Raw genomic sequence first — 60,948 nt, forward strand, 5'->3', positions numbered from 1 at the left:
AAGCAGGTTGTCAAAGCTGTACAGTCTTCAAGGAAGGCATGCTTCCACTTCACACAGAGCCAGGGAGAAAAGTGGCTGAGCAAGGACTTGCCAGAGGGCAGAAGCAGGGCATACGGAGAACAAGAGAATAACAATGACAAGGGCAAAACGGGGCCTAATCCGAGAACTTCCTTCGCTGCCAGGATAGAGCATCTTTTCATAACGCCCTTTACCTTTTTGTTTTAATTGATGTGTAACTGACCAACATTCTGTTAATAGTTTCGGGTGCACAGCATGGTGATATTTCTGTTACCAGATGATCACCACAGGTCTAGTTACCATCTGTCACCATACAAAGATACTACATAATTATTGACTATAATCCCTATGTGGTTCATTTTATCCCTGTGGCTCATTCATTTTGTAACTGAAAGACTGCACCTCTTAAAAGCAAACCACCTTACCTCGTAATCTCCCCATCCATTTCACTTACCCACCCTCTCTCACCACCTCCCCCGCCTCCACAACCACGTGTTTGCTGAGTCTGTTTCTGTTTTGTTGTTTGTTCATTTGTCATGTTTTTTAGATTCCACATGTGAGATAACAACCGTATTTGTTTTTCTCTGACTTTTCATTTAGCACTATACCCTCTAAACCCATTTATGCTATTACAAATGGAAAGATTTCATTATTTTTAGGCTGATATTACATTGCATATGTCAGGGTATATATATGTTATATGTATGTTATATATATGTTTTATATAGAGCTTCTTCATCCACTCATCTATTAATGGACACTTAGGTTGCTTTTGTAAATTGACCATTGTAAATAAGGTGGCAAAAACATAGGAATGCATATATATTTTTTAAGGTCCTTAAAATCACATTTTTTTAAAGGTAACATGTGCATAATAGGAAACCAAAAAACACAAGAAGCAGAAAACAGTCACTCAAAATCACAGTTTACCGTTTGATGTGTCCTTCTGGTCCACTAAAGAGTGGACCTTTTCCAACAAAACATTTCACTTATCTATTACCGAGCCAGATGGACCCCTAGTGAGGAAACACCAAGAGTCAAACATTCCATTTCTCCTTAAAATACTCATGAGGTGTTCAGACAGTAGGTCATTAGAAGGTGTAGAGAAGACCCAGAAGGAGAGAAAGATCACCTATATTAGGACCATACAGAGATAACTATTGTTAAGACTTTGGTATATAGTCTTCCAGTTTATTTTTTAATTTTACTTATTTATTCATTTATTTATTTCTGGCTGTGCTGGGTCTTCATTGCTGTGCCCAGGCTTTCTCTTCTTTCAGTGAGAGGGGGCTACTCTCTATTTGCGGTGCATGGGCTTCTCGTGGCGGCAGCTTCTCGTCGCAGAGCACAGGCTTTAGGGCACACTTCAGCAGGTGCACATGCGGGCTCAGTAGTTGTGGCACAGGGACTTTGTTGCTCGACCACATGTGTGATCTTCCCGGATCAGCAATCGAACCCACGTCCCCTGTGCTGGAAGGCAGATTCCTAACCACTGGACCACCAGTGAAGTCCCAGTCTTCCAGTTTCTTTAACGTACATACACACATATAAGGGGGTGTGTGTGTGTATGCATATCTGTGTATACACACATATTTTTAAAATCTTATAAAAATGGATTCATAATATAGTTTTATAAAAATTTTAACTTAAAATGTATCCTACATAGACTTTCAGCAGGTTAAGTAGCACTTCATATGCAAGGATTCTTACAGACTCAGTCTGATTCTTCTCCAATGTCTTCTCTTGGAGCTGTACCAATTTTATTGCCAGTTTTCATTTGAATCCATTGGGAAATGGGACAATGCTGCTTTTGTTCCTTGGCCAGGAATCACTTGATCCTGAAAGTCTTGTGAGAAGACATTGCAAGCAGCAAATTCCTGTAATTTCTACTCTTAAATGATGTAGGAAGTATTGTTGATTCCACTGCCTCAGGCTTTCAAACAGAAAAGTAAATTACAGATAAAATTCAACCAAATGATGTGAAAAATAGACCCTGTACTACTTGTGAAAAGGTGCAGCAGGTACTGCTCTGGAGCCATTTCTCTGGCCAGGAGATGGTCAGGATCCCTTGAGGGGTGAGCTGGGAGTTTCTTGTAGTGCAGCCCAGTCTCTGGAAATGGAAAGTCACTGGGGATATCCCCTCCAGAGAGAACAGCATCCCTGGCAGTGCAACCCCAGACCTTACCTTTTTGAATTAATGTTCTTTTTCTTCAGAAAAATATTCAGAAGTAGAACTGCTAGATCATATGGTAGGTCTCTTTTTAGTTTTTTGAGGCTCCCCCTGGCAGCGCAACCCCAGACCTTACCTTTTTGAATTAACGTTTTTTTTTCTTCAGAAAAATATTCAGAAGTAGAACTGCTAGATCATATGGTAGGTCTCTTTTTAGTTTTTTGAGGATCCCCCATACTGTTTTCCATAGTGGTTGCACCAATTTACATTCTCACCGACAGTGCAGAAGCGTTCTCTTTTCTCCACATCCTTGTTAACATTTGTTATTTGTTGTCTTTTTGATAATACCTATTCTGACAGGTATGAGGTGATACCTCATTGTGGGTTTCTTTTTCTTAACTTTTAAACTCATTGTGGTTTTGATTTGCATTTCCCTAATGATTAGCAACGTTGAGCATCTTTTCATGTGCCCTTGGCCATCTGTATGTCTCTTTCAGAAAAATGTCTATTCAGATCCTCTGCCCAAGAATATCTTCATAATGTATACGTCTGAATTCCACGATAGCTTTGGACATGACTGCTTTGTTTCCCATTCTCCCTTTTCCTAACAGGGACTTTTATTGCTGTTTTTCTGTCTTATCATTGGGTACTGGGTGGAGCAGTAATGAAGTATTGATAGCAACAACTTGACTTTTAGCTCATAGATTGCTAGACCATGAGGAAATTCATCCAGGATAATTAGAAAAGACTGCAATCATGATTTTGAAATGAAATTCAATAATTGAATGAGACTTTTGTCTTCACCCTTGGGGAGAAGGTGAATATATTTGGTGACCAGAGAGGTTGACTGCAACAGAGGCCTTGTCTGTCTAGCAAAATCTATTAATCTCTGGAACTATTAGACTAGTTTCCCGTATTCCCATTCGAGTATGGCCACATGACAACATTTTCTCCAGTGTGAGTGGAAGCAGAGTGTACCACTTTCTGACCCAGGTGGTGGCAAACCAGACGACCAGAGCCGAGGCCTATGAGGGACAGTAATGTAGGAGCGCTTCCTCCCTGACCTAAGTATCTGTCCAGAACTATTAGGTAAGCAAGAAATACATTACTTTGCTGAGTCGTGTTTTGGATCTATTTGTTGCAGTTGTTTAGCCTGCATTAACTGATACACACCCCATGAGTCATGCTTGTTCAACATAATGATTATATATGCACATCCTGTTTAAACATAATTATTAATGGTAACATACAAGCATCCTGTAATGAGCCTTGCTTTTTTCATTTAATGTCTTGGAAAGTGATCCACATTAGAACATTACAAACTTCATTTTTATCTCCTTTCCATTTTGCTTTTTGATAGCTTAGTACCATGTTAGTTAACCAGTTCCCTACACATGAACCATTTAGGCTGTTTGAACGATGTTGCAGCTCTTTCGGTTTGTACTCTGCAAATGTAAGGCAGAGGTCAGCTTCAGGTCCACCAGTATCTGGCTTTACTCTCTGAATTAGGACGTTACTTAGCTTCTTTTAGCCAAATTACAAAGCTAATATTTGACCATATTCATTCTCTGTGGCCTACTATTGTAAAACTCAAATGGTTACAAATTCAAACATTTACATTGATGGGAAGAATATAGCATGGAGGTCAGCAGCATGAATTATAGTCAGAGACCCTGCGCTCAAAGCCCAGTTCTGCTACATGTAACATGTATTTGACCTCCGGCAAGTTGTTTAACTCCTATATGCATTAGTTTTCTCAAACAGTAAAATGCAGGTTGGGGCCTCCCTGGTGGCTTAGAGGTAAAGAATCTGTCTGCCAATGCAGGAGACACAGGAGCCACGGGTTGGATCTCTGGGTGCGGATGATCCCCTGGAGAAGGAAATGGCAATCCACTCCAGTATTCTTATCTGGAAAATCCCATGGACAGAGAGCCTGGGCAGTCTACAGCCCATGAGGTCGCGAAAAGTCAGACACAACTGAGTGACTGGGCACAAGATGAAGGTTACTGTGAGGATTAAATGATAAGTAAAGTGCTTAGCACATGATAACCATCAGTTAATAAGCAGTGCAGAGTTTTCCATAATATATAATTTTGTCTAATTACCAAAGAAAACAAAAATTAAACTTGAGTCTAAGGTTAGCACATGTATCATAACTATCTTTATTATTAAGATGGGAAATTATTTTTCAAAAGATTAAATCACTTTTTCTTTTCCAAGATGATTTTTATTTTACCCACTTTTCTGTGACTTCCTAGTTTCTAAATTCTACCACTGATGACTTCCTATGTCAGCAGAAATGTACTGACTTCATTCTTTTTAAAGATTACAATTTTGTGGGGTAATGATTCAGTTTTATTAAGGAGAGAGCCCTCAAAGCTTGTGACTATTCATTTGTATTTTGTATCGAACTATTAGGGTTAGATTGTATTGGGTTCAGGCTGATCCTATGTATTTTTTGTTTGTTTTTTCAGGCTGATCCTATATTATAGGTTCCAGAAATTTAGTCATTGTAGATGCCAAAATTAATGTTAAAGCAAACAACACAGAGGGTTCATCGAGTTGGGAGTGAGAGGGAGGGAGTTGCAGAAAATGTACACAAATGTAAATGCCATTCTCCAAGTACTTGAATTCCAGAAGTGAAACTGGAGGGTTCAACTGTCCATATTAGGAAACGACTCGTTGCTTGATGACCACAGTGTTAAGCCAAGTATTTTGCCCTATTTTTTTGTGAGGGTGGCAGGGAGTGTGAAAGGGGATTGGTCGGGAGAACACTACTAGTAAATCAGTTAGCTTTACAACCACTCTTTTCTCTTCTAATATAATCTTAGTACAGTTATAAGCATTATGAAATCAAACTTTCACTTTAATTGGAGAGACTGAAAACCAAGCTCAGTTTTTCAACATGAAGTTTCTGAAACAGATTCCCAAATGGGGTTATCTCATTCCCTGAAATTGCATCCGAGTTAAGAACCCATGCTAAGATTGGCTTGAATCCATCAAAGCATTCAACACGTGCTCTTGCCATAAAGTAGCAAATGAAGGCTTGGAGAACAGATAATCTTTTCAGCTTCTCTAGCTCTGAATATATTCCACATTAATAAAACATCAGGAACTCCTAACACCTATTAAACTATACTTGGTTTCCTTTAGCTCAGATTCTGGATTAACTAGCCTTAAGCTCACAACAGGAAGGAACATAGCTGTGCTGTGTGGGAACAATAAAGACATGATGAGCCCAATGCCTAAACATTACAGAAGTAAGTGCTCCCCACCCTATATTTGGGAAACTTCTTCCCCTCTGAAGTTTCTCCAATATACTTTGCATCTTCTGAGCTCATGTTTCTAAAAATCCTTGCCTGGTCTCTTCCATAACATCTCTATAGTTGTCTCAATTTTTTTTTTTTTTTTAAACACAGAAAGGGCAAGAGTCCTGGTCAATCTTGATAATGAAAAGTGAAAGTGAAAGTTGCTCATGTTCTTCTATACAGTCTGTGGAATTCTCCAGGCCAGAGCACTGTAACAGCCTTTCCCTTCTCCAGGGGATCTTCCCAACCCAGGGATCAAACCCAGGTCTCCCACATTGCAGGCAGATACTTTACCAGTTGAGCCACAAGGGAATCTTCCTGACCCAGGAATCAAACTGGGGTCTCCTGCATCGCAGGAGATTCTTTACCAACTGAGCTATCAGGGAAGCCCAATCTTGGCAACAGAAAATGTATATTACTATTTTTAAGAACTCAACATTCAAGCTGGTGCTTGGGAATAAAGATTTTTGATGGGTTAAAGCCCCTGACCATATGTAGGTGTCTGTGGACACATTTATAGGAACTGGTTGGCGCCACTATTCTCCCAGCCAACCAAGCTCACTGCCAGGCTGACTTCAGCTTGGGCACCCTCTTCTCTTAGTCTTGTCAGCACTTGATAGTATCTGGTTTATAACAGCTCTGTTGGATGGGAGGCCAGGTAGCTCCCAAAGAGCCACGACCAGAGACACAGACCTGAGACCAGAGGTCTTGTTCTAGGACAGATGGCTTGAACTGCCTCCTATTCCTGTTTGCTTTGGAAGCCTATGGGACTACTGAGTACTGGAAATCTGGGTGGAGCCTTGCAAAAATAGCTTTCAATTCTGTGTCAAAAAAGAGTGAAATGAACCAATGTTTACAGAGATGAATCACTTACCTTAGGGGTCTGACCTCTTCCAGGTCAGGGAAAGAACAATATAGTCTAGTTCATCAAAATGCTGGAAAATCCCAGAGTCAAAGGATTGGAAAGGACCTCTGTGGTGAGAACAGGTTAAAAGGGAATGGGCTTCCTGCAGGGGAAGGCTGGCTGCTCACCACCAGCTGGCCTTATTATTTCGGGCCTCAATAACTAGGTGCTGGCAGTTTCCCAGGGTTGATTGGCTTGTGGAGGCTACCAAACAGAACTCAGACATCCGGCACCAAATACTATCTGATGTGAAAGATGAATAACAGGCACTTCCCTGGCAATCCAATAGTTAAAGACTTCATGCTTCCACTTGCAGGGGGCACGGCTTCAATCCCTGGTCAGGGAACTGAGACTGTACATGCTGTAAGGTCAAAAAATAAATTTAAAAAAATTTTTTGAGAAAATAAACAAAAAATGAACAATAACAAAAATACATACAGTTTTGTGAAAGAAAGGACCCAGGAGTCAGACTGATGGGCATATGTTCCCCTGTAGGAAAACACATTGGAAGTCAAATCAGGATACAGATAGCATTACTGGTACATCCACCACCACAAAAGCAAGGTCTCCTCAGGAATGTGTGAACAGGATACACCTCCTTTCAGGCTTGTCACATTCTTTCTTTATACACAGTTATCAGTTCAGTTCAGTTCAGTCGCTCAGTCATGTCCGACTCTTTGCGACCCCATGAATCGCAGTACGTCAAGCCTCCCTGTCCATCACCAACTCCCGGAGTTCACTCAGACTCACGTCCATCGAATCAGTGATGCCATCCAGCCATCTCATTCCTCCTGCTCCCAATCCCTCCCAGCATCAGAGTCTTTTCCAATGAGTCAGCTCTTTGCATGAGGTGGCCAAAGTACTGGAGTTTCAGCTTCAGCATCATTCCCTCCAAAGAAATCCCAGGCTCCTGAGGCTATACCTTGATCTCAGAGCAAGAAGAGCCTTAATCATCTGTCACATTTTAATTTTCTATTACAGTAAAAGGACGGTCCCCTCCTGCCTTACCTGAAAAGCCTTTTGTGGGGCCAATGCAGGTGGAAAATGTAATCACTGTTAACTTCAATGAGAAAACATTTTTTATGTTCCCCAGTCCCCAGATTGACACCTATTCATGTGAAAACACCAAATCTCTTTAAGATGGACACAAATTACATCAGTAATTCACACTGGTTATTATAAATTCATAAAAGCATTTTCTATTCATTAATTGTAACTAATTACATTTTTCTATAATGTGGCCATTTACCATATTTCTCAGCTTGTTTCTTAACTTTTATGCCCTGTACTATTTAAGGATAAATTAATAACAAAACATACATACAAATAGTACCTAATATTTATATAATTCAACCTTTATTTTTTAAAAATAATTAAATCAATGAAAACCATGCAAATGATATCACCTATATTGAACAGCTGAAATAAAAGACATGATGTAAGATTACATCCCTGCTGTATTTAAGCAAAATGTGATGGGAGAACTTTAGGTAACATAGGCCAGCTATGAGAAGATGATGTACAGAGACTTTCTTCTTCAGCTCTAAGAATTCCACCAACCAAATCTAGCCGGACAGATGCAAAGAAATGCCCTGGGTTTCAATTACCTTTTATTGCAAAACAAACTGCCCCAAAACTTACTGGTTTAACTTTAAAACAATAAACCTAATTTTTCACTGGTTTATGGGTTTGTCAATGGACTTCTGGTCTTGGCTAGCACAGCTTGGCCTAGATGGTCTACAATGGCCTGGTTCACACATCTGATGGTTGGCAGGCTAGTTTGTCTAAGGGGCCACACTCACATGTCTGGCAGTTGCTTAGATGTCAGTTGGGGTGAGACTACATGTCTTTCATCATTTATCAGGTTAGCTAGAGTTTTTCACAAGGTGGTGAAAGAGTTCTCAGTAGCAACAGAGAGCAAGCCATAATGGTAAGCACCTTTTAAGATTTTTATGGACTTTCCTGGTGGTCCAGTGATTAAGAATCTGCCTGCCAATGCAGGAGACACGAGTGGGTTGGTGGGGTTCGATCCCTGGTCTGGAAGGATCTCACATGCCGAGGAGTGACTAAGCCTGTGTGCCACAAGTACCCAGCCCATGTTCTAGAGCCTGTGCTCCAAAACAAGGGAAGCCACCGCAATGAGCAGCCCATGTACCACTATGAAGAGTAGCCCCCACTTGCTGCAACTGGAGAAAGTCCACACATAGCAACAAAGACCCAGTGCAACCAAAAGTAAATAAAGTTAAAAAAAATTTTTTTTAATACTTCTAGTATCAGACTTGCAAATATCCCATAGAAACAAAGCAAATCAAATGACCAAGCTGAGATTCAGAAAATGGAGAAACAAACTCCACCTCTCAATAGGAGAAGCTGAAAAATACTATGGTTATTCTGTTCAATCTACTACATCTTGGATGCCAAAGGAGATTAAATATTTCTGGTAACCAGAACAGGTGATTATCTCCAGAGTTTAAACACCTGACTATGGGGGGTGAGGGGTGGGGTGTAGGGCAGAGAGTGTGTGTGTTGTTTCAACTACTACTGAGTTTATCTAGGAAGGCTGCCCCTTCTTGGGTCCTCTACTCTACCCGAAGCAGAGTTAAAACCAAAGACGTAGGCAGAGGCTAGGGTTCTGCCGGCCACATGAAGGAATTTAGGTCTCAATCCCAAGAGTAATGGGAAGCTGTAGAGCATTTTAAAGAGAGAGAGATAAGATCGCTTGGGCTGCAATGAGGACAGTAATTCTAGAAGCTTTGCCAGGAAGGGGAATCTTGAGATAAGGCCTTAGTCACAGAATATAGGGTCAAGGGAAAGGGTGTTTTTTTTTGTTTTTGTTTTTTCAAAGCAAAAGATGGTTGAAACTAGAGCTTGTTTGAATGCAGATGGAAGGATCCAACATTGCAAAAGGTTAAAGGGAGAACCCCGGGAATTAGGAAGGGAAATTTGAGCTCGCAAGGCAAGTTTGGTTTAAAAACTTATCATACAATATGTGACTTCCCAGGTGGCGCAGTGGTAAAGAATCCGCCTGCCCATGCAGGAGACACAGGAGATGCAGGTCCAATCCCTGGGTCAGGATGATCCCCTGGCATAGGAAATGGCCACCCACTGCAGTATTCTTGCCTGGAAAATTCCATGGACAGAGCAGCCTGGCGGGCCACAGGGCTGCAAAGAGTTGGACATGACTGAGAGTGCATAGCACGCATATTCTGAGCACAGTAAAAAAATAAAACATGATCATACAATAAAACTGACTGTATTTTTGTTATACAGTTCTATGGATTTTAACACGTTTAGACTCACGTAATTACCACCACAGTCAGGATACAGAAGGGTTCCATCACGCCCAAATCCTTCTTTTTGCTATCTCTTTATAGTCACTCTTCCATTCCTAAATCCGGGAGCCACTGACTTATTCTCTGTCACTATGTTTTTAATATTTTCAAGATTTTCATTCTGAGACCAGCTTCTTTCACTCAGCATAATGCCTTTATTGTTATGTTGTTGTAACACCAAGTTGTTGGGTATGTCAATACTTAATTCCTTTTTTAAAAAAAAATCCTTCATTCCTTTTTATTGCTGAGTAGCATTCCATCGGGGTCAGCTTTGGACAAAATTTCTTGGTTAGTAATGATATCACTATTCTACCAGTTACTTGGGACAAAAACCTTGACATCATCCTTTACTCTCTTCCCTAACCTAGACATAATCCATTAGTAAGTCCTGTGGCTTCATTTTCAAAATGCACCTGAAATTTGACCCGTTCTTACCACCTCCACTGCTGCCATCATCTTCTGCCAGAACTGGCACTTCCACTCTTACTTCTCTACCCTCATTGTCTATTCTCCACATAATAGCTAGAATGAAACTTTAAGAGGCTTAAATGTGATCAAACAACTCTTCAGTGGTTTTAGTGGTAACAATCCAAAGTTGTCACCATGGCCTACAAAGTCCCACATGATTGGACCCCAGGCTACCTCTCTGATCTCATCTCCTACCACTCTCCCCACACTGACTCTGTATCAGCTAGAGCAATCTCCTTGCTATTTCTATAGCATGTCAAGCACCCTCCTGCCTCAGAGCATTTAAATTTGCTTCTCCTGTCTAGAACTTGCTTTCCCAAGATATCCACATGGCACAGCCCCATCAGATCAATTCCATTTTCTGCTTAAGTGTCCCTTATCAATGAATCTTTCTCTAACATCTAAAATAGTAGCCACCTGAGACCACTGTTTAACCCTTACCTTGCTTTGTTCTTCTTAGAATATATACATACACACATATATATTTGTTTTTCTGTCTCCTCACACTAGAAACATCCTTGAAAATTTTTGTTCATTGCTCAACAAGCACTTAGATGATGTCTCATCTGGCATATAGTTGTTCAATGAATATTTTTGATTGAGTAACTTATAGGAGGCAAGGACAGGATGGAAACACATGTAGATTTCTAGATTTGAGGGCATTCTATATTTTCTATTACTTAGACAGTAGGATAATCAGGGAAGCAGTACAGGAAGCACAGGATTAGAGATTTGCAGACAGTGGAGAGCAAGTTAACTAGAAAAATATGATGAAATTTCCATACACTGTTCAGAGCTCATTTAAGGTTGAAATGATTGTATTTAGGGATGCCAATCTGCTCAGCAGGACAACTTACTGTGACAAGATACAGGCATACAGAAGCATGTTAATCCATCAACGGTGGAGGACTTGTTTGGGGAAAAGAGGAGTGTTGGGGCAGGCTTAAGAGTAAGAGGGGGACTATAACGATGTAACACTGAATTTAAGATGGATAAGGAGGGAACTGAAAAGTGGGACTTAAGTAGAAGCTTTCATCAGATTGGAGGTTCTGATAAAGCGAAAAAGACAGTTATGGTGACGTTCTTGAGCAGTCAAGCTCAAGGTTATCAGGCTGTGGTTGGATAGAGGTATGTTCGAATTACTGATTCCCAACAGGACAGTTTCTGGTGACAAGATCCAGGTTTTTTGACTGGGATTGGGAGGCTGAGAAAAGGGATGAAGCCTGCAAGTTAAATGAATTGTCAGTGATTCTGAATTTATCAAGATGGTAGATGGTTAGAGAAAGTAAGAAAAGGAGCTGGATCCACATATTAACAGATCATCTTCACAGAGGTGGTTAAATGGGTGCCAAAGTCTTACGAGTAAGCGTCACAGAAGCAAGGGTTTTTACAAGAGGTGACAGTATTTGGCACATTGCCCCCACTTCTGGAACCTGGGAAATGAGAATACTAACCCATGTGAGAGAGTTCCAGGGGATGCTGAATCCTCAGATGACACAGAAAAGCTAATCTGGAAGCGGGAATTTCAGAGGAAAACGGTTTGTAGGCAGGAGGCTGGGGAGGGGACCGCAACAGCAGAAAGCCCTGACACTTCTTGTCCTTTATTTACCTTCCTCCCAACCTACCGGTGGCCCGCGTTACACCAGCCCTCACGCTAGAAAACTCGCAGAAAAAGGAGCAAGCGGACCGGCTTTTTTCAACTCCCCGCGGAAGTACTCTCACCGGAACTCCTCCGTGTTTGCGCTTTCCCATTGGCGGAAGCTTCTGCCAGCTTCCAGTAGCTTCCGCCCACGACTCGGTTGGGCGGAGCTTTCCCTGGAAGTCACTTCCGCTAACCCCGCCCCTCGTTCCCTTTTTGGCCACTTCCGGCACCAGGCCCCGCCCGTTCCTTGTGGCCCCGCCCCCTTCCCGCCCCGGGCCGGCAACCCGGCCCTGCGGCGCCGCTTCCGGTGCGGGCCCCGCCCCGGCTGTGGCCCCCGGCTGCGGAGAACTCCGAAACGCAGCTGCCGCGCCGGGGCCTGAGTGACCGCCTCCTGTGCTGCCGGCGGACCCGGAGCGCCCCGCACAGGTAAGCCGCGCGGGGTCCGTCTCTCTCAGCCTCGGCTGAAGCGGGTGCTGTGGCAGGTGGAGGGGACGGAGGAGTAGAAGGGGAGGCAGGTGTGTAGCGGCAGACGTGAAGGCGCGGGCCGGCGGAGCACTGGGGGCCGCGGAGGAAAAGTGAGAGCGCTGGGAGGAGCCCAGAAGCGCCCTCGCCCATTAGGGTGATTTGAGATAAAGGGATGGGAAGAGTGAGGGGCCCCTGGGAACGGAGAGAGCAAAGATAAGGTGGCGTTGGGACGATCTAAGAAGAGCCAGCGGATTGGCTTGGGGGTGGAGGGGGGCTTGGTAGAGGTAAAAAGGGATAGAGTTGGGTTGGGGGGATGTAAAGAATGGCGGGGTGATGGATGTATGGGGTAAAAGGGGGCTGGCTGGCAGAGGGATCTGGCAGCGAAGGTAGAAGGAATGGTGGGCGAGGCGGGCTTCAAAGCTGCGAGGAGTCCGTTGCGCCCGTCTTGCAGGTCCGGGAACTTTAGGGGAAATGGGGGAGGGGGCCGTGTGAAGGGATGGAGTGGTTTAGATTTTTGAGACCTAAGTTTTCTAAAAGTAGGCAGGTGGTTGTTTGGATCTACTAGCTGTTTAGGGTCAGGGGGAAGATGGGCTCTTTGGGGGAGGGTGTGCGCATCGAGTTGTAGAACTGAGTCATCTCAGTCTTCCTAAAGAGGCTGTGAGATACCACCCCCCACCCCTCCCCGCTGAGGACAGCATACAGAGAAGATGGTGCCACAAGAGGAGAAACAGTTGTTCGATGACTGGCAGGACTTGTTTGAAAAATTATCCCGCTTGTGATCGATTGATGTTATAATGCTATAAGGAGAATGAAAATGACCACCGAATTCTTTGCTTTTCCTTATTCTTTTGTTTACTTTTCTTTGATGCAGATTGTTTTTATTTTAAATGAACACTTTTGGCAACTGGATTTAACGTGGGTGTAAACCTTTTCATGCTTTGGTACGCTATAAAAAGGGCTATAGCAGAATGAAAGTATTGCTGCAGGCATAACTCACACTTTCTAAAGTGCGAAGAGAGGAAGTAGAGGCAGTAAGAGGCAAATTGGAATTTGAATTTTTCACAGAATGCAAAAGACAAACGAAGTACTTCTAAGATTAAACAGAAAATGAAAATTAAAAAATTTATTTTTTTGCCTAGCTTGAAAAGTTGTACCTTTTCAATCTGTTAAAAAAAAAAACATAAATCCGAGCAGTTGATTTTGCTAGGGTTGTGATTACTTCCCCGTGAGTTTTTGAAGACGTGAAGACATTTAGGTTTCTTTCTTTCTTTCTTTTTTTAAGTCTTTCTGCCCAATCCTTAAACAGTTGAACAGTGCATTTATCAAATTTATCAAGTCCCAACCTGTGCACTGCTGCTGCTGCTTTTATGTGATGATAGCACTGCACGCCATGTTGCAAGTCCTGTTCACCTAAAATTTGCCCGTGCATAGTAATCCATTCAGTTGCGAAGACTTGCTGAGGAAACATAACTCAAGTGAGGTTTGCTGGGGGTGGGGGCCTGAAAAGGAGGAAGGTAAAGAGGGGGGCTGGTTAAAGGAGGAGAGGGTGTGAAAGGGGTGTGTGTTTGGAGACTGATTGGTAAGAATGCTGATAAACCTGCCTCCAGAATACTTTTGGCCTGAAAGCCTTTCCTTTTTGTATTTGTCATAGAATGTCATAGAAGTGAATCAGAAAGAAAGGGGATGTGACGAGATTTTCTAGACTGTTTTTAAAAAAGCTTTAAAAAAAATTTAAAAATTTACAAAAGGAGCTTTGACTTGTTTAGACGATATTGATACCTGTTTCCAATTAATTAAAGCTTAAAAATCTCCAGAGGAATCCCCCCTCCCCCGTTTGTTTTTGAGTTGACGATTGCAATTTGAGAACTCTTGCCTCCTTTCGTGTTTCATTCTCTCATGTTGTTGAAATTGGATTCTTTTTTGAGGCATTATTGTCCAGTTAGCATTGGCTCAGCCCACTCAAAAAGCAGGCTGGCCATTTATTCTGGGAAATTTTAAAAGTTTAAACCCAAGGAGAGTTTGCTAGGTTCTGCTTTTCTATGAGAAAAATCTTTGTGTCTGCCTGATAACTCTGTCTTGCTTTGATGGCAATATCTTTCTCTGATGGGCCTGGGAACGTAAGCAATAGTCTCTTTCTTGTAGGCAGGCCCTTCTTTCCCTTTTTTATTGTGGTTTTCTTATTCACAACCTCTGTACAGTGCAAACCCAGTTGCTTTTTCAGTAATAAACAGATTAGTGTTTGATAATGTTGAGGAAGAGAGATCAGAACACAGATGTTTGCAGACTTCATGTCATCTAGGTTTACTTTGTTTTAAACCCACCAGTTGTCCAGCACTACTGGGATTCATCCCATATTTCTCCTCTTAAATCCTGTTCTCTTCCTCACACTTTTTCTTACTCACCTACCACCCCCCCACACCCGCCCCAAACTCCCACCACTCAGATTTACCGGCCCATGTTTAATGTTCAGAATTCATGTCCTTTACTGGAGCAAAGAAAACGTCTTTTTTCCCCTAAGTTATTTATGTATTAATTTTTGGCTGTGCTGGGTCATCGTTGCTGCACTTTCTCTAGTTGCGGTGTGCGGGCCTCTCATTACGGTGGCTTCTCCTGTTGCAGAGCACTGGCTCTAGGGCACACGAGCATCAGCAGTTGTGGCACGTGGGCTCAGTAGTTGTGGCTCCCGGGTTCTAGAGCCACAGGCTCAGTCGTTGTGGCGCACAGGGTTAGTTTCTCTGAGGCATGTGGGATCTTCCCAGACCAGGGATCGAACCCAGGTCTCCTGCCTTGGCAGGCAGATTCTTTACCACTGAGCCACCAGGGAAGCCCAGAAAACCTTTTTATACCTGTTTTACATCTTTTTTTTTTTTTCCCTTTCTTTCTCCTATGTGGTTTCTATTGATCACATAAAGGTTTGGACCCCGTGTGCCTGTCAGGCTGTGCCCAGGTTTGGAGCCATGCCAGTTTGTGGGTGAAACTCAAGGCAGTGATGGAGCCACTGCACCCTCAGCAGAAGCAGCCGCCGCCACCACAGCCACCCCACCTGGCTCCTCTGCAGATGGATGCCAGAGAGAAGCAGGGGCAGCAGATGAGAGAAACCCCGTTCTTGTATGCCCAGAAGCTGGTCACACAGCAGACTCACCTGTCTGCCACACCTGGGAGGCCTTCTGGCAGCCCTGCTCTGGGTCCCTCAGCCAGAGTTCCACCGGCCACTGCAGTGGCCCGAGTTTTTGAACGGAGCAAGGTGAACTCAGAGCCTGAGGAAGAGGAAGGAGGTTTGGAAGGTGAGGATGGGGATGATGAAGCAGAGGTGGCTGAGAAACAGACCCAGGCTGCTTCAAAATATTTTCATGTGCAGAAGGTGGCTCGCCAAGACCCCAGAGCAGCTCCCTTGCCTGGTCTGCTCCCAGCGCCAGGGCTCGCACCCCATGGACAGCAAGCTAAAGAAGACCGTACCAAAGATGCTTCGAAGACCTCCGCTTCAGTCTCCGCGGCAGGGCAGCCGGGCTGGAACCTTGATGAGCAGCTCAAGCAGGTCAGTCTTTCCTCTTGGGGGCTTATTTGTTCCCCCAAAAGGCTAGCCAGGGAGGGATACTGGACTGCCAGGGTCTGTGCCAGTCTTTGTCTTCTCAGCCTCCTTCAGTGACCAGCAGCCTAGACAGGGATAGACCTTGAGTTTTTCCCTCATAGATGTTTTCTTGATTAGAGCAGTGAAATGTATAAGTTACTCCTAAAATAGATAGTTCGAAGTTTAATGGGAAGGATTGTCAATACAGTCTTTTGGCGGGTGGGGGGGAATTGAGGAAGAATGAGGTTGCAACAGTGTTATGAGGGATATCTAAAAATGAGATGTATGACTCCAATTTCAGTTTTTCTAGTAGTAGTATGATAAGAGAACTGTCTTGTCTAAGATAGAGTCTTAGCCCCAGGCTAACCCAGGATGGAGCTTTTTAAGGGCAATTTTGTTGTTTTGCTGCTAAATGTGGCTGATGGGAAGCTGTTGCATTGTGTATATTTTCCAGCAAAGAGCCTTGTAGACATGATTTCATCTCACCCTTATTATACCTCCTTTGAAACATGGAAGGGTAGACCTCACAATTTTCAATTTATTTATTTATTTTGCTGGGCTGCTCGGCTTGCAGGATCTTAGTTCCCCAACCAGGGATTGAACTCAGGCCAGACACTGAAAGCACTGAGTCCTAAGCACTGGACCACCAGGGAGGCTCTCACAATTCTCTTTTTAGCCAAGGCAAGCTTCAATGATTCCTACACAAGGCAGAGCTTGAGAGTCATCTAGGGAGAGCTCCAGAATAGTTTTTAAAAATGTAGACTCCAGGGTCCTAATGAATTAATTCAGGAGGTGGAACCTAAGGAATCTGGGCTTTCTTCGCCTTCTGCTGCTTCTTGTCTTTCTGACTTGCCATGCTCCTTTTCTTCACCCAAAGAATGGGAGTGATGATCAGGTCTTCCAGGCCAGGTGACTTGGTGCTAAGGCAGGGAGTTCATAATAAAGCTGGTAATATTTGGGTACTCCCTGTAAGCACATAATACTTCTTTTTTTTCCCTGAAAAATATTTACTTATTTATTTATTTGGCTTTGCCGGCTCTTAGTTGAGGCATGTGGGGTCTGTAGTTGCAGCATGTGAACTCTTAGTTGCCGTATGCAGGATCTAATTCCCTGACCAGGGATGGAACCTGGGCCCTCTGCGTTGGGAGCTCAGAGTCTTGGCCCCTGGACCTCCAGGGAAGTGCGCAGCATACATACTTCTTGTGGTCCGATGATGCTGTTTAGAAATCAGTTGTGAAGAGCTATGGATTTACACAGAGCACCAAGAAGCCATATGAGAAAGGTCCTTTGTAGGCTGAAGAATCAGCATCTTTGTACCCAGGAGCCCTACCTATGCAGTTGGTCTGAGCTTTACAGTAGCAGTGTTGGCAGTAGATTCCAGAGCCAGCAAAGTGGGTTCAAATACCACCTCTTCCATCTATTACCCTTGTGATCTTTCAGTAGGGCTCTTAATTCCTTTGAGCTCTCTGTGAAATAAAAATACCAAGCGTACCTCCAAGGATGTTGTGAGGATTAACAGAGCTGGCTCACGGTGGTAGCAGTGCCCCAGGTGCTTTTTCATGCACGCAGTGCCATCCTCCGCTGCAGCTCCGCAGACATGCTTAGAAGCAGGGGAGACACCGAGAGGCGCAGAGGCTTCCCCTCTGATCACCAGGAAGGTGGTGGCAGAGCTCGGACTAGGATCAGAGAGTCCTAGCTTCCCCGACAGCAGCAGCCTGGCTGCCAGCCCAGACCCGCCTCCCGGCTGATTGCTTTGGTTTAGCAAAACATCTGTGACTTGCCGGCAGCCCCCGAACTGCTGTGTGGTTGGCAGAGTTCCATGCTGGCCGCTGAGTCAGCTCCTAGCGGGAGCCCGCCCTGACAGCACTGGGAAAGTTCAGGCCCGAGGCGGCTGGGCTGCCCCTGCCTTGGCAGCTGGCCAGCCTCTGCGTGTGTGCGGTCGTTCCTAGAAAGTGCAGCCTCGTGCGAGGAACAAGTGGAGCTCCAAGGCCTGTCTGTCTTCAGGAAGTGCAGCAGGTGTTGAGGTCAAGCCATGAGAGCCTTGAAAAAAGAAACTCTGCAGAAGTGGCATGTGGGTACACACACACGTGTGTGCCGTGGCCGACACCCAGCGCCAGTTCTCAACAGCATCAGCCCTGGGCCTGTGAAGCTCAGGGCTCAGGAGGCTGGCTGTTGGCTTCTGAAACCCTCTGAGTTCATTTTAAATTTCCGAGGCATACTCACTAATTATAGACTGCCTGACAGAGCGCTTGCCAGAATGTTTTTAAATGCCAGCGTGTGTGTGTTTAGTTGCTCGGTCATGTCCGACTCTTTGTGACCCCATGGACTGTAGCCCACCAGGCTTCTCTGTCCGTGGGGATTCTCCAGGCAAGAATACTGGAGTGGGTTGCCATGTCTTCCTCCAGAACATCTTCCCAACCCAGGGATCGAACCCAGGTCTCCTGCATTGCAGGTAGATTCTTTACTGTCTGAGCCATGTAGCTGAGGCCTAATCTTTCACCCTAAATTTACCCTCCCCCTGAATTTGGAGATCAAGAGCTGGGTTAGGGAGTCACAGGGTAAGAATGACTTTAAACTTGGGATGTGCACGTTCTTTTCTCCTTTTGAGTTTAAGTTTTCAACATTGATTTGGTCTGTGCCTTCCCTTTGTCTAATCCTGCTTCTGAAAGTGGTAGTTAATGTGCTTGGGGATTTTAAAAACTTTTTAGTTGTGCTTTGGAAAGGGGACTAAAAAGATGATATTCCTAGGGAGAGCCTGTAAAAACTATTATAAACTAAGACTAGCTTTTTAAAAATTTATTATTATTATTCCAAGTCTTATTTCTTACCCTTTTAACTTCTCGAGAGCAGAAAAAGATCTTATTAATGTGTGACAGTGTCCATTCTGTTCTTTCACACAACAGACTTTTACAGAAGCTTCTTGGGTCAGGCCCATACTCCGGGGGCTAAGGCCTCTGCTTCTCCCTTGAAGAGCCCTCCAGCTAGGTTTAGCAGAGGCAGTGTGGAAACCTCAAGGGGAATTGAGTCTTGGGTTGTAACAATTTTACTCTGTCCTGAGTCAGTTAAAGCCCAACTGCCCAATCTGAGCTCTGCTGCAGATATTTTAAAAGTTTTGTTTCAGGTATTCATACACCAAGATAAAGTTGATTTTGTCTGCAGCATAGCTAACATAGCTTGGTAAATCAACAGGAACACTCAGAAGTATTTTAGAAGATTTAAGGGTGCTGTGGGGGACTACAGCAAGCATCTGCCAACTACAAGCAAAATTTGAAAAGTTTAAGGGCTCCACAGATTATCTTTTGTTTCTGAAATCATTTTATAGCCTATAAAGTCAAAATTATTTGGTGTTTTCTCCTTGAAGAAACTTAGAAAATAATTCATTCTGTATTCATGGTGGAATCCATTTAGATCAGTGTTACTCAAATGGGGACTATCTCCTCACCCGCTCCTGCTCCCAGGGGATGTTTGACAATGCTGGGAGATACGGTTAGTTGTCGTGACCGGGGCAGGTGGAGTTGTACTGCTGGCACAGAGTGTGTAGCGGCCAGGGATACTGCCACACGTCCTGCAACGCCCAGGACAGCTCCCCACGACAAAGGATCACCTGGCCGCAAATGGCAGTAGCGCCAAGGTTGAGAAACCCTGCTCTAGATTGTGCCATTAGCGAGCGAACAGAGACGCTCTGCTTTCGTCAGACACTGCCCTGGTGCTTCCTTCGCGTCTTGGCCTTGGTAACTGAAGTGTTTGGCAACCTGGAGTTTTCTTCACTTCTGTTTTCAGTATCCGTGTTGAGTTTGTATCTTCTCCCATCACCATGTGGGAGAAGAGACTGTCCATTACTTGGAAAAGGATTGGGACCCACAACTTTATGCTCTGTCAGTGCGTTCTTCCAGCCCAGTGTTTCAGGGTATCTAAGATGTCAGTGTTGACTTGTGAGAGAACTTGGTTGCCCCTCTAGATGTGAACCCCAAAAGGTCAAGGTACAAATCCTCGGCAACCTTGTTATGTATTAAGAGATGTGATTATTAAATCAGCATTGGTTTTGGAACCTAAAGATGTGGGTTTAGATCCTGTCTGCACCGCTTGCTACAGCGCTTGGGATGGATGCCCTGTCCTACCCACGCTTCCATCTTTCCCAGAGGATGATGATCCTCTCTTGCCATCCTCAGGGAACAATTTTAAAGATATTACAAAGGTGGAAGAAGAGAATATGAGTGTGAAAAATCTTCCTAAAATGTATGCCATGATGCAGAGGTTAGGTTGAATTGTCACTAGCGCCTAAATGCTTTTTGAAGCTGTAACTTTTCAGTTTTTACTACCTTTGTAGGGGTAAGATGTTGCATAAACGTTAGTGCTCTAAAACTATGACCAAACTCTAGTATTCTGGGGTTCTCTGAAGCATTTCAGGATTATGTGAGCTAAAGCCATTGCATGTTTGAAGATGCTTCTTTCCATGTTAAAATAGGGATATTTCTCCTTTAGGTAGAAGTAAGCTTTATGTTGAATTCCTATAAATACTTGGTTAGGGACTTAATGACTCATCCCTTCATTCTGTCTCCCCTCCCATCCCTTCCCAATTTTCAGGACTTGTTCGATCAGTGAGCCGATTTCCCTGACTCTTTCAGTCTCCTTTAATCAATAAATCTGCCCAATTCAGTTGCTACCAGGGAAAGAGAAGTCACTGTTTATTTTTTAAATTTTTGTTTACTTCTCTTTTGGCTGCACAGGGTGGCTTGTAGAATCTTAGTTCCCCAACCAGGGGTCACACACAGGCCTCAAGAGTGAAAGCACAGAATCCTGACCACTGGACTGCCGGGGAATTCCAGAGAAGTCACTTTTTAAAAGCTCCCTCTTGGTTGCACATCTCCTTCCAGCATGTTGTGTAGTCCAGGCTGCCCTCCCACTTGCCATAACGAAGCTTCCAGAGGCTTGGTTTGCACGCCTTACCTCGTTTGTCACCTTCTACTCACTCCTCAACACACTTCAGTCTGGACTGTGTCTCTTGTGTGTATATCCCTGAAGCTCCTCTTGGTAAGGCTTCCCAGGGATCACCGTGTTACTAAGCCCTGCCTGCCCTCACCTCCTGTGATCTCTCTGCAGTATTCAATAGAGTTCAGTGGGCTCCTCTCCTTGAAACATTTTCTTTTTTGCTTTCTGTAGCCCCATCCATTGGTTTATTTTCTGTGATCTCTTTCTCTTCTGTCTAAACCTCTAGAACTCCAAGTTCCCCAGGGCTTAGTTTTAAACCCTCTTCTCTATATGCTTCCCCTGGGCAATTTCTTTCACTTTCATGACTTTAAATACTACCCACAAGCCACTGAGTCCAATGTATGTTGTTTGAGCCCGTGTTTCCATTCTGAGTTCAGTGGATGTTTTATTAGATGTTTTACTGGCACCTCAAGTTTAATGCATGTAACTCTTACTTTCTAACCTACTCCCCCACGATTATTTCCTCCTTTATTTTGCTTCACTGTAAAGGGCATTTCTACCCACTTCGTCATTCAGAAACCTTAGGCTGGCTGTCTTTGTATACCTCCTACTCTGTCGCTCTGTCTGGCGACGTCCATCACCAGGTCTTGTCAATTCTCTCATCTAGAATCCTGCCACTTGTTTCCTCCACCATCACCTGCTTAGTCCCAGCTACTTACTGCTGTAGCTATCAACAAGTTTCTGTGTCTTCCCTCCCCCAGTCTAATTCTCCACATAGCAGCTAGAGTGATCTTCTAAAAACCAAATCAGATTATGTCACTCCTTTAATGCCCTTCAAGTTTTTTGGCAGTTGCTGTAATTGTAAAAGCCAGAACCTGCATAATCTGATCCTGCCTGCCTCTCCAGCCTTATTTTTGCCAATATCCTGACCTATCACTGTACTCCAGCCACCCTGGCCTTTGCATATGCTGGTTTTTCTGCCTAAAGTACTCCTACCCAGCCTTCTGTTTTCACCTTAAACATCACTTTCTCAGAGGCACTATTAGTGTGGGTCATGTTATACCTCGGAGATATGACAGATTTGTTTGTGAATATCACTATGCAATAAAGTCACGTGAATGTTTTGGTTTCCCTGTGCCTGTAAAAGCTGTGTTTACATTTTACTGTAGTCTGCTAAGTGTGCGGTAGCATTATGTCTAGAAAAACAGTGTACATACCTTAATTTTAAAATGCTTTGTTAATTAAAAAAAAATACCATTATCTGAGACTTCAGCAAACTGTAACCTTTTTCAATAGTAACATCAGAGATCACTGATCACAGATCACCATAACAAATATAACAGTGATGAAAAATTTTTTAATATTTTGAGAACTACCAAAATGTGACCCAGAAGACATGAAGTGAGCAGAGGCTGTTGGGAAATGGCACCACTAGATGTGTTCAATGCAGGGTTGTCACAGACCTTCAATTTAAAAAAAAAAAAGCAGTATCAGCAAAGCACAGTGAAGCAGAGCGCAATAAAATGAGGCTTTCCTGTGTTGGCTATAACTGAACATTGTGCTTTTATATTTGTGTGGTTTATTTGTTTGGTATCTGATTCCTATACTCAGTGGTAAGCTCCAAGAGGATGGAGATGTGTTCTGCTTATCTCTTGTGTCCCAGCACCAGCAGAATAATAGCAGATATTATTATGCGCTGCATAAATATTTGTTTCTTCTTTGTTTTAATTTGCTCTTTTATTTTTTTATGTGAATGGCACCATTTCATTTCTTTAAAAAAAAAAAAAACAACACTATTTTTTAGAGCAATTTAAGGCTCACAGCAAAATTGAGCAGAAAGTACAGTGCCTTTTCATACACTCCTGCGCCCACACATGCCCAGCGTGCACCAGAGTGCTGCGTTCGCTACAGTTGATGAACGAACAGTGACACGTCATTATCACCCAGAGTCCATCGTTTTACTCTAGGATTCACTCTTGTTACACATTCTGTGGGTTTTGACAAACACGTGACGTGAATCCACCATTATAGCAACATACAGAATAGTTTTGCTGCCCCCCAAATCCTCTGCTCCACCCATTCATACCAACCTTTTCAGATTGACTTCTTTCACTTAGTATTAATAGTGTGCATTTAAGTTTCCTCCATGTCTTTTCATGGCTTGTTAGCGCCTTTCTTTTTAGCACCAAATAACATTCCATTTTCTGGATGGCCGCAGTTGATCCATTCATCTGCTGAAGGACATCTTGGTTGCTTCTGAGTTTTGTCATGTATGAATAAGCTACCATAAACATCTGTGTATAGGTTTCTGGTAGATAGAAGTTTTGAACCCATTTATAGTAACAACAAGGGGCACGATTGTTGGATTGTGTTGGAAGAATGTGTTTACTTTCATAAGACACTGCCAAACTGTCTTCCAAGGGTGGCTGTGCCCTTTTGCACTCCTACCAGCGATGAATGAGAATTCCTGCTGCTTCACAGCCTCATCAGCATGTGTTAGTATCAGCGTTGGGGATTGTTTTTTAATTGACGTTTTCATTGAGATGATTGTATATTCACACGCAGTTCTAAGAAATAATTTAGAGAGCTCCTATACACTTTGTCCAGTTTCCCCAATGGTAACATTTCATAAAACTGTAGTATATGATGACAACCTGAATCTTGACATTGATGGGATCCACTGATCTTATTTAGATTGCCTAAATTTTACTTGTATTCTGTGTGTCTGTCCTGCTTTTTAACCCTGTTTCATTATGTGTTTAACACATTTTCTGAAATTCTTGTTACTTAACAAAAATGCATTTGAAGCTGCCGATTTCTCTCAGGGTCGTGCTTTTGCTGTATCCTACAGGTTTTGATGTGCGGTCAAGTTTTGATGTGCTTCCATTGGTTAGTACGAAATCTCAGTTGTGATTGCTTCTTTAACCTGTGGGTTTTTTGAAAGGTATTTTTTAGTTTATGAATATGTGAGTTTTATCTTTTAAAAAAATATGATTTTATAACTTATAATTAAGCTCTAACCATTGGTGTCAGAGAACTGGTGTACTGTCAATTCATTATGATGTCCTCTGTGTTGACCTTATATGTTATCAGTTTTTATAAGTTATTCATGTGTGCTTGGAAAGAATGTATACTGTCTATTTGATAGACATGGGGTTGTATATCTGTTGGATCAAGCTTTTTAATTGTGTTATTCATGTCTTTCTTATCCTTACTAAGTTGTGTTTGTGTGATCACTTTCAGAAACAGGTGAATTAAAATAATCCAGTGTGTCAGACGCGACTAAAGTGACTTAGCACAGCACATATGTACGTGAAATACATATATACATACATTTATATGTATTTCACTTTCCAGATATAAAATTAAATAATAGAGCTTGTAAAAAAAAAAAAAAATAATAATCCAGTGTGAGACTGGCTTTCTTTTGGTTAGTATCTTGAGACCACATGTAAAAGACTTAAAAATCTCTTGTCTTTTTTATTAGGTTAATTTAATCCATGTAGTTAGTGAAAGTGAAAGTCGCTTATGTCCCACTTTTTGGGACCCAGGCCAGAATATTGGAGTGGGTAGCTTTTCCCTTCTCTAGGGGATCTTCCCAACCCAGGGATCAAACCCAGGTCTCCTGCATTGCAGGCGGGTTCTTTACCAACTGAGCTATCAGGGAAGCCATGTAGTTAGTTATTAGGACTGGTGATGCATATTTACCGATTTCTGCCTTCTAACTTTGAATTTCCAGTTTAACTATACGTTTACTTTGCTTCTTGTTTTTTCCGTCTTTTGTTCATTTGATTGAATTGTCTTTAATCAAATCTTTTTCTCTTTCATTGGCTTAGAAATTATGCATTTTTTTTTTTTAATGTCACCATTACTTCTTGCATGACATTCTTTCCCTTTGGCTGTCTTCTTCCCTTATGGCTCAGCTGGTAAAGAATCCGCCTGCAGTGCAGGAGACATGGGTTCAATCCCTGGGTTGAGAAGATCCCCTGGAGAAGGGAAAGGCTACCCACTCCAGTATTCTGTCCTGGAGAATTCCATGGGCTGTATAGTCAGTCCATGGGGTGGCAAAGAGTCGGAAACGACTGAGCAACTTTTACTTTCGTCCTTTCCTTGTTTAGTAACTCTATATACAGTAAACTCAGTCTTGGTACTGAAAAAAATTCTTCTAGATATATATCTTTCTTTATCTTGCCCCTGTTCTTGTACCATTGTTCATAAATGTAGATTCTAGAGTGACCGTTATTTGCCTTAACACTTTGAGGATACGGTCCCATTTATCTCCTAATAACTATTTTTGCTATTGAGAAGTCTATTGTCAGTTTAATTGTCACCTTTGTGAATCTTTTTTCCCTCTTTTTTAGCTTAAAAAATTTTTCTGACTCTGCTGTTTTGCACTTGTATTATACTAGTGTTCTGGGTTTGAACATATTTTTATTTACCCAACCTGGGCCTTAATCTGCTCCTTCAACTTGGTGTTTCCTTCCCACCTTGGCTCCTATTTTTCCTTGACCACTATTCTATTAGAAGTATTTGAACCTTCTCTTTAGCCTTCCTAGTAGCTTTTCTTTATAACCGAGTCTCTTTATGTCTTTTTCCTGCATTCTGGAATATTTTCACATCCTGTTTTCCAGGGTCTGATTCTCTCTTCAGCTCTGTCTATACTACTTGACCAAAAAAGTAGTTATCTTAATATTGTGTTTTAGTTTCTGTTCTCTTTTTTGGTTTAAAAAAACTGCCTCTTCTTACCATATGGTTTCTATTTCTTCCTTTAGCTCTTTGAACTTCTTTAACTTTTAAAAAAACTTTTTATTATGGGCTTGTTAAAACCTTTTTATTATGAGAATGTCATACATACAAAAGAAGGAAATGGTAATGAACCACGTGTGTCCTTTGCCCAGCTTTCACCATTACCAGCATTCTGTCATCTTTCAGCATGCTTGTTTTAAAGATGCTTTTAGATGATGATTATTATTATCTCTCATTCTTGGAGTGCAAGTTCCCCTTCTGTCACGCTCCCCTCTGATGGTTTATTTCCTCTTGCAGTGGTTTGTTTTTGTTTTTCAACGTAAGCCTATTTTGAGTTGGGATTAGTTTCCATGGGATTCCCATGTGTTTTGGATTATGGAAGCATTCTGAAGGGGAGTTTTGTTTTCTCCTCTGCTGGGGCCCTACAAATTTAGCTGGTTGCCATTGGTTTGGGGTGTGTGCATTTGGAGTCTGCATCTGTACCTCTACGTCTGTACGGTCCGTGGGATCACAAAGAGTCAGACCTGACTGAGTAGCTTACATTCACTCTGTACCTGGTGAGAGCCTGAGTTTCCATTTTCTTATGAGCCCTCTTTTTCCATGCGGCCCCTCGAAGATGGCAAGGTTCCTTGCTTCTTCTGCAGGTTGGTGGGCAGTTTTTTAGGCTCCAGTTCATGGCGGGGGTGGGGCAATGGTACAGAAGTATAGTCCTTCCTGGCCTCTAGCTTCATGAATTTATCTCAGCTCTGGTTCCTGGCATGCAGGGGGCCTGTAGCCTGGACTCTTCTTTCTTAGGGGTGATTAAATCCCCAATCCTCAGCCCTCTGCTTTTAAGAACTATATCTGGGTGCTTTCTCCCTTGAGTCCTTCAGCTTTGGCGCCTGCTCACTAGTCTCTGATTCCTCCCTTTTTGTTCATGACACAGTAGACTCCGCTTTCCTTCTTGGTTTCAAGCTTAGCTGTGTGTGTAAGGGGTGTGGAGTATTAAATTTTATCTAACATTTCTAGTGGGGTTTTCTTTGGAGACAAGAAGGTGGTAGAGTTGCTCTACATCAGACTCTTCTCACTCACGATTTTGTTTGGTGCTTTGGTTTTTCATTGGTTTTTGATCGCGTCAGCATTTGTGCCTCTCCTGTGCTGGGAGTTTGCCTTATTTCAGTGAGTTGTGTGAAGTAGGCCCTGGTGGTCGCCCCGTTTATGTGTTTGTTTTATTTTACAGGTGAGGAGAGAAGGGGGCAGAGTTGGGAGGCTGGGCTGTGAGCACAGGTGGTCCAACTTCTGCCTCCATGCCTCTCCTCTCAATATTCTAGAGAGAGCAGGGCAAACATAATCTTTTCTAAGTTGTTTCATTAGCTAAAAGCAACTATTTTTTTCTGATTTTCCAAGTAATTCAGACACATTTTAGAAAATATGAAAATTTGTAAGGAAGGGACTTCCCTGGTAGTCCAGGGCTAAAACTCCACACTCCAACGCAGGGGGTTCTGGTTCAGTCCCAGGCTGGGAAACCAGATCCCACATGCCGCAGCTAAGACCCAGCACAGCCCAATAAATAAATATTTTTAAAAAACTTTGTATGGCAGAGGCCATCACAATATTGTAATTAATCCTCCAATTAAATAAGTAAATTTTTAAAAGTTTGTAAAGAAGAAAATATAATCAACCACATAACTTCAGTATAAATGTAAACTTTTTTTGTATTTTCTTTGTGTGCTTTTTTTAAAATGCCTATTATAGGCACTTTTTTTTGTTGTTTTATTTTTGTGTTCAGCTTTTACTACCTAATAGCCCATGAGCAATATTTATAATTAAAATTTATTTTAAAGTGTTGTTTTAAAATAGTTTTATTTTTATAAAAGATATCACAAGTTATATTGACTCAAATAATTTTTAAGATACAGAAACACATAAAGTAAAAGTCAGCCTAACCTTCCACAGGTCATTGTTTGGTCTATACCTTTTCAGAGTATTTTCTCGTCACAAATACATTTACTTGTTTTTAGTAGATATAGAAGTTTTACAACTTAGTTTTTTACTCAGTATTATGACTATCTTTTCATACATGTTTATAAAGATCCATTTATTAGTGTTTTTGTAATCATATCTCAGAATTATTGAAGTAATGTTCAATAGATGCTCAGGAAAAATTGAAACTATAGAAAAATACAGTAAAAATGCAGAGTAAAAATGTATAGTTTTTAAAAATAGAGTGTCTGGTTGCCTACCTTGCTCTCTCCCGACCGATCCTCCAATCCCACAGGAGGCCGCAGTTAGGAATGAATCAGCCTCTATGACTGTTCCCGTGTATTTACCTATTTAGTGTGTGACCACAGAATGTGTGAGAACATATGTGTTTAGTATAAATGCAGACTGCGTTTGTAGGTGCTGTTTGACCCTTTGCCCTTCTGTCTGTATTGCTGTGGTAGGCTAGATTAAATATTCTAGAAGTTACAGTCTGCTTAATCTGCAGGTGTATGTATATGACTGTCTTTTCATATGTTTATTTGCCTTTTGTATTTGTTCTGTGACTTACCCTGCCTTTGCTCATTTTTCTTTTTTTTAACTGTGAAAAGCACAGGATTTACTCTAACACATTTTTAAGTATATAGTTCATATTATTAGCTCTACGCACAGTGTTGTACAGCAGATCTTCAGAACTTTTCTATTTTGGATGGCAAAGTTATACCCGTTAAGCTTCCCATTTCTTACCCTCCCACCCCCGCCCCAGGCCCTGGTAACCACCATTCTACTTTTTTCCTTTCTTTTCCTGAAATCTGTTTATTTGTTTGGCTGCGCCATGTCATAGTTGCAGCACGAGGGATCTTTAGTTGCGGCGTGTGAACTTTAGTTGTGGTATCTAGTTCCCTGACCAGGAATCAAACCTGGGCTCCCTGCATTGGAAGCACAGTCCTAACCACTGGCCCACCAAGGCGTTCCCCACCATTCTACTTTCTTCTTCACTGAGTTTACTTTAGATACTTCATACAAATGGAATCACACAGTACTTGTCCTTCTGTGAGTGGTTTATTTCACTTTATTTAGGCTTATTTACATTTTGGTTGAAATGATTTTTTTGTGTATGGTGTAAAATAAGAATCTATTTCTTGAATGTGGATATCCAGTTTTCCCAACACCATTTGTTGAAGGGACTGTCCTTTCCCCATTGTGTATTCTTGGCATCCTGTCAAAAATCAGTTGATCATATGTGCGTGGGTTTATTTCTGGGCTCTATATTCTGTTCTCTTGGTCTATATGTTTGTCTTTATGCTAGTATCATACTATTTTATTATTGTAGCTTTGTAATATGTTCTGTAATCAGGATGTCTGAGGCCTCAGCTTTGTTCGTCTTTCTCAGAATTGTTTTAGCTATTGGGGTCCTTTGTGGTTCCAAAGAATTTTAGAATTGTTTTTTCTTTTTCTGTTAATATATGCCCTTGGGATTTGGGTCAGGGTTGCATTAAATCTGTAGATCACTTTTGGGTAGCATGGAGATTCTACAATATTAAGTTCTTCCAGTTCATGAACACAGGATGTATTTCCATTTATCTGTATCTCCTTTGTTTTCATTCAGTAATGTTTTGTAGTTTTCAGTATACAAATCTTTAATCTCTTTAGTAAGATTCATTTTAGGTATTTTGTTCTGTTTGATGATTTGCAAAGAAATGAGATTGCTTTTCTTAATTTCTTTCTCAGGTTGTTTGTTGTTAATGTACAGAAACAGAACTGATTTTTCTATGTTGATTGGGTATCCTATAGAATTCATTTATTAGATCTAACAGTTTATGAGTGTGCTGTATGTGTGGCATCTTTAAAGGTTTCTATTGATTCATATAAGTGCGTGTCATCTGCCAGCAGAGGTAAGGTTATTTTTTTCCCTTCCAGTTTGGATGCCTGTTTACTTCTTTTTCTTGCCTAATTGTTCTAGTTAGGGCTTCCAGGACTATGATGAATAGAAGTGGTAAGAGTATGCATCATTGCCTTGTTCCTGATCTTAGAGGAAGAGCTTTTAGTTTTTCATCATTGAGTAGGATGTTAGCTAGAGACTTTTCATATATGGCCTTTAAAATGTTGAAACCATTCATTCTTTTCCTAGTTTGTTGAGTATTTTTATCATGGAACAGTGTTAAATTTTGTCAGTTTCTTTTTCTGCATCTCTTGAGATAATCTTGTGACGTTAATCCTTTGTTCAGTTAATGTGGTATGGCACATTGATTGATTTTTGAATGTTGAATCATCCTTGCATTCCAGGGATCAATCCTACTTGGTCATGCTGTATGATCCTTTTAATGTGCTCTCAAATGTGGTTTGCTATTAAGGATTTTACATTTATATTCATCGGATAGTTTTCTTGTAGTGGCTTTTTCTGGCTTTGGTATCAGGGTAGTACTGGCCTCATAAAATGAGTTTAGAAGTATTCCCTCCTCTTCAGTTTTTGGACAGAGTTTGGGAAGGATTGATGTTTTAATTCTCTAAATGTTTGGTAGAATTTACTTGTGAGGCTGTCCCTTCCAGGGCTTTTCTTTGTTGTGAGGTTTTTGATTACGATTCAGTCTCCTTACTAATTATAGGTCTCTTCAGATTTTCTCTTTCTTCATGATTTAGTCTTGGTGGGTGTAAGTTTCTGGGAACGTATCCATTTCTTCCAGATTATCCAGTTTGCTTGCATATAATCATTCAGGGTAGGCTCTTATAATCCTTTTTATTTCTGTGGCATTGTTGTGATGTCTGCTGTTTCATTTCTGAATATGTCTTCTCTTTTTTTCTTAATTTAACTGAAAAGGTTTGTCAATTTTGTTTATCTCTAAAAAAACCTGTTAGTTTCGTTGATGTTTTTCTGTTCTCTGTTTTGTTTATTTCTGCCCTAATCTTTATTATTTCCTTCCTTCTGCTAACTTTGGGCTTAGTTTGTTCCTTTTCTGGCTCCTTGAAGTATAGTTAGGTTATTTGACATCTCTCTTACTTTTTAATGTAGATGTTTGTTACAACTGTAAGCTTCTCTCCTAGTGCTGCTTTTGCTGCATTCCACGAGTTTTGGTGTGCTGTATTATGTTGCCTTTACTTGTTTTTTTCTATTCTGTTATCTTTTCTTACTGATCTGTAGTAGCTCTTGTGCACATAGATCCTGGTCTTTGTGTTTCAAGTGTTTTTCTCAGTTGTTGGCTTTTCAGCTTAATTATAGTTCTTTCACCTGGTACTTTAAATTTTTGATGTTGCTAAACCTAATTGACTTTTCCCTTTATGATTTCTGTTATACTTAAAAAGGCCCTCCCATCTCCCAAGATTATAAAATATATATATGTTGTTATTTTATGGTTGTATTTTTATATGTGTATCTTAACTCCATCTAGAATTAGTGGGAAGGATGTGAAGTAGGGATTGAACTCTTTTAAAAAGCTGTGTTAAATGGCTGCACAGTGTTCTGTCACATGGAGAGGGCTTTCACGTGTTCCCTGTTCCCTTACTGTCACACTGTTAGGCTTCTGCCATTTTTTCTTATTATAAATAAAGATGTACTGTATTTCTAGTTGCTGCTTTTGGGTAGATTCATAGAACAGAACTACACGGTCAGGAGGAGACTAAGCAGGCAAGGCAGTTACCAGCAGGTACTTGAAGGTGCACGGCCGAGTTAGTTTCTCAGCCGCACTCTTGGATCACTCGGCAGCCTTCTTCAAGTCACTTCCTCGTGTCTTCCTTGTGCCTCGGTTTTCTCATGTGAAAAATAAGGGTTGTAATAATACCTTCCTCAGAGCATGGTGCTGAGGTTTAAATGTTTAATGCACATAAAACACTGGAATAGGGCTGGGTTAGCAGTTACTATTACTTGTTATTGCTGCTGCTGTTTTTATTGACATAGCATTTTAAGGCAAGTGACTTTCAGAAAAGGTGCTGGTGTTTTAATATTTTCCCCTGGGAATCTAGGAGATCCCATTGGCCCAATCCCTTCTTATCACTGAGTGTTACCATTTTTTAAAGCTTTTCTAATTGAATGTATGAACAAACTTCTTTTTGGCTGGCCTGGGAAGGGGAGGAGGGTGGGACTACAGTCTCTTCTGTTATCTTCCTGAACTTTAAATTGTTTTCTCTAAGAAATGGCTTATATTGCCTTTTAGTTCCCTTTTATGGAGTTGTCCTTTAAAACTGGAAGTTCACCTGCTTTTCAGTGTGTGATTCCCCGCCCCCCCAAATTCATCACTTAGCCCATAGCGACTCTCCGAACGTCATTCCTTTGGCTTCTTTTTCAGGTACTGATGTTCATTTGAGCCCCTTCTGTCTGCCAGGCCCTGTGCCAGGGGCACAGGCGCCTCAGAGGAGTAAGTTCCCGTCTCTGTATGAGAGAGATTCAGCCTGGGAGAGGTGGCAGGCAGCACAGGGGTGGCTGGCATCAGAGTCGCAATGTGTGTGCCACAGTGCCATCCACCTGTGGAGCGGGGGTGGGAGTGGGGTGGGCAAAGCCCTAGGAGAAGCTCTCAGATTGTCAGTGGGATTGATTTGTAAACATAATGCAACTCTTCTGCCTGAGGAAACTTGCTCTGTAGAATCCCAAACTTGAAGGAAAAGTTTTTTTTTTTTTTTTTTACTTTATGAAATAATTCATCATAGCAGTTTAAAAAAAAATTGTTCTTTCTATACATTTAAAATATGTAGTTTGAAAAAAAATTGTGAAACCTTTCTGAAGCACTGACTTCGGGCAGGTTTCTTGACCTCTTCAGGTCTCAGGGCAGGTGTTCTCCCGCTCGGCTCTCCCGCTCTGGCTTCCTGAGCTCTGCCGTGTGAAGGGATGTCAGCAACCATTATGGACAGTCAGGTGGTTGGTAGCTAACGGCGTGAATAAGCTGTGCTGCTGACTCAAATACTGCAGAGAAAAGGAGCTGGAACTTTCCTGTGGGGTGCTTAGACTTAGCCTTGTCGGGGCCACTTCACTCTTCGGCATAGATGTGTTTTCATCCCCAACAGTGTGTTGGAGTTTTCTTCCTCCTTTTTGTAGGAACACCCCATTTCTGGGCAGTCTTCTTGATTATGGCATGAAAGTGTGATTATATGCCTAGATGGAAAGGCAGGACTGCCACCCTCTCTCCCTTCCTCCACCCTTCCCCCTTTCTGCTGCTTAATCAGAAAAGGGTCCCTTGGCTCTTTTTCCAAGCCACCGAGTTTGAATTGACCTTTGTTGCCAGTAAGAACGTGGGGAAGCACTTTCTGGTTCCTGCTAAAGTTACCTGACAGCGGAAGGTGTGCATCTGATAATGATAACTCCAGTGCTTCCAAGGCCTGAGCCGTTGAGCTAAGAGCAGTGATCCTGATCTTATCAGTAGGGTTCTGGAGTCCAACAGTGTCGCTTCTAACAGTATCTGTTTTACTTCCTGGGGCTCCCCTCTCCTTTCAGGATTCTCCTGTAATCCAGCCCATTACCCCTTTGTGCATGTCTCATTACCTCTTGGGATCAGTTAAAACTGGTGGGAGACCAGAGGTGTTTTTTCTTTTCTTCTTGAGATCTGGGAACTGGACATTTAACATTACAGCATTATCCACTTGTCCAGTAGTAGACAGTCACAAGTGTTAGGGGTAATACCTACAGAGACACAGGCATAGCAAAGAAAAGGTAGTTCATGTGTTGCTTATTTTAAAAAAAGAACAGTACTAACAACAGCAGTATTCAGCTGGAATACTTTTGTTACACTTTATATTTCAAAGTTACCAGCTGATATCCTTGAGCTTGGGATCAGCCCTTTGAAGTCTACCCATGGAGCTGACTATGAGGTTCAAGGCCCAGGAATTTGCCCAGATCTGAAAGGTGGGTGGGATTCATTATCTATCAGATTATAGAGTAGACAGAAAGGAAACACATTACTGTTGTGTTGCTTTCAGAGAACACTCAAGAATCTCTGTAAAGCTGTAGTGTGTGTGATGGCGTTCTAAGGACAGGACAGCTTCTTAGAGGTTTCAGAATATGGGGAGCTCAAGTGAAGAGCTAGTAACTTAGCCTCTGTGCTTTAAACCTGAAGGAAAGGGTTAACTCTTGCCTTGGGGAAGAGTGAGGAATGGGGACTAAAATTGCTTTGGACATCTGAGCTGTGCTTTAATAAGATATTCCAGGTGGTCAAGGAGTAATCCTAAAATAGCCTAGATACTTAATTGCTTTTAAAGTCAGGCGCTTCTGTCTCTGGGGAGGCACAGCTCTAAGGAATGCAGTGCTGGCTCCTAAGGTCTTAGAGGCGTGGTCTGGTTGGTTTTTTTTTTTTTCTTCTTCTTCTTCTTCCAAATCCCCAGTGAAAAAGCCCAAGGTACCTTTCTTGGGTCAGGAGACGCTGGTTAAATGTCTCTTCTCACTGGAAGTTTGGCAATAAGCCTTTGGCTCCTGCTGCTGCCAGCTGCTATAGCCTGGCTTCATCCAGGGCTGTGGGATTGTTCTCGTCACCTGTAACACACCCCCAGAGACAGTGGGCTGTTTTCATTAGTGCTCCAAGGCGTCCTGCTTGATCCCCTGCCCAGCATCGCTCCTTTTTCATTGGAACTGACTTTTCTCACGTTAAGATTCAGATTCATCCTTCTTGTCCTGTTTCATCCCCTCCGTCCAGATCTAGTTGATTCTCTGACTTGGCTACTCTTAGGACAGTCATTTCTCCCCGGTTCTACTGCTCTCCCCACCCTCAACCCAGATTCTCAGTGTGGCCAGCCCCAGTGCTGGATTTTCCTCTCAAATCTTCACTGCTGTTTACAAAAGTAATGTATTGACCTTGTGAATCATTACCGAGAAACATTAAAAATACATTTTATTAAGTGAAGAGTCATATTGCTATCTTACCTGAAACACTAAATATTGTGATTGTATCAGTTCATTAGTCTATAATTTTAGTGCAGTCTGAATTTTCTTTGTTGTGGGTATGGGTGGGGAGGAGAAGCAAGTGTTGGGTCATGACAGATGATTCAGATGTTAATCTAGAGAAAATAAACAGTTTTTAAAATCATCTCTCTCTCTCACCATTAGATTCTAACATCCAATAAGTCAGAGGTTCTTATCTATCTTGTTCTCTTCCCCTTAGAAACTTTCACAGTATCTCGTATATCCTGGTGATCCAATGTTTGTATGTGAATGAATAAAATGAAAAAATTGGAAAAAAGTGAAAATCTCCCATAATTCCAGTCTAATTAGGTGCCTACAGACATTTGTATGTGTATATCATGCATTTTCCAACAAAAATGGATCATTAAAATCAGCTAAAGCACTGATTTAATCATCTGTTTTTCTGTTCAGAAAACATCCACGGCCTCCCCGCTCTTCACGTTTCAGAGCTTAAATTTCCTCCTGGTATTCAAGGCATCTCACAGCCTCTTTCCACCTTAACTATTCAGACTTGCATCCTCCCTGCCAAAACATGCCTGTTTATCCCCCACTCCACGCTCACTGAGACTGTAAACCTCTCGGCCGTTCTTCCGGGCCAGCTTCATCCCCGCCTCTGAGCACCTCCTTCCTCCCAGCCCCCTGGCACTTTGTGTTTTGGCCCTTTGGCTGGCTCTGCCTATTAAATGCTGTGTGTGTTCAGCTTGTTCTTCCAGCTCTGTGGTAGAACTCCAGTGTGGGAACTACTTTGGGGGAAGTAGTGGTTCTCCTCAGCAGCCTGCACACTCCTCTTAAATGAGGCAGGTGCTCAGGAAAGCAGCACTGAGTGAATGTCCTGGGCTCTTTGCTTCTCCTAGGGGCCCCATCTCACGTTGGATTCCACACCATGACACAGCAGACAGACAGTCCTCTGGGGACAGGAAGCAGCCCACCTCCTGAGAAGGCCCACTCCATTCCTGGGCCGTTCTGATTGTTGGAAAAGTCTTTCTTGTAATCAGCCTGAAATCTTCTCTCGGTTAACTTCTGGTTAACTTCTGCTCCGTGACTCTAGTTCTGTCCTCTGGGGCTTTAGAGGGAAAAGGAAAAAAAAAAAGACAAGCCCGCTTCCTCTTCCACAAGGCAGCCTTTTCGATTTTCAAGGATAATGAATACATTGCCCCTTCCAGGGTTGAAGTGTTGAGGAGGCAGTATTTAAATTTTGAGTGGCAGTTAGGTTAGACTCTGATCGGTTATTTTTTTCGGCCTTCTATGAGCAGGTTGGGAGCGCTAGGTGCCATATTCTTTCAGCCCCCTCAGAGCACTCACCGGCTTGTCTCTCTCCCCTTCTCTCTCTCCTGAGGGGAAGGTGGGCAGCTCCTCTTAGCCAGGACGTTCTGTTTGGAAGGTAGTGGTAAAAGGTGAGCTGTTGTTACTCTGGTGCCCTCGGTAGTCCCAGATAAGTCCCCTGGGCAAGGCCTGTGGGAGGGCTGGTTTTCTGTTTGGCTGCACCTGCCAGGTGAAACCAGTGAGAAGAATCAAGGAGTAAAAGAATCTCCCGTTGACAGAGCCGCCCAAGGCCAAGCAAGACCTGGCATTTGTAGGCGTTCTGCGTACAGAGAACATTATTCTTCATTTCTTCCCTCCATCCCTTCCTGAGGTCCCACCCAGAACACTTTCGACTGTTCTTTGCACCCACGAGGCAGTGTGGTGGTGTACCAGAGAGACAGGCAGACCTGGGCTTCGATGCTGATGCTGCCACTGAGAAGCTCTGAGACTGCGGGCAAGGTGACTTACTTGCTCTGTGAGCCGTTGTTTTCCCATCTGCAAATAACCCCCTCTCCATTGTGGAATTAGGGAGAAATTGCTTGGTTAGCTCTGGGTCCGGCCCTGGTTACACAGAAGATGTGCAGACACTAGCTTCCTGCTCTGCTTTCTTCTTTCTACAGCTTTCTTTCACAACCAATTTTGAGAGATTTATAGGCAAAACACTCTGTGGCCTCCCTGGGGGAAATGAACTGAATGTGGGTATGGTAGGGAAAGCTAGCCTTAGGTGGGTATTTGGGAACAAACTGTCAGTTTCCTGTGAGTTCCTGGTGAGATCAAAGCCAGTAAAGTGAGCCCTCAAGTAGGGGAGGCTGAGAAGGTCGTAAATGGCAGCGAGCGGCCACTCTGGCTACTGTTGCTTCCGCACGTCTCTGGGCTGTTGAATCCTGGCTGCCTGCTGCCCACAGGGAACAAAGCCTCTTCCCTGGCTGCTCGACTGCATGTGGCGACCTTCAACTGAAATGGTTTACTTGGGGACCCCTCTTGATCTTTACTGAGCTGACTCTTCGGGGGTATATTTTCTCCACATGTGCTTCTACCATTCCCTGTGTTCCTCTTCCACTAGCTGCTGTCAGCCACATGCTACATTCAAGAAATTCAGTCATTTCCGAGCTGAAGACTTCCCAGCAGCCACACGCACACCTCCTGTACCTAAACTTGAAGTGCACAAACGAGCTGTGTTTGCAGCCGTTGAACAGAGTTAAGAACCAAGAAAATAACTTCTGAAGCCTGTAATCCTCCTAATGAAAGGAGGGAGGGAAGACAGGGGCTGTGGGGTTGGAGGTTCCATGGAGGAGCCCCTTCCTATGTCTCAGCAGATGAGTTGGGGCTTTTTACGTGCTGGGGGCCAGGGATACCCTGACAGGATGCTTACAAACTGGGCACAGGCAGGGGCACCATAACCAGAACACGAGGCGACACCGCCCAGAGAATGACACTGTGGGCAGAGGCTTCCCAGAGCAAACAGCCAGACCGTGAAGGACAGGCAGGGTGTAGGAATTACCCTCACCTCAGCCAGAAAATCCTGTGAATCAAGATGGAAGTTTAACTGTCTCAAGACAGAGCGATGCAGAGAGAGTGGACGTGTCCCTATCAGCCCCAACTGAATATTTTCAATTATATAATGGTCCAGTTTTGCCTTGGACAAAAGAAAACACCTCCACGCCCAGGCAGCTCTTTTCGTGTGTTTCCTTTAAACACTAATGGACATTCTATCTGAGGAATGGGTTAAACAGGGGGATTGCTCGTAAGAATGTAGTATCCTGTTTCCGCCCGGTTCTGACAAGCCTCCTTGTCCTCTCTGGTCACCATCCTAGTGCATTTCAGGGTAAAATCACAGCTCAAAGCTGAGTGGTTCTTGGTGGGCCACGACTAGTCCACACTCTGACCGTCCCGGTGCTTGGACTGTCCTGTGACTCGGGCAGAGCTGGGGAAAACCGGCAGTCAGGACACCTCTGTCCTGCAAGGCCTTCTCCTCTGTTCCCAGAGCCGAGCCCTCACACTCAGGTGTTTGTTTTCACACGTAGTCACACCACCGGTGGCACCAGCGCTTGTTTTCACACTCCCTTCCTGCTGCGGAAAGCCCTGTCTGAGATTCTGGGCTGTGGATTCCTTCCTCCCTACCCGGCTGAGTGTTAAATAGCTTCTGACTGAGCATTCAGAGCGCCTCGAGGTTACTGTGATTAGCAAAAAAAGAAACTGTTTTTCCCTCTCTCTCGGTGACTGATAGAGAAAGAATCCTCCTGTGAGCAAAATCAGCTTCAGATCTCTAGCTAGAGTGTTGGGAATTGAGCTGCCACGGTAAACAGCTGACATAACAGAAGCAGCAATGATCCCCCATTAAATGTCTTTCAGCTGATAGGGGCTCCCGGGATAATTGACTTTCCAGCAGGAATTACTGGCTCAAACGAAATCACTGGGCATTAGGGCGACCTGCTGCAGCCTTTGAAAGGGGACCGTAACTCTGTCTGGTTTTGCTGACCTGACAGGCATAATTCATCTTGATTATTCATTGTGCTAGTTGCCACCAGATGACACCAGGTTTCTGTTGACTGTAATTACAGCGTGGGTTTTAGCTTTTTTTTTTTTGAAACAGTGTTCCACTTGGTTGTTGGCCTCTCTGAGCTGAAGGTGCTGTAGGAAGGTTTCTACAGCGTCTGCCTGGGGAGATGATGTGAGCACAGCCAGATAGCATTTCCTGAACACTTCCTTACACACGTCTTTCAGTAGATAAGCAGGGAAACAATTTGATGGAGCCTGTTTCATGTCAGCTGACAGGGCGTCACTTCTTCTTGGTTATCCTTAACCTGGTGTGTGGTAAATCGCTGCTCTCACAAAGTGGGCCTACAGCTCAGCCCACTCCCCAGCCCGAGACGTCCCTCCCCAGCCACTTACACACCCCAGCCAGCTGGCTGGCACACGTGTGCTTGTGCGTGTGGGCACTTTTGGCCCTGGCGGCGGGGGGAGAGAGTGATGGTCTCAGTGTGTCCAGTGCCATCCCTGGGTCCTTCATTGACAGGTGGGATGAGGTGAACAGGCAGCTTCTGCTCTGACATTTCATCCTCTCCACTAGCAGAGGGCCTTTCGGACTCTCCTGTGTGGTATACGTGTCTGTATATTTTTTTGAAGAGGTGCCTTAATTGGTTCAAATAATCAGTTAATGCCTTTTAAGAATGATTATAGGTGATCAGATATTCACTGGAGCCTTAAAATTGTCAGGCAGTGTGTTGTGTGCTACAGGTACAAAGATGAAGACACTTTGCTTTCAAGGAGCTTACAGTATGTGGGGATGACAAATAATTCCAAAATAACGTCAGGTTCTAAGCTCAAGATGAACAGAGAGTGCTTCCAGAGAACTTGTGCATCTGGGTGTGAAGGGAAGGCCCCCGCTAGAAGATGATGCCTGATTTGAGAAAGAAGAGTTACTCAACTGAATAAAAGCAGGAAGCAGATTTCAAGAACATAAACAAAAGCATATACGCCATTTCCTCCCAGTCAGTTGAATGGTGTTGGTTTGACCTAATCAATTAAATTAGGATTAGGTTTTCATTACTTCTCTAATGAAAATGAACTTCACCCTAATGGAACAGTCTCTCTGTATCTTGGGAGTAATCTCAGGCCCCCGGGGCCCTCATATCACTAGGCAGTTCTAATCACTAGAGTTAGGGCTTCTGGTGGTGAGGCTTGGCTGAGAGACCACAAGATCTTCGAGATCTTCATCTTTTCCCTTTGACCCTTTATCTTCTGCTGAAGTGTTGTGCGCGAGGCCAGGCTAGGTATCTTTACAACATACAGTATAATTTACAGGCACACCATAAAACATACAAACACATGCCACACTGAACCCGCAGAAGAACAGTTCACCTCAGAATGATGGCTTCTGGAACATCAACTAGGGGTGAGCCAGTTCTCAAAGCTAGGCCTTTGTGTCCGCTCTTCCAGGGTTATCCAGTGTAAGTAACACCTGCTCCCCTCCGGCAAATGAAGACGATTCTTGCACCTGACTCCCTCTGGTTTTGGAGCCATAATTGAAAGCACAAAACCGAGATGTCCCTTTTAGCGGGGCAGAGGCGGTTACTCAAGCGGTCGGTCTTTCAATGTGAGCCAGGAGAGCACAGTTGCTCAGGGTCCCCCTCTGCACCCTAAAAGACTGTCTTGCCCCCTCACTCCCTGCCTACTGCCTTCTGACCTCTTGCTTCGTTCCCCTTTAGAATGGTGGTTTGGCCTGGAGTGATGATGCAGATGGAGGCCGGGGAAGAGAGATCTCTCGTGATTTTGCCAAGGTCTGTAATGTTTCCTTCGTGATAACAGAAGGGGCCGTTCTGCAGTGGGTTATTGTATCTGCTCCCCAAGGAATGAGGATAGAAGTGGCCTGTGAGTCACATCTGTAGTCATTCAGATGGTTGTGTATCGCTGTTGTAAGACTTCCTACATAAGATGGAATTTATTTTCACTATGGCGTGTTTTTGTTTTTTTCTTTTTTCTGGTGGGTTCGGGATTGCAGCTGTATGAACTGGACAGTGACCCGGAGAGGAAAGAGTTCCTGGATGACCTCTTCGTCTTTATGCAGAAGAGGGGTGAGTGTGCACCCTACTCATCATTTCAGTTCACTGAATATTTATTGAGTGCCCACTGTGTGCAGGTCACTCTTAGCCATCCTCCCTGTGGAGGGCCAGCATCTTAGCCCAGGAGGACAAGAGCCATTTATTGCCAGTTGGTCCCATACTTAGCTGGATAATTGACAGTCAGGTTGAAGAGGGCAGAGAGGGCCTGGGTAGAAAATGAATGGAATGATCATCCAAATTCGGTCCTGCTTTATTCTTGTCACTGTTCTGATTAACTGGTCTCTGGAGTCATTTCAAATTCAAATACACTTTTTTTCTTAGCCTTATAGTAAGTAGTCCTGGATATCACTTAAAACTTGTATATGGGGCTTCCTGGTGGTGCATCTGGCTTAATAGAGACTTAGAATGGCCAATGAAGAAATGGAGGCCCTCCAGGATGTGTTGGGAGGATTCTGAAATGATCCACAAGAAGGAAAAGCTAACTCTTTTTTCCTTATCCATGGGCTCTTTGATTTTTGCATCCACTGGTTTGGTTGGGGTGCTCCTGCAGTTTAAGTGTAGGGCACATGGACATCCGCTTTACGGTCCCTTACTGCGTCTGGTCTTTCTCTCCTTCTCATTCTCCTGCACCCACCCGCCCCCAACCATCTCCACTTGGGACCATGGCATGTCTCAGTCTTGAGCCCACAGTGACTCAACTTCCTGGCTTTGTATTCTGTCACAGCAGTGGGTTCACCAGCTGGCAGCCCTCAGGAAGCATGGTCAGAACCCCAGCGTCTCTAGGAGATAATTCTCGGCAGCCTGGGTAGCGGCATCTTCTTCATCCTCAGGACAAAGCCTTAGGGGAGCTGCTCCTGCCAGCATGTTCCCTGGGACCCTGCCTGATCGTGTAGCCCTTGGTTTCTGTGTCAGCTCCTTTATTGAGACCTGGGAATGAAGTCCTCCTCTTTATCATAGGTGGGGCTGTAATGACGGCCTCCAGCAATGAAAGATCCTGAGTTAACTCCTCTTTTCCCTCTCTCCCTCTCCCTCTCCCCACCAACCTCATCCCTGTTTCTCTCCCCCTCCTTCCAAAGCCTCATTGCCTTCTTAGTAGTGTGCCTATTACTGCTGGTTTGCTTACAAAGGCAATCGAAAGTTTTGAGTCTGGGTTTCCCCTCATCACCAAGCCTATCAAAGCAGTCTAAGCAGCTCTAATTAGTTTACTCCTCCAACTGTTATCTGGAGCTGCATGTGTCAGTAAAAAACAAGAATATAATCCCGAAAGATAATGTGACTGGCAGCAATGAAACTCCCTGGTTGCCCTGAGAGAGAGAAATCCACTTAATACTTTGGTCTCCCCTTCCAATTACCTTTTAATTATTTACAAGCTCCACAAGCCCAGCTGGTGCAAACCCAGGAGCTGATCTCGTCTCAGAGGGGCTGCTATAGCAATATAGATTTTAATCAGCAGTGTGGCTCCACTGCTTTAGATTCTGCTTTATTGTTTTTCTCCCTTCCCAGAAGGATTTTTAAAGGAAAATGGAAGTTATATCAGCCTAGCCAAGAGTGAAGATCCATAATTGTGTGTTTACTGCTCTGTGTCCTCAGTAGATGAGGCTCTCCTTGAGGACAGCCGCTTTGTCATTTCTCCACGTCCCCAGTGCCAGCACAGGGCCCGACCTGGGGGCAGCGACGAGGAGGAGCCCCGCTCAGGACACATTTCCTGTCGGAACAGTTCTGTTGGTTTTCCTAACTCAGCTGCCCTGGTCGGGGGGGTGGGGCGTGGGGAGCCTCTCCTCCCCCACCCCACCCCCAATTAGCTGCCTGTGATTGGAGGTCAGCAGTACGGAGGGATGTATGCTGAGTGTCCTGCTATTGCATAGCACTGGGGCTGCCAGACTGCGTCTAGTCTATTCCAGAGTGAACCCAAAGCAGAAGTGACTCTCTTTGATCCTGTCTATTTACAGTTATTCAGGCCCTGAGTAAATCTTTTTTCTTTCTTCAGCACTTAGGTTCAGTATTTCACTATTTGCTGGTGTCAACAATAGAAGGGAAACAGTTGTCCGTTTTGGTGCTTGTTAATTAGTATAAGGTTCCTCAGCCTCAGCATATTGATTTTGGGGACTGGATAGTCCTTTGTGGGGGGCTCCTCCCCAGTCTTGATAACCAAAAATGTCTGCAGATATTATAAATGTCCCCGGGGGGACAAAAGTGTCCCCCTGTTTAGAACCACTGCCATAGAAGGGTAGGAAAGAAGTTGAAGATCAAAAATTTGCTCTGCAGAGAAACTCTTCAGGGAAATCATCTTAGCTCCACTCAGCAATATCTGAGGGTGGCAGGGCCTGTGTCTGGCAATGGGAGGAACTTCCCGCCTGTAGCTGAGGGCCAGACAAGTGGGTGCTGGTCCCCATCCAAGGCTGGAGTGTAGGGACCCGAGAGTTGCTGTAGCTCCAGCATGGGAAGAGTGGAGGCAGAAATGCAGTGGTGTATATGTGGTCTAGACAGGGCTGGAAGAACCCTTGTCTGGCCTAGATGAATCAGGTGGCATCAGATTGTGAAGAGCTGTGTTTGGCCAAGAAGGTAGCACTCCAGTCTGTGACATAGCCGAGTTATTGAAGGGAGCACCCGGGAGTGTCGCCAGAGCTCCCTGCTTTCAGGAAGCTCTCTGTGGCAAGCAGTGTGTAGTTGGGCTGAAGAAGGAAGACTGAGGAGGTTAGGTTGTTCCCTTTAAAATCACAGTGATCTCCCCGCTGGAAGACTCATGTCTGATGGCCTAAATTTAGAATGAGTGGTTCAAGGGGACTGGGAGCAGTTTGCGCTTCTAACCACATGAAGCTTGCTGTCTTTCCTCTTTGCAGAATGGTGAGACCAAGGGCCCCTAGACATTTGTGACTTATTTGTCATTCCCACATTGGAATCTGGGGCACTCAGGAGCCCACTCTTAGCTCGCTGGGTGCAAGGAAGAGACTCATAGACCTTGGTGGTGGGTCAGCAGCTCATCCTCCAGAGCTAAGATCAAGGATAAGCAGTTGATTTCAGAGGAGCCCCGGAAAGCAGCCAGAGTCTGAAAGGCCCAGTGATGCCCACCTGGGCCGTGAGTGGGCTGGGCAGCTTTGACACAGAAGCTACACCACAGAGGAAGTGGACCGGGCTCCAGGGGAGGTGGCACCCAGCCCGTAGCCCCGAATGACTGCAGCTGCAGGTGATAAAACGGCTGTGCAGTGGGAGAGGGGCCTGGCCGTAAGTGCTGCTTTGTGCTGGGGCTCTCCGGCTTGTTAACATGTTTGGGTGAATTGACTGCAGCAGATGGGCCTTTCAGCTCCAGGCACCTTGGTTTCTAGGCCAGACCGGGTGACTTGCACCCTCGTGACCCCTCCCTCCCACCCCCAGCAGTGAAACCTGCCCCAAAAGGCACTTGAGAAGAGGCCGAGGCAGTGCCCAGTGGGCGCCTGTGTCCTGCTGGCCTCGAAACGGCTGCTGCAGCCTGTGGGAGACCTGTGGATGAGGCAGGTGAAGCTGGGGCCAGCATCCATCCTGAGCAAATCCTTCCTCTTCCGGGGGCCACAGTTTCCTTATCTCTAAAAAGAGAAGGTTTCGGTTACAGTCAATCTGGAAGTTTCTTCCAAGTTCTCTGTTCTGTATTATGTGTCGGTGGTTGTGTCTGTTGAGCTGTGAGCAAGCAATGAGCCACTCTCAATAACCAAAATAGAAGAAAAGCCCCTTGTGCAGTTTTCTGTTAAAATAGTTGTGTTAAAAGCTACACCAGGGAGCCCCACCCCCCGCCAAACCAAATGCTTCATTCCCTTTCTTGCAGAATCATGTGTTTTTTCTTTTGCTGAGTGAAGCCACACTGAACTAAACAAGTTTCTTTTGCTTGTGCTTCCCACACAGATGTTTCTGTAGAAAGATGGGTTAGATTTCAGAACTCTGATGCCCCCTTTTCCTCACCTTTTGCTGTGTGTACATGCAGGTGTGTGTGTGTGTGTGTGTAAAACACATACATACACCTTTTTTGGTGTAAAAAAAGGCCAAAAAAAAGCCAAACATTTGTAAACAAAATTCTTTGACTAATTTAACTCACTGTGGGTGATTTCTGAGGTGTTATTTATTCCCTGGTAGATTTTCCAGGGGGTACTATGGGCAAGGGGGGCAGGTGCTGATTTGGAAGTCTCATAAGCAAAGGCTTATGAACATTCTTCCCTCATCACTGAGAAAGAAGAGCTCATTCTCTTGTTCCCCAGGCAGTGAAGCAGAAGTATGATTTCATCAAAGAGGAGGAAGATGATTTCGCTGTTAATTTTATTATTGTTACCCTGTGTACTTTACAGAACCCTTTCAACCCATTATCTGATCTGCTGTTCCCCACAGCTCTACCTCTGTGGGATAGAGAGAGCAAAGATTATCACAGTAGCCGTGGAGAACCAGCCCCCAGGTTAAATGACCCCCCTGCGGCCACAGAGCCGCTTTAGCACGTGGTTTCCTCATCCCCAGGCCGGGATTCGTTCTCTCACTCTCACTCCCCTGGAGAAGCTTGACCCCTAGCACCAGCAGCTCCATCACTTTCCACTGGGGCAGTGGACAAGCCTCCGCTCTCCTTCAGCCTTCTAAGCCCCACAGGGACTGTGGCCCACCTGCACAGGTCAGGGCCCAGGAGGGTCTGACAGCATCTAGCTGATAAACATGGGGCACAGGTCTTCATGCAAGAAGAGTGTTCATCTCAGAGTAAGACAGCCTGTCTCTCAGGGAAGGGCAGATTTGACGGGTCACAGTGGCACAGAGGCTGCCGTCTGTCAAGGCAGGATTAGGGGGGCACGGGAAAAGCCCTAGCAGTAGCATCATGGGCCCCCTAACCAAGTACCCACAAGCGAGGATCTCTCCTCCAGCCCCTGCCCCAGCTTGGCACACCAGACAGAGGACCTGCTTGGTCACAGGGAGGACAAGTTGTGTTAGGGCTTCACCGGAGAACTGGCCTCCCTCCCCCACCAGTTCTGTTCAAGGCTGCACACTGACCTTGGTTTTCCCAAATGGATTGTTGGATCTGTTTTTGATGTGTATATACAAAGAATTTACTGTGGGAAAAGGGCTTGGTCTGCCTCAAAGTGCAATTTGAGTGTTTTTCCTTCTGTTGTGTGCTTATCTATCCATCTCAGGCAAGGAAATGTTCGTGACATATATTGCTTTGCCTCTTGGTGAAGGGAGTTCCTCATATATTCTTTGTACCTTGCATTAAATGGTCTGTGCCATGGACACTCTTCCTGATAGATTAAAATATGTTTGTCTTTGACAGATAAAATAGGCTTTGGGGCTTCATTTTCCAACTTTATCACCAAATGAAAGTCCAAAATACAAATCTTTGTCTCAGGATTAATCCTTTGTTTTAGGCCAGATCGTTTTCTCTCCCCAGGTGGTAGTGATGTTCTAGTTCTAGGGTTCCCCTCCCACTTTTTTTTTTGCTTTACCGGGGCTTCATTGCTACGTGTGGGCTCTCTAGTTGTGGCAAGCAGGGGCTGCTCTGTAATTGCAGTGCACTGGCTGCTTATTAGCATGGCTTCTCTTGTCGCGGAGCACACGCTTTAGGGCATACAGGCTTCCGTAGTTGAGGCTCTCAGGTTCTAGAGTACCAGCATTAGTCGTGGCACACGGCGTAGCTGCCCCAAGGCATGTGGAATCTTCCTGGACCAGGGATTGAACCTGTGTCCCCTGCGTTGCAAAGTGGATTCTTAACCATTGGACCACCAGGGAAGCCCCATGTTCCCACTTTTAAATACCTTATTACTAACCAGTTATCCATGATAATAGGAAGAGATCACTGGTTTTTGAAAAGCGTGATTAATTTGAATAGCTTATTATTATCTTTAAATTCAGCCTCTTCCCCTTCAAAATCATTTATTGGTACTTTTAGCACTTGGTAAAATTGGGTTGAGGGCTTCCCTGATAACTCAGTTGGTAAAGAATCTGCCTGCAATGCAAGAGACCGCGGTTCGATTCCTGGGTCAGGAAGATCCACTGGAGAAGGGATAGGCTACCCACTTCAGTATTCTTGGGTTTCCCCTGTGGCTCAACTGGTAAAGAATCTGCCTGCAATGTGGGAAACCTGGGTTCAGTCCCTGGGTTGGGAAGATCCCCTGCAGAAGGAAGGGTACCCACTAGCCTGGAGAGTTCCATGGACTGATAGTTGGGCCTCCTTTGTTCCAAAGTGAGCCAGTATTCAGTAGACCATCCAAGGATTGGTGTAGGGAAGGTCTGAAGCGAGAGTTTGACCCGCTTACACTGTGGGAACATCTCCTGGGTCTTGAGAGGCTAGAGGCACAGTTGGGCAGTGGAACCTCAGACATCCGTGCACTGCTCAGGGAGAATGGCCTTGAGTTGTTGGGCCTCTCCCCAGTCACCCCTCCACCCTTCTCCTGGACAACTCAGGCCGGTCTGTTGATCAGCAGCAGGCAAAGCAAAGACCTGACGGTCCACCTCCTCCTAACTCCTTAGTTTTCTTCTCTGAGCATAGGTTTTATGGGAGGAAACAGCACCACCATGGCCCTAATTTTATTACCAGCCATAGTAGAGTACAAGACTGCATGTGCTAGGAAAGCACTTGGTCTGAGCTCGAGTATCAAGAAGGGTAATGGGTCTGAAGTTAGCCTCTCAGGTTGTGCTGCCTCCAGAACTCCATTCGTTGCTGGTGGGACTATAAATGGGCATCACTACTCGAAATCTGTTCAGTGGTGTTTACTAAAGCTAAATGAATGCCAACCCTGTTACCCAGCAGTTAAACCTCCAGGTGTATCCCCAATGGAAACGAAAGCTCTGGTTCACTAAAAGACACACGCAAGAGTATTCTTAGCAACACCATTCATTATAGACAAAAACGGGAAAGAACTGAAACGTCCGTCAGTAGTAAAACGGACAACTAAATGGTGGCATAGTCCTCTAGTGCAGTGAATCCCACACAGCAGTAACAAAGAATGAATTGCTGTGTACCCAGCTGGGATGGCTCTCACAGGCCTAATGTGTAACACAAGAAGCCCTTCACGGAAAACTGTATATACTGCACTCTTCAGTTTGTGTAAAGTTCAGGAAAATCACCTATAGTGATACAGGACACTGGTTACCCCTGAGTGGGGTGGGCAGTGGGTATTGATTGGGAGGGATAATGGAAGAGTTTCCTGGAGTGCTGGGAATGTTCTGTGTTTTGCTGTGAGCAGTGGCTAGTGGGGTGTACACGGCAGAAAAGATCTGCTGGGCGGTATCCTTAAGCTACTCATCTGGGCTCTAGGCACTAGGCCCGGTGTCAGTCAGGCCTGCTCCGTGAGAGCTCGTGGTAGAGGGCTGAAGGGTGCGTGTAGGCCCAGTCCAGTATCGGGGTATCTGCACATCCTTACTCCACCCTGACTTCTGGAACAGTCAGCTCCACACACATGGCACGCCACCACTCCCTGCTGCCTAGTGTCTCAGTGGGAAGTATTTTCTACATTAGCGAGTCACGGGGAAAATACCACCAGTCATTCCCCTACTTGTAGAGCTGGGCAGGAATTCATATGCAGAGGAGTAAGCAGGAGGCTTGCCTGCCTCTCTGTGTTCCCGCTTAAATGGGGTCTTAAGTCTTCCAGGCTCCCAGCTCTCTTGACGTGTTATGGAAATGATTAATGATCTTGTTCAAAGTCAGGAAAGGCAGCGAGGGTCCTGGGCAGGGCTACGCCCTGGGTCCTGGGCACTCACCCCTGACCAGTAGGCAGGAAGGCAGCCATGTGCCTTCTGTCCTGGGTCCCTGCCCTCGATTGCTTCTGGTCATCCCTAGAACGTGCCCACTCTCTGTGGTGGGGAGGAAGTGGTCCTCTCTTAATATGCCCATCATGCTCGAGGAACCCATCTCCCCGCTCTGCACTCGTCCCTGCTCTGCTGTGTCTCCAGTCCCGGTGCCAGGGAGGAGTCCGAGGACCAGGAGCAGGCTTTGTTTGGCTCCATTTGCACTGAAGGCCCCGGACAGCAGCACTAGGGCCAGCGCCCAGCCCAGCAGCGTTCCTACCCCCCGGGGTAGAGCCCCCAGCAGCGTGCCTGGTCCCAGCCTCATAAAAGCCCTTTCCGCATCTCCCTCGGGCTGCTTCAGGCTCCCTGGCTGAAATCTGATAAGGGGCCTCTTTGTTGGAACTGTCAGTCTCCTTTATTGAGGAGGGAACTGGAGACCAGCGGCATTTCTTGGGGTACAGATAAGGCCCTGGATTGCTGTCAGAGGGACCATGATTAATTACCCTCAATCCAAGCTCCTGCTTTGATAGCAGTGACTGACAGCCCACAGGGTTTCCCGCAACGTGCTCCCGCCCACTCTGGGAGGTGTAACAGGGGCGGGGATTCGGCCCCCTGCAGGGCCAATGCTGGTGACTCACGGAGAGTGCTCTGCACTAGCTGCTGGCCTCCTTCCTGGCTCTCTGCAGGTTGCTTTGGCTTTTATTGTGGACTGAGGCCAGCTGTCTCTCAGGTGAAGAGGCTCTTTAGAGTAAGATGTAATCCAGCCCACAGGGTGGGCCAGAAGCTCCCCCACTTCCCCCCAAGGCTAGGGGAATAGGCACTGCTTATAGACTTGAACTTCGAGTTTTTATTCCTAGACTCATAGGACTTTAGAGCTGGAAGTCATCTAGTCCAAATTCCCTGCTTCAGCCAGACAGGGAAACTGGGGCCTGAATATGTCAGCCCCCCATTCCCACGCCCCAGTATGATGTTCTTGGGTTTTTTTCGCCTTGTTCAGGGAGGGAAACTCAGCTAAAAGGTCTTCTCCCTCTCTTTCGTAGTTGAGTCTCCTTGGGACACAGGAGATGGCTCCTAGGCCCACTAAGCACAGGGCAGACCACAGAGCCAGACTAGCCTGAGGACCCTGCTTCTGTCTTAGTTGTCGAAAAAATCAAAACCAGGGCAGGTTTTATGTCCGGACTGGCTGCTTAATGTGAGAAAGCCAGGATGTCATCTAAAGTTGGCTTGCAGGATATGGTCAGCTTTGTTTCTGGTGGGACTGAGGGGCCCACCTGCTCTGGATGCTACTTTTAGGGGTTTTGTGGAGGGCCATCCATGAGGAGGAAAACGCCTGTTCCTCTTACCTGCCGATTCCTGGAACTGGGGTGCCTGGCCAGGCAGTAGGGGCCCTGCTGAGAGAAATCACGACCCCCACGTGCCCAGAGTTGGGCTGGGTGGCAGAGCAGCCCTGGTGTAGGGGAGAGGTCACCCTGGGGACTCAGAATGCCACCTTGCTCCTAACTCATCTTCTCAGGTCCCGTATCTGCCCGTTTCCCATGCCCCTGAGCAACTCCCAGCCTAACGCAGTCAGTTGCTGTGTGACTATAGAGAGGCGAATTTTTAATGACTTTTCACATCTATGATGTTGTTGTCTTTGAAAGAAGTCATCTCAAATGACTAGACATTTAGTCCAGTGACTGCTCTGAGGGAATCTATAATTCCTCCCTGGGGAGCTGCCTTCAGAGGCAGTTCAAGCCACACGAGGAAATCTGTCATGCTGTATGGCCACACCTTATCTTCACACAAAATCAGTATAAACCGCCTGCTCACTTCATCCTATTTTCCTGGCTTGTTTCCTTGAATGACTGTTTCTAAAAGTAAAACACACCGTATATTTGAAGATCTACCACCTTGGAGAGAATCTAATGAAAACAGTATAAACTCTGAAAGCTATTCGCAAGTGTAGTTCCAAAGCCATGTGTTAGCTGGCTCTCCAAGGACACACTTCTGAAGGACAGCACACCCTCAAGCCCAGCTTGGTGGTCACTCACTCGGCCATGCCTGTTCTATGTATATCTCAGACCCAGCCACCTTCCCCTCTTAACACTTGTCTCCCCTTCTCTATGGCCCCACTGAAAGACTTCATGGTTTCTTTACCTTCTCAAAACCCCCAGCTCTCCATCCATTCCTGTGCTGCCGGTCCTCTTATTGCAGGGCTCAGACGCCAAGGGCTGAACCACTAGAGTCCTCACTTCCTTGGTCTATTTAATAAAGGTCCTGACACTCACAAACCTGCCAGTATCAAGAAGAGCCAGTGACTTCTGTTCAGGGCTGTCAGCATTAGGCACTTAGAGCCAGTGACAGACCCAGGCGGGCACACCACTGACAGGAGGAGCATGCGTTTGATATTCCCTGTCGGGTTGGCACAGAGCTGGTTGCTTTGACTGTGAGAAGCATGTTGTTTGTTTAATCTGCATGGTAGTTTCGCTTATTAAACTTCATAATATTCAAGACATGATGAAGGGAAAAACAGTCCCTGCTTTCATGGAGCTTACGATCCTCCTGGGATACCAGACGAGCATAAGTGAAATATGTGTAATTATTTGTGGAACTTGTAGTGGTTATAATAGAAATTCAGAGAGGAAAGAAATATATTCGAACCAAGGTGGTTAGAAAATTGTTCCTGGAGAGAGTGAACATTGAAGGCCCGTATAAGGAGGATTTGAGCACATCATTTTAGAGTTGATGAAGAGGAAGAATAAAACCCAAAAAATAGAGGAGAAAGAATTTGGGTTGTGGGGTGAGGGTGAAAAGACCCAGCTGATTGAGTGAGAGTAAGTTATTGGAATGTGTTTGAAACACATCATACATAATCTTCTAAGTGGGGGCTTCCCTGGTGGCTTAGATGGTAAAGAAGCTGCCTGCAATTCAGGAGACCAGGGTTCAGTCCCTGGGTTGGGAAGATCCCCTCGGGGAGGGAATGCAACCCACTTTAGTATTCTTGCCTGGAGAATTCCATGGACAGAGGAGCCTGGTGAGCTACAGTCAGTGGGGTCGCAAAGAGTCAGACACAAGTGAGCAAATAACACACATACAATCTTCTAAGGAGTGTTCAGGAACCTGAGTCATGATATTGAACATGTGAGGTGGGCTGGGTTGGCAGTAAGAGTCATTGTGGGTTTTTTAAACTAGGAAGTGAGTAATGGGGTGAAAGTGGTGTTTTCATCAGATTGTCTGGCAGTAGCATGCAGGTTGAACACGTGGATTCAGGGCTGCTAGGGTCTCTTAATGGGGAGCCAGTGAGGGCCTGGCCTAGGGTGATGGCTGTAGAGAGCAAGTGAGCTTTGAAAGGTGCCTCAGAGGAGGAATCGGTGAGCCTCCAGACAACCTAAAGGTGGGGAAGAGAGAAGAGGAGCAGTCTCCCTCTGAGGTTCCTGCCCAAGACCTCTCAGAGCGATGGTGTTGCTGAATGAAGAGGCAAGGATGGGAAAAGGGAGCTCGCCTAGGGTATGAAGGGGAGCTGAGTGTGAACATCCGACCTGGAAGTGAATGGGTCACGTGTAAAGATGTTCCGGAAGCTTCTGGAACTGACATCTTCAGGGTCCTGTGGGAGGGAACCTTGGAAGTGGTCCTCCAAACTCTCAAGGCAAGGCCATGAAGGCTCAGGCAGACCAGCTATAGAGGAAGGAGACCTTAGCCCTGTTCTGCCGGGAGACCAATTTTGTTGTGTGAGACCTCTGTGCTTATGACAGGAATGAAGTCTGGTGTACAGAACAGCACAGGGAGAAGTTAACCAGCGTGTGCGCTGTTGTTTTAGGAGCATGCCGGCAGTCCTCTGACATTTTACCAGTGATCCTTTGGATTTAACTCCGTGGCCTTTGTCAAGACAAAGGTCTTCAAGGCCTCTAGCTCCCTCCTACACTGAGGAAGGGGGCCTGGGACCACCATAGCAGTGCCGTGTGTTTGCGCTCACACTGCTTCTCCCTCATAATCGTGGGACCCTTCACTCCACTCTGGCTTGAATTACCCTATAAAAAGAGCGAGGGCAGTGTGCAAGGACTGAGATGAAAATGCCATTCCTTGAGGGGAGAGAAGCAGGAGGAGCTGAAACAAACAGCCCTTCTCTAATCAAGCTGGCCTGACGTCCACCAGGCAGTCAGTGAGACTGCAGCAAGCCGGAGTGGGAGTGGGAGGGGGTCTGGCGGCGGGGGGGTGGGCAAGGCAGAGGAGGAGCAGCCGGTGTACAGTAAAAGGACTTGCCATCAAAAGGCAACAAGTCTCATACGGTGCCCCGGACGGTGACCCTTCCCGCTGGAATTCTCCCCTCTGACCTCCAGATCATTAATCCCGGGGCTGCCAAATGACAGTCATCCATCACGCCTCCTGACGAGCATCCCGGCTGCCCAAGAAAGGAGCCTGGCCGCGCCCTCCCTGCCGTCCCCGGGTGCTCATTAGTGGGCCTTCCTGCTCCGGGCCAGGTTTCCTAATCAAGTCCCTGACTCCTGTCACTTCCCTTCGGGGCCAGGGGGCGGAAGCAGCTCTGACCCTCCCTCTTTCAGAGGCCAGGGAGGGGGTGGAGTGATTAGTGGGGAGAGAACTGTTGAGTGGCTTTTCATCCCCTTGGAGACCTGTGTGCCCAGCAGCTCCTTTGACATGGTGGGGACACAGGAGACAAAAAAAACCATTTCTCTATCCTGCAGCAGGAGAAGAGATAAGGAGAAAACAAGGCAGGATGAAAATAAATTAAAGCACGGTTATAAACAGCGCTGAGAGCTGCAGAAGAGAAGCCCGGGAGCTGTCCATGTGGACAGTGGGACAGGGCCTCCCCTGTGCAGGGGTCAGGAAAGAGTTAGTTCACTGGGGAGGCAGCCAAATGACTTCTGAAGGCTCTAGAGGACTGAGTTGCCAAATCATTCAGTTCAGTTGCTCAGTCGTGTCCGACTCTTTGCGACCCCATGAACCGCAGCATGCCAGGCCTCCCTGTCTATCACCAGCTCCCAGAGTTCACTCAGACTCACGTCCATCGAGTTGGTGATGCCATCCAACCATCTTATCCTCTGTCATCCCCTTCTCCTCCTGCCCTCAATTTTTCACAGCATCTGGGTCTTTTCAAATGAGTCAGCTCTTCGCATCAGGTAGCCAAAGTATTGGAGTTTCAGCTTCAACATTAGTCCTTCCAATGAACACCCCAGACTGATCTCCAAATCATTAAGAGTCATATTGCTAGCAAAAAATAAACTCTTTGAAATCATGTAGTCTGGCTCTCTTATTTACAGCGGGGAGCAGACCCAGAGAGGCCATGTGCTTTACCCAAGGCCACACAGCCTGTGAGTCAGACCTATCTCTCTGTTCTTCCTGAGGAGACCTGGCAGCTAGTCTGATAGCTTCCAGGCTTTGGGAGTTTGACTCAGATTACACTTCTGAGCATATTTGTGAACATGTTTCCAACTCAGCAAAACGTGGCCATGCACAGATGTCTTCTTCCTCTGCCTTAAAATGACCTAGCCCTGTGTTTCTCTCCTTGCACCATCGCAGGGACCCCCATCAACCGAATCCCCATTATGGCCAAGCAGATCCTGGACCTGTACATGCTGTATAAGCTGGTGACGGAGAAGGGGGGCCTGGTGGAGATCATCAACAAGAAGATCTGGAGAGAGATCACCAAAGGCTTGAACCTGCCCACGTCCATCACCAGCGCCGCCTTCACCCTGAGGACCCAGTGAGTGGCCCGCGCCCTGCAGAAAGGCGGCTGAGGCCTGCAAGAGGGAATTAACCTTGAGGCAAGGAAGGAAGGAAATTCCACCATGTAGTGAGCAAAACGGGCGGAATGCCTGAAAGAGCCAGGAGCTTTCTGAGATGAATCCCTCGGTCACCTCAGTAAACTGAGAGTGCCTTTTCTCAGGCGTGTCCTGTGTCTGTTGCTTCACCTTTCCGTTTCGTTTCATTTCATTCATTTCATTTCACCGGCAACCCCACCAAGCAGGTTTTGTCCCTGTTTTCCAGATGACAAGAACTAAGTCTCAGAGCCTAGATTGTTTGGTCAGAGCCGTATCAGTTAGTAAGCAGGCTGAGGTTCATACCTGGACTTCTGTCTCTGAAGTCCACAATCTTTCCAAGACATCTTCTCCTACACAGTACCCCCACTCTAAGCCTGGCTCTTTATACTTGACATTCAGCTTACCCAGAGGAAAGCAGGCAGGCCTCCACTGGGATTGGTGACCTGTTTTTGTACCCATTTGAGTTAATTATAAGGGTGGCAGGAGCAGGGGGAGCATTGAAGAAGGGGGTCCAGAAGCGAATCTGTTCTTTGGGAACTCGGGATGTTGCTCTGTGAAGAAGACAGAAGGATCAGCCGTGTGTGGCTTGGGTGGCTTGTTAAGGCCTTGCTGAAAAGTAGAAGGGTCTTATCCAGTGAAACAGTTCCTGCAGAAGTTGGGAACAGAGCGACAGCCAGCAGAGCCATCTTTCTCCGAGGGTTCTTAGGTAGAGAACTGCTTTCTTGGGGCATCTCACACAAAGCGGGACGGCACTTCTAGGCCTACACAACAACGGGAAGGGTTGCGCCTGTCTGAACAGCTGACTCAGAACGGTTAGGAGATCAAGGAGCCAGAAAGACATTGCAAAACATGGCATTTCCCCTTTCTCCCAGGGCACTGGAAAGGTGCCACATGGACACAGAACATTAGTGATGATAGCCGTTTCCCTGATGAGCCATGACTCTAGTTCCAGCCGCACTTAGCCCTGGGTGCGGTTAGGGAGCCTGGGCTGGGGCGTCCCGCCATCCTGAGGGCTCCTCTTCCACCAAGTTCTCCAGGTTGTGCTCCTTCGTCCTGGAGGACAGAGCCTGCCCCACAGAGGCCCCTTGCAGAGGATCATCAGCTTACACTGGGCGGTCCTGGCACTGCATTTTGGGTGATCCTTCCTTCCTTCCCTCCATCCAGGTATATGAAATATCTCTATGCCTACGAGTGCGAGAAGAAAGCCTTGAGCTCCCCTGCTGAGCTGCAGGCGGCCATTGACGGCAACAGGAGGGAGGGCCGGCGGCCCAGCTACAGTTCCTCCCTCTTTGGCTACTCACCCACCGCTGCTGCTGGGGCCCCTGCCCTCCTCTCCCCACCTAAGATCCGCTTCCCCATCCTTGGGCTGAGCTCCAGTGGTGGCACCAGTGCCAGCGGCTCTCGAATATCCCCAGCAGCTCCTCTCAGGAAAGGTCTGCAGGGCTCCTGGGGGAGAAGGGGCACCAAGCTCCCTGGGTCCAAGATGCAGGCGGGAGGGCGGGTTGTGGGCTGCATCCAGCTCTGGTGCCTTTGTCAGGTGATGGAGTCCCGGTGACCACCGTGCCCGTGCCAAATCGCCTGGCTGTGCCTGTGACTTTGGCTGGCCAGCAGGCCAGTACCCGGACGGCCACGCTGGAGCAGCTGCGGGAGCGGCTGGAGTCAGGGGAGCCTCCTGAGAAGAAGGTGTCCAGGCTGTCAGAGGAGGAGCAGCGCCTGGTGCAGCAGGCTTTCCAGCGCAACTTGTTCAACATGGCACGGCAGCTGCCCATGAAGATCAGGATCAATGGCAGGGGTGAGCAGCAGCCTGTGTGCCAGGCCCTGGCTCCATTCAGGGCGGGTTCACGTCCAGGGACTAGGGTGGGGGCCCTCCAGGTGTTGCCCCCAGCCCTCTCACCCAATCCACAGAAGGATCTAGAGACCAGGGAGTCACTTGGGGGTTCAGTGGCCACGGAGACCTCAGTTCACCAAGCTGAGGTCATTTTCCAGGGTGCCTGCAGTTCCTCAGGCGTGCCCTGTTTTGTAGCAAAAAGGAAAAGCAGTTGTTCAAAGAGGAGGAGCCGGAGACCTTCAGGGCCAATTGCGAGGTCTTCCCTGTCCACTCCTGCTTTTTGATCTGTCTCAGTTAAAGGGCTTGCCCTTACCCCCCACTGCCCCACCACCTGGAAGAAAGACTGCGCCCCACTCCCGAGGCCCAGCAAGGGGCCAGAGCTGCCTCAGGCCGGCAGCCAGTGGCCCTCAGGAGGGAAGGGAGGAGGAAATACAAGTTTGGCAGCATAATTGACATCTGTCCCTTGCCCTCCACATTTTTCAGATGCCCCACCTTCTCATCCCTACAGCCACACACCCCACACCCCTCATTCCTGTTTCTCCCCTTTCCCCCTCACACATTTCTTTGCCATTCTTGACTCTCTCTCAGAACAAACATGAGCAGGCTTGTGTTGGGGAAAAATCAGGTGTGAAGGGAGCTGTGTGTATTCCCAGGCAGCCCCTTCCTGTCCCACTCTCCCCTGGTGAGGAGCCCAAGGAAACGAGATGGTGGCCCAGAGCAGGGCTCTGCCCTGTTCCCTGCTCAGGCCAGCTGCCCCTGGTCCTGCACAAGCCAGAGGCTAATAGATGAAGCAGCTCATCTGGAAGAATTCTTGGCTCTCAACATCAGGAACGGACAGAGTCTCAGGTGGGCCGGGCAGAGGCCTCGTGTGCCAGTGCCTGCCGCCTTCCATAGACCGTGGATGGCTCAGATGGAGAGGGAGTGACAGGGACTGGATAGGCAGACCCCATCCTTGAGGACACCCCAGTCTAATTAAGGGGAGGAAGAAGCCAGGCGAGTTCTCAGTGGATGGGGCTGGTCTTAGTGATCTCCGACCCCTTCGCCCATCCTGGCCCCCCGTCTGGTGGATAATGGGTGCTCAGGGTTTGTTGAATCACACTGAACGTATCAGTGCACAGCTATGAGCCGAGGTCCGCCTCCTTCCCAATGTGACCCCTCTTCTCTGAGAGCAGAGCGAGTTGGGGAAGTGAAGTGAGTCAGTGGAGAAAGCAAGCGATAGGATATTGACCAGCCTGGGTCTCCTGCCAGACCTTATGGTCGAGAAGGTTACACGGGTGCTTTCGAACTCTGGGAGGCCTTAGCCTGCTGCGGCCGGGCTGGGAGGGTGGCCAAGCCTCAGAGCGGGTGACGGAAATGCCCAAGGGCTTGACCGGGCCTGCCGTCTCCCTTGTCCCCAGCAGAGGACAGAGCAGAGGCCTCGGCGGCAGCACTGAACCTAACCACAAGCAGCATTGGGAGCATCAGCATGTCTGTGGACATCGATGGTACCACTTACGCAGGTAAGGGAGGTGCAGGCTGGCAGCCAGTCTCGGTGCGGCTCCCTGCAAGGCCCCCTCGCCCCACACTCCTGTCTGAACACCTTCCCAGGGGGCCTTCCTTTCATGTTGTCTCAAAGTTCTAAAGGTAAAGTAGTTCTGGATGAGGAGGACTGAGGACTGCCAACAGGATGGCAGGTCCCCCTCCACCTGTGACGGAGTCATAGAGACCCCTTGTCTAACCCTTTTTTGACCAATTGGTTGGCTCGCTCATTAAAAGAAAGTCATTGAATGTAAGGAATCATAATCAATTCCATCCATGTCTTTAATATTGTATTGTAAACTAAATCGGGGTTTCCCAATGGCACTAGTGGTAAAGAACCCTCCTGCCAGTGCAGGAGACATAAGAAACCTAAGTTCGATCCTTGGGTCTGGAAGATCCCCCGGAGGAGGGCATGGCTGTCCGCTCCAGTGATCTTGCCTGGAGAATCCCATGGACAGAGGAGCCTGGTGGGCTACACAGTCCATAGGGTCACCAAGAGTTAGACACCACTGAAGCGACTTAGCACACATGCATGCGTAAGTTAAATGTGTCCGCCATTACAGTCTTCCTAAGCACAGGTCTCCTTTCTTTGACGGGTTCATCTCTAATCTTCCTAAACATGGTCTGGGAACACTTCCCTTAGAGCCTTTGGGGCCTTTCAGCAAATTGACTGCCCGCCTCAGCAGCTTAGACACACCTGCTGGCAGGGCAGTATCGGCACCAAGCGCACCACCCCGCCTGGAGCCTCACCCAGAGTTAGGCAGCAGTGAGATGGTGAGGGACTGAACCCCTGCACCTGTCTCTGCTCTCGCCACCTGCTCACACTGCCTTCTCCCCTCCTCCGCTCACTCAGGTGTGCTGTTTGCCCAGAAACCTGCGGTCCACCTCATCACAGGATCCGCCCCCCAGAGCATCGGCAGCAGCTCCAGCAGCAGCAGCAGTTCTCACTGCTCACCAAGTCCTACCTCGTCCCGGGGCACCCCCAGTGCAGAGCCCTCCACCAGCTGGTCCCTCTGAGGGGCAGGACCCAGCTCCGTACTCCCCACTCTTTCTTCAAGAGCGGCGGAAGTTGATGCACAGAATTTACCTCATCTCATGGAGCCCACATCAGACACCATTTGGCCAGATGTTGAGAGTTTGGACATGTCCATCTGCCCAGGCTCCATCAGGTCCTGCTGTACTCTAGAGGCAGGGAGAGGCTGGAGGGGCCTGACCGGGCAGTGTTGTCCAATCAGGGATTGTCCTGGAGAACTGGGCGGGGTCTGTGGGCGTCCAGCTTCCTCCAGGGCTCCCAGGCCCCCTCCCATCCCCGGGCACAGTGTATTGACAATCTGTAAGCTGACACAGGGCTGGAGGCTCTCCACACCCTTTCCCCTTTAATTTATTTCTCTTCCCCTGCCTTCTGCTGTGACTCCAGGGTCACTGGTGTCTTTCCCTGCTCAGCTCCCCCATCTTTAACTCCCATGTGGGGCTGCTTAGAGCCAAGAGCACACCTCTGCGGCCCTTCTCTGCTGAGCATGGGATGGGGTCCTCCCAGTCCACCTTGCCTATACCATGTTTGGTTCCCGGAGTGTGGGTCCCTCAAATTCATGTCTTGAAGCAGTCCTCAGGGCCCCATATCCCTTTTTAATGGTTCCGAGCAAGGGCTGATAAGGGCAGTCCTCAGGACCCAGGGCCTGCTGGGGATCTGCCAAGGGAGAGGCAGAGCCCCGGGGGTGGCCCAAGCAGGCCCTGGCACCCACTCCACTGGCCCTTTTCTGACCCACCCAGACCTCAGGCCCCTGCCCCTGCCCCCGCCACCCTCCATTGGTCCCTGTTGGCCAGCTCTCCCAGGAAACAGCCCACTTGTCCCTCAGGCCCCGCCTCTTCTCGGCGGGGGGCCATCTCAGCCCCTCCATCCCCAAACCTGCCAGTGTCAGGTTCATTGAAATACCTCAGATTTGTAATTGTTGATGTTTGACTCTTCAGGAAGTATTTGCATCTCTGAAATCTTTTTTATATGTGTTTGCTGACTTTTGTGGGGTTTTTTTTACTTTAAAATTTTTATTGTTGTTACTGTAGCACCAAAGAAATGAAAGCAGATGTCCCCCAAAGCCGAGCAAATGGTTTGGTACCCCAGCCCCTCTGGCCCTTCCCTAAGATCCCCCAGTGAGGAGGAGGGGGAGGCGGCAGGAGAGATGACTCAGGGATCACAGTGGCGGGAGGAGGTGGAACGGAGGGACCCCTCTCATGCAGGTTGGGTCCTGAAACCACACTGGTTGTCAGGATGGCCCTTGACCCATTTCCCACCAGAGCTGGGCAGTCCCTCACCAGGCTAGGGGCAGGGCATCTCCCCTTCACTCAGCGTTCCCACCTCAGGGCAGGTGCAGACCATGGAGGCCATGAAGCCTGCAGGGGTCAAGCTGCCCCAGAGGGTGAGGAGGTGCTGAGGGAGCTCTGTCTCTCCTCTTGGATGCTGGGGTGAAACAGGCTGCTCCTGTGTCATAAAGAAGAGGTGATTCTCACGCATGGCTCACCTCTCAGTCAAGTTCGCTCTGCAGTGTTCACTAGAACCCCGCCCACTGTGACATTATCCCGCGGTAGCGGTGGGAGGCTGAGGTGGACCCAAGCCCACACAAGCCCCACGCTCAGTCTGGCTAGGAAAGGGAAATCAGACACGAGCACAGAACACATACCTCAGCCCGGTGAGCTGCAGCGCCACCAACTCCATCTCCTGTCTCTCCCCCAGCCCCCAACACCATCTCACTCTCACACACACATACACACACACACACACAGTCCCATCTGCTGGGGGCTGACCCTCTCCTGGCCTCACCAGGCCAGCACAGGGCTGGGCAGAGAGGGGCATCTGGTGTCTGTGTCAGGGAGGAGCCTGGTTGGCTGGTGCTGGGCCCACTTGAAGGCATCACAGACATTTGGCCAGTGTGTCTTTCTCAGGACTTTGGTCACGAAGGATGGACCCTTGCCACCCGGAGGACACAGGGACCATGTGCTGTGTCTTCCTGGTTGTTGGATCCTCTCCTTTCCCCAGGCAGCTTGCCCAGTCTCGCCCTCTCATCAAGGCCTTGCTGCCCTGAGGGGCAGCAGCAAGGTCTCAACCTGAAAGCCAGAGGGTAGGCATGCCCGCCAGTGCCCCCAGAATGAGGCCCTGGGCCAAGAAGAGCTCTCCGGACGGTGCAGCCCTGAGGTCACATGGCAGCCATTGACCGGGGCACTCTGTCCCCTCCCCTTCCCCATCTTGTATTTAACCAGGAAAAAAATGTGATAGCACAGGGGTAGCCTAGGCAGTGGATGAATACCTCAGAAGTCCTCTTGCAGCAAGTGTCTGTATATGTTGTGGTTATTTTCTATCTTACATGTTCTCGAATGTTTATATTTCAATAAACCTCTACCTCTTCACACAAGCAGGACACAGGTGCTTTGGCTCTTTGATTTGACAGTAACAGGAAGAGGGCAAGGGACTTCCAAATAAAAGGGGCTAAATAAACTATTCCTCTGATCCCTTGATTTTTCCTAAACTTTCTCTTCACTGCTCACTCACTGTTTCCCCAAAGCACTTACTCTCAGCCTGTCTTCTGTATTAGCTGGGTGCCTCTGATACTGCATGACCACCCGCACTGACCCCTGGCATCACGTCAGGGTCCCAGCAGGCACAGGGCCACGAGCAAGCCCTCTTTCAACTCCTGCTAAGTACAGTCCCCACACCTACAGAGCTCACACTCTTGTCTGGAAGGCACACACGACTCTCGACAAAACATGATTGGAACCCATGGGCAGATAAATGCTGGAGCAGCTCACTAGGGAATCCCTGGAAGGCTTCCTCAGATCAGATCAGATCAGTCGCTCAGTCGTGTCCGACTCTCTGCGACCCCAT

The 60,948-nt window shown here is 46.3% G+C and overlaps 1 protein-coding gene, 1 long non-coding RNA gene and 1 pseudogene across 14 annotated transcripts; 1 reads left to right on the forward strand and 2 right to left on the reverse strand.

The window, feature by feature from the left end:
• Positions 1–1,122: 1,122 nt before the first annotated feature.
• On the reverse strand, positions 1,123–1,879 carry LOC147349383 (large ribosomal subunit protein eL39-like; annotated as a pseudogene).
• A 10,217-nt stretch (positions 1,880–12,096) lies between these two features.
• ARID3B (AT-rich interaction domain 3B) lies at positions 12,097–60,478 on the forward strand. 10 transcript variants are annotated; one of them, XM_086365310.1, is made up of 9 exons: positions 12,097–12,268; positions 15,220–15,842; positions 39,897–39,968; positions 40,190–40,262; positions 53,487–53,670; positions 54,893–55,161; positions 55,266–55,520; positions 56,954–57,055; positions 57,928–60,478. In XM_086365310.1, the coding sequence occupies exons 2-9, from the start codon at positions 15,297–15,299 to the stop codon at positions 58,089–58,091; spliced, it is 1,665 nt and encodes a 554-aa protein (XP_086221436.1). In that variant the 5' UTR covers positions 12,097–12,268; positions 15,220–15,296; the 3' UTR covers positions 58,092–60,478. The 10 variants fall into 10 exon arrangements, with proteins under 10 accessions (XP_086221436.1, XP_086221437.1, XP_086221445.1 ...); XM_086365311.1 differs by having other exon boundaries at positions 56,957–57,055; XM_086365316.1 differs by lacking the exons at positions 12,097–12,268; positions 15,220–15,842 and adding an exon at positions 25,990–26,107.
• On the reverse strand, positions 28,095–36,303 carry LOC147349385 (uncharacterized). Of its 4 annotated transcripts, XR_015150459.1 has the most exons (6): positions 36,157–36,303; positions 35,689–35,756; positions 35,316–35,449; positions 34,348–34,481; positions 33,831–33,960; positions 31,731–33,114 (listed from the first exon to the last, which is right to left on the reverse strand). It is a non-coding gene; the product is annotated as an uncharacterized LOC147349385 (long non-coding RNA). The 4 variants fall into 4 exon arrangements; XR_015150458.1 differs by lacking the exon at positions 36,157–36,303 and having other exon boundaries at positions 28,095–33,114; positions 35,689–35,803; XR_015150460.1 differs by lacking the exon at positions 35,316–35,449.
• Positions 60,479–60,948: the final 470 nt, after the last annotated feature.

The sequence above is a fragment of the Bos grunniens genome, chromosome 21, assembly GCF_055505025.1.
Source record: "Bos grunniens cultivar Pamir isolate PY7600 chromosome 21, Bosgru_T2T1.0, whole genome shotgun sequence".
In the NCBI taxonomy this organism is placed as follows: domain Eukaryota; kingdom Metazoa; phylum Chordata; class Mammalia; order Artiodactyla; family Bovidae; genus Bos; species Bos grunniens.

Excerpts from the sequence above, each read along its gene's own strand:
- ARID3B (XM_086365310.1), top strand. The coding sequence starts at position 15,297 with ATGGAGCCACTGCACCCTCAGCAGAAGCAGCCGCCGCCACCACAGCCA. Across the intron at positions 39,969-40,189 it reads TCTCTCGTGATTTTGCCAAG|CTGTATGAACTGGACAGTGA; the intron begins GTCTGTAATGTT and ends TCGGGATTGCAG. Across the intron at positions 53,671-54,892 it reads GCCTTCACCCTGAGGACCCA|GTATATGAAATATCTCTATG; the intron begins GTGAGTGGCCCG and ends CCCTCCATCCAG.